Raw genomic sequence first — 71,393 nt, forward strand, 5'->3', positions numbered from 1 at the left:
ATGAAGGAGAAGCCAGGGCAATTGTTTTAAAAGCACTGTAATACACTTTTGTTTTCAATCTGTGAACTTGTTTTTTTAACAAGGTCGGAGTATCAAGCACTGACAGGTGCAGAACACACTCTGGATGTGTTTCTTTTACTGTCAGTGAGTGCCATGAAGTCTCAGGCAGATCAGCAAGGAAACAATTCACCCTGTGTGGGTTTGAAAAGAGATTTGTCCATACTGAATTGTCCTAAGTTTCTGGAAATAATTGCGTTGGCTGTTTCTGTTCCATCAAACGTGCACGCTCTGCACTGGAGCCTTCAGCTACTTGCAGCAGTTGCTGTAGCAGAAATGAGATTTTTCTGAAGTATTTAATGTGGAGTGTGAGAGTTTCTGAGGGACCCTTTTTGTTACTCAGATCTATATTTCTTTCAGAAAATGCTATGCTGTAACTTCAAGCCAAGCATCTGACGTGATCGGTGTGGCTTTGGGAACTTGTTTACTGTTTCTAAGAGTGTCCTTTTGATAGCTGAGGCTTATGTTGTAAATACCCTCCTTGGGGGGACCATAAGAAAGGACTGTGAAGGCATGGGAGATGTTTCTGGAAGTGCTGGACAAAAGGTTGTGTCATAAAACAGGCTTCCAATCAGTCTGGTTGGCACTGGCATGGGGCTAATCTGCTGAGCCTATGTCAGAAACAGGTGCCACTTGGTGCCCATGGCCCTGTGGGAGAGGGGGAGTTCTCCAGCTGGAGTGAGGGATTCCAGCATGCCCTCTTTCTTTAACTTTGTTTCATTCTTTGGCACGCACAATTCTTTCTTTTTGTCATTCGTTGTTTTGAGCAAAACCGTTCAAAACCGTGCTCCCCTCTTGTTGCTGGTCTGTTCCCAGATGTGACAGAAGGGCCAGCTCTGCTTTGAATTCAATATCTCCTGTTTAGTTTTCATTTTCAGCAAAAGATTCAAGTTAACATCAGGTAACAAAACACCTGCTTTGAGGAAAAAATCAGTGGCACCTATGTGGCATCAGCCTTCTGATATTTCCACCTCTATTCTCCTTTCAGCACCATCGTGCTGGACCTTTGCATAAATTCTATGGTTCCTTTTTTAAAAACAATTCCAGCTGGCAGCAAAGTGTCACTGATAAGATTTTCTAGCTTTAATTCTCCTACCATTCTGCTAGTAAGAGCTGGAAAGGTGATTGATTGCAAGGCATTTGTTTGCACCTATTCCCCCTTGAAAGCGTCACGCTTGCGTGCAGCAGTCCCAGACAGAGAGGTCGTTCTGTTCAGGCTCGCAGAAACCTTTGGAAGTTCCTTTGGCACGGGATTCCCTTCTCTGTAGGTGTGAGAGGGTGGTCTCCTGTGCAGGCAGCTGTCCCAGTTGCCCACTGGTGTCCCTACAATGGGACAAGTCCCTCAGCTGCCTGCTGGTGTGGCAAGTTTGGTTTATAGGTACAGGAGAAACGTGAACATCTTTTTCCTTTTATCTTCTTGTGGTGGGTTGAGCCTGGCCGGATTCCAGGCACCCACCAAAGTCTATCACCCACCTCTGCAGCTGGACAGGGGAGAGAAACTATAACAAAGGGTTTGTGAGTTGACATAAGGACTGGGAGGGACTGCTCACCAATTCCTGTCATGGGCAAAACAGGCTTTAATTAGAGATATTACTTGAATTTATTGGTAACAAAACCAGAGCAGAATACTGAGGAGTAAAATAAGACCTTCCCCACACCCCTCCCTCCTTCCCAGCTCTACCTCCTCCCTCAGAGGGGCAGGGAGACAGGGAATGGAAGTTACGGTCATTTCATCACATGTTGTTTCTGCAGCTGCTCAGGGAGAAGAGATCTTCCTCTGCTCCAGCATGGGCTCCTTCCCACAGGAGACAGTTCTCCAGGAACTTCCCCAGTGTAAGTGCATCTCACAGCCAGCAGTTCTCCCCAGATGGGTCCAACGTGGGCTGCAGGGGCTCAGCTGCCTCACCAGGGCTGCCCCAGGGGCTGCAGGGGAGTCAGCCCCAGCACCTGGAGCACCTCCTGCCCCTCCTGCACTGACCTGGCTGTCTGCAGGGCTGTTCCTCTCACACATCTCACTCTGCTCCTGTCTGACTGCAATTACATCAGTGCAATAGCTTTCTTCTTTTTTTTCTTCTTAAATCTATTATCACAGAGGCGTTGCCACCATTTCTGCCTGGCCCAGCCTTGGCCAGAAGCGTGTCCATCTCACAGCTGGCTGGCAATGTCACTGCTGGACACGAGGAACCTGCTGGCAGCTCCTCACAGCAGCCACCCCTGTAGCCCCCACGCTATAAAATAATATATATAAAATAAAATAAGAGCTTTCTGTAAATGCAAGGGGCTGCCCTACCTTTAACTTCCTTCAAACACTTAACACCAGGCTTAAAATTGTACCACATGAGCACAGAGAAGCTGAAAAGCCAAAGCCTGGCCACACAAACGTAGTGGACTTCTGTGTTCCTCCTAAATGTTTTCATGTTCCTAGCTGCTCTTAGCAATGTTGTGGCAGCATTTCTTCCCCTCCTTTGCCCGACTTTCAGCAAGTGAAATGCTGCTGTTTGGCAGAGCCAGGTTTCTGTCTGACAGAGTGCAGCGTGTGCCTCTCACTCTGGGTGCAGCCCAAGGTATTGCTGTCAACATCAGTGTGATCAGCACTGGGCTCCTGGCAGTGCTGCACTGCCCTCTCCCCTCTGGCTTAAAAAGAAAGCAAAGGAGAAGAAAAAGCCCCAAATCTCTGAAGTCCAGGAAAGAGGGCCACACATGTTTTAGTGACAGACACTTTTTAAAGCTTGTTTGAGTTTGGGTGATAATGTACTTTAGTATGGTAGGGGAAATGAGAAACTTCACACATGGCATCTGGAAATCCTTGTGGCTCACTACCCTCCTTGACAGCAATAATGTGGCTGTAAATTTCCCCCAACAAAAAACATATAACTGCATCAGCTGTACCAGAAACAGCCTTTCATTTTCTTTTAAATGGATGTGTTGTTTTAAATCTCAGCTTTTTAATAGCTTCATATAAACATTTGTGAGCCTCTGAGGTAAGTAAGTATATTTTTACTTCTTGTTCTTATGTCATAGACTTACTGAATCAATTAGGTTAGAAGAGATCCCTAAGGTCATCAAGTCCAACTGTTAACCTAACACTACCCTGTCCACCAGTCCTTATGGAAAATCAGTCTATAGCTCAATTTAGTGTCTGGACTGGTGAGTCCTGACATATCCATATGCATCTCACAAAGATGAAAGGGGTGTCACTCTTGCAAGCACTTTTGATAAGTCTCTGCAGCACTAATTTATTCTCTTTGTGCACATGTTATAGCTAAGCCTGATGTCAGATGGAGTTCCTTTGGCTGACCCAATGCCCATTTCTTTGTCTTTTAGTAGCAAGAACCTTGTGTGTGTTAAAATGTAGATAGTGGTGTGATAGCCAGGTTTGGGATGGATTTGCCAGCTGCCTCAGGGAAAATGCCTTTATGACCAAAACATATAAAGTTTAAAATACAGTGCGGTGTTCAAAGTTTGTAAAACTGAGAAATTTGGTGCCCTGTGAAGTTGGCAGAAGTTTAGGTACAGTGTAGTAGTCTGTACACTGCCTGTGTTCTGGCAACATTTAGTTGAATCCAAATACAGAGTATTTAACACTTTAAAACCCTTTTTCATGTGTTGATCTCAGCTGTAATGAAGCTCAGGCCCTTTTCCTCACTTGAAACTCTTCTCCGTGTGTCAAGGTGCATCCAGCCAGCCTCTGGTCAAGGTAGAAGTCAGATGCAGGAGTCTTGGTCAGGACTTTGCCCAGCAGACAGTAACACCCCTAAAACCTGCTGTGGTGTGGAGGCTGCACACTATGGGCCAGGCAGAAGGGAGGTGCTCTTCCAAGATGATCCCATGTGGAATGGAGGGTTACCCTGGAAAGAGCCAGGAAAGGGGAAGGACTGGTGTTACTTGTCCTTACCATTCAACAAGGGCTGGGGGAGGAGAAGGAGGGAGGGAGAGAGAGTAAGAGAGACAGCACATTGGAAGAGGGGAGAGAAGAATGCATAAAGTGCCAATGATTAGAAGAAAAATGAAATAATTTTATGCACCGGAGATTACTGATTACCATATCAGCAGGTTAGACTAAGTAGATGATAAAGTCTTATGAGCAAACTGGGAGCTTGGTAGGGGCAGAAATCTCTAAGCTACATTAATAAATGTTGACTGCAGTTCCAGATGTGTGTGTATTTAAACGTTGCTCCTCTGCTGTGTGAAGCTGCCCTGCTCATGGCTCCTGCCAGTGTGTCTGGAGCTGCCAGAGGTGGGGGCTGTGCTGGGACATGTGCCCCCATCCTGGTCCTACTGCCAGCCCTCAGCCCTGAGCTCCTGAAGTGTTCAAAAGGCACGTGGATGTGGCACTTGGGGACAAGGGTTGGTGGTGAGCACGGCAGCGCTGGGTTAATGGGCTCAGTGGTCTCAGAGGTCTTTTCCAACCTTAATGAATTTGTGAGTCTGTGATGGAACTGAGAAGCAAAGCCCTTCTGTTCCTTGTGAAATGTGCATTGTTGCTGTCAGGATTGGAAACCCCCTGGTGTCTGGGGCTGCTCCATAGGATAACCATGGGTGTGGGTGGAAGGGCAGGCATCTTTCGTGAATCTTTTTCACCACAATACGTAGAGAACTAACATCTGGTACAGGCAAAACTGTGAGGGGAGCACAGGGAATCAGCAGAGCTGAGACTCCTCTTCCAGCCCCATGTGCATGGTACTCAGGCACAAAACAACCTGTAAAGTTTCTCTCCTACTGCATCAGGCCTAAAGAAAGCGGGATTAAGAATTACGTGTGAAACTGTGTTTGCCCTTCATTACTCATTTATCCAAAACAAACAAAGAAAAGGTTTCCAAATGTACACGTTTTGAATAAATGTTACGTAAAGCAGAGCCATGAGCTGAGAAGCAGAAGAAAGTAGTGATTTACCATAGAAACAAATAAGTGGTAAAAAGATTATAAATAACTGTGATTTTCTGGCATGCCCTACCCCTTAAATTATTTTTCTTCAAAGAGCCCTCCCATCAACCAAAGCAACCACTTTAATTAAAAAAAAAAAAAAAATTGTAACAAAGATTACAAATATTAGGGTTCTAAAACATTTGGTGGCTACACAAAGCAAAATTTTCTTATGATTCTCCAAGATAACCCTGCAGATTTTGAAAGGCATGAATGGGGGTTTTGGGTGATAATGAAATCAGCAGCATGGTATTTACCCTGCTTGGGATGTACAGTGGGATGCTGGAGCCTGGGGCAGAGGGGCAGGGAGAGCCAGGCAGGCATTTTTATCTCTGACAAATGGGTAGCTTATGAGGAACACTTCCAAATTTAAACAAAATGCATTATGGTGCAGTATTATTTGATTACTCAGCTTTTCATTATTGTATCTCTTAGCTGAACTTCAAAATAAGCATTGATGTCTTCTGTTCTTTAACAGCTTACGGTGTTCTGATACCTGAGTTTATGATGACATTAAGGTTTCTTTTTCTCCCCTTGGACTGGTGTCTTGGGAATCCTTCAGAAGTGCAGCAGTGTTGTTCTCCTCCACTTTAGCTCAAACATCAGTGACTCAGTTGGGTTCTGCAGGAAGGCAGGAATGGGCAGCTGATCCAATTCAAAGGAACTATGGACAGGTTTTTCTTTAGGCTGACAAAAAAAGAGTTAAAGGAGTGTCAATTTTAAACATGTTTTGAGACCTGAGTTTGCAAGAAATTACTTACCCTGTAACTCAAGTGTGTTGTAGGTCTCTCTTGTGGGTTCATAATTGGTGCAAAATGTTTATTGTACTGTAGCTAGAATGACACTGTTAGCTATAAAATCTCCACAAAATGCTACTTTGTGCCTGTGAAATAACTTGGAAACCAAGGTTGGTGTTGGATGTATCCCAAGCTCTTTCATATGCCGTTTCTCCACTTGGCCCATCTGGTGTCAGAAGCTGTCATCTAACACAAACCAAGGCCAAATACCCTGGACATAATGAAAATTTAAATACCTCTTTGCACCTGCTGTGAAAATAAAGCATCTTAACTGCGTGAGACGCAGACACCACGTAAGTCATAAGCTAAACAAACAGTTTTTGCAAAGAATTGCATGAAATCCCAGCGCAGAGCTGAAAATGAAGGCAGCTCACCAGGTGTTCTCTTGGCTGGGGATGCGTGGAACTATGCGGCACTGCCCTGTTTTAGACAACCTCTGGATGTGGCCAGAAGCCCGTCACTGAGTGAGTGACCTGCTCTCTTAAAATCTCCTTAATGCTGAGCTGAGGAATCGTATCACAGCTTTTCCACTTGGTTACTGCCATCTCTGGAAGAAATGTGCCTCCTTGGTGCCTCAGCTCTGTTTTCTGTCGGTGTTGCTGTAGGGCACGGTGGAATATTTCACCGGTCTGGCTGCAGTTCACTGGTACAGCAGGCAGAGTTCAGCAACGTATTTGGCAGTGCACAGATGTGTGTTTTAGAAAGTGCTGGGTTTTCTGGAGGCTGCTGGCTCTGCGAGCCTTGCAAGGAGCGGGACCTCCTCCACAGCTCTGCTCTGACACACAGACTGATCCTGGTTGCTCTCAGACGTTTCTGCAGTTCCTACGTCCGCTTGCCTGCCTGCGCGCGCCCGTTTGCCCATGCGGATTTCTCTCGTGGACATGTTGTACAAACAATATAATGCTGTTCTGTCAGGCCAGCCTTTCATTAAGCCACTTTGTGCAGCCATCTCTGAGTCTTTTAAGTACCATCACTGTGTGCAATATGAATCTGGTCGAAAGGAATTTTTGTGATGCAGTGATTCAAGCATCTGCCTTTTACAGTTCCTGAGTCACAGCCTCATCCTCAGGACCTCACTGAAGCATCAGTGCACAATTTAATGTCATTTTTTGGTCTTTTTGATTATCTCTCCCTGAACTCAAACCACTTTTTGGGGGGTATATGCAGCTCAGAAACGTGTAAGCATTAAGGTATAAATAGAACACTGTGGTTGTGTAATGCTCTAATAATAAACACGGAGAGAAAAGGATACTTTTGTGATAGTTAAAGTGTCTTTCTTAAAGAATAAACAACAGGAAGCAAACCAGCACCCAGAATTTCTTCTCTGCAAATAAGCATTACTTAAACAGTCGTAATTCCTTTAAAAATGAACTTCATTTTGCCTATGAGAACAAACAGAACTGAAGCCACCTACTGAGAAATTCTATTTTGCTAATTTTTATCTATTCGAATGCAAATAGTGGTTTTAATCCCCTTAACTCATCCATCATGCATGACAGGTCAGCCAGCCCATTGTCTGTGTGTTTGAAGGATTCCTGTCCAAATCAGACGTTCTATCAGCAGCTCTGGGCAAGAGTCTGCTCCTTTCTTGAGCTGCTCCCATCCCTGAGAAACTGCAGCCACCTCGGAAAAACAGCCCGAGAATTGCACGTGGAATTCACACGGGGGTTTTGCAGAGAGGTTACTGACAATTCCTATCCGAGCAGGGGAAAAAGCCCCACAGTGTCAGATTAAGGACATCTAGGTTTTTGTATAATCTACTAAACATCTGTAGCTGATCCAGAGATATGGCAAAGGTCAAAGTTTGGGGATTTTTTTTTTTTCTCCTGTGGGGATTTCTTTATATATTCTGAAGCCTAAAAATTATTATTTGTTTTGAAATGCATTTTTGATTGCAGTAAAATACAGTTTATTGTAAGTAGAAAATTATTACTAGGGGCAAAAAAAAAAAAAAAAAGAAAAAGAAAAACCACCATGTATTTTTGTAGCATTTAAATTTTAATTAAATGGGTCTTAGAGTAAATTGTAAAACCTTCTTTTGTTGAGACGACTGACACTGACAAAATATTAATTAATGAATATTCAGAGAGCTCTCTGGATCTCTCCTCTCTTTTTGAAATATGTTCTGCCTCTCTTTTTAAAAAATCAGAAGAAAATTAATAAACATTGCTTATGTGGAATATTTCCCAGTATGAAGACCTGCCAAACAGAATCTAATGCATTGCATTAAAGTCAATGAACACTTTTGAACCAGATGTGTCTATGGGTCTTTTTCATTGTTTTCTCTAAAACTGAAGCTGGGAAAAAACCCAAAGATTAAGACTTGACATGAGGAGAATATCTTTCTGTGCTACTATTAGGTCATTTCCCTTTTGCTGTGTAAAGTAAATTGTGGTCTTGATTCAATCTGGGATCATTTTATTGTTGTTGGTTTTAATACAATACACAAAAAGTTCCTTTCTTTGGAAGTATCATTATGATATAACTTAAATGAGTCATTGTAATTGTTCGCTCATTAGCATCTGAAGGGATTATTTCGGTTATTTTGTTTCTGGGATCTTTTCTTTCCCCTCTCCTCCTGGGCAGCCCAGTTAGGGTGTGCCTTGCAAGCAGTTAATTTGTGTATAATAATATTTAAGTGGGTTATTGTAATTTTTTTTTGTGTGTGTGCATACACACGGCCCACTGGGGCAGCCCTTAAAACCCATTTTAGGAACCCTGAGGTCTTTGTCCCCTCCTGGTCCTGTCCTTGTGTGGCCGCTTCTGTACATGGTCCTTAGCTAAATTCTGAGCCAGACCCTTGGCTTCCAAAGGATTCAGAGCCCCAACAAGCTCCACCAAGTCGAAGACACACAGTTTTTTTTTTTTTTCTTGCTCCCATCCCGTTCCCTGGGGGACCTGCCTGTGTCCTGGGCCCCAGCCCTCTGACACATACTGCTGCTTAAAGAGGGGGAAAAGAAAGAGGAAATAAAAACAACAACAAAAAGGCCTCCAGAAAAATAGGGGGAAAAAATAAAAGAAAAAGCAAAGGTGTAGGGGGTGGGGGGGGATCAAGGGAGTGTTTGCCTTGGCTCACTTGGCAATTAAAAATACATATGTGAGAGAATTGCCATGAACTTGCCCAAAGGGCTATAATAAATAACATCCTGCATAACTGGTACATAAACTGTGCTCTATGGTTTTGAGTGAAATGACTGTGTTTGTTTTTAGGGTTGTTGGCTGGGGATTTTTTTCAGAATTATAACAGTTGGAATTCAAATTGGCTTATGTTTCTATAATTGTGGTAAACATATTTTAAAAATCGCTGTTTGATCAACTATAAATATTACCAGTTCAGAGGTTAAATGCTGCTGTTAAAGTCACTCAGGGAAATCCAGCAGAAGTGTAAATATGGCAGAAAAAGCTAAACAATATGGCAAAGGAATATTTGCTGACTTAAGAGTGCAGGATCAACACCAATATTTTTCCAGTGATGCTAAACCTCTTGTAACTGCTAAATTGGATTTGTAGTTGAATGAAGTATCAGCTGCTGTTGGACAAGCCCATAAAGGTCGGACGGCTGGCCTTTTGTAGGCAGGGCTTAGAGGACGATTGATATGTTTTAGCACTTTTGGGATTATTGTGATTAGGAGGAAGCCATTCTGAATGATAGAGAAAAGGATGTAAAAAACACAGCCCACAGCTGGTAAGCAGCATGTGTTTGCTATAAGGAGAGGTCATGACTAGTTGATCCTGCTGGTTCAGGCACTGATTGACAGGCAAGAAAACTTGATATTATGAAGCAGACCCTTCTGTTTTCTCCCTTTGTTTTTTTGTTTTTTTTTTTTTAATCTCCTAAAGAAATGATGGTTCTGTTGTGTTAAGTCAAAGTATTACAAAATCTGGAACACTCTCACTTGTTGCAAGCTAAATGTTCAGAAACACAGCTGCAAGTTTGAAGTTGTTAAAATATCATGTAGGAATTAGTATTCAACCCATATCGGTGAGAACAGTAAATAGAAGTTACAGAATTAGCTCTGGTGTTTCTGTGTTTGCCTCTTTCATATGTGTTAGTCTTAACAAAACTGCTCTTTGCCATCTACTAGAAAATGTGTGCTAAGTGTGAGGAAATTTCAAGTCTGCTGAACTTGTTGACTATTATGTGCCAGGTATATCCAAGATTTTTAGCCTGGAATAATATGCATAAAAAATATTTTACCAGCCAGAAAACAGCTTTATCATTTTATTTCTCTTAACCACCTGCCTCAGAGGACATGTAGGTTATTTCCTCTTATCTCCGCTATCCACTTGGAAATGTAGAGCTGCTTTTTTCCTCTTTTTTTTTTTTCTTTTTTTTTTTTTTTTTTTCTGTGAGCAGCCATCCAAAAGCTCGCATATGCACATTTAAATAGTTGTATCTCTGACTCTTTTTAGTGGGGCTGTACCTCTTTCAAAATTTGAGTTTAGCATACCACACAGGAAAGAACACAAGCTTGCCAACTCCCGCTGAGCGTTTTTTCAAGCCTGTGAAAAGAATGAATTATTCAGCAGTAAGCATGCTTACAGCTGGCCATTTGGGAGCTTTGATGTGCGAATCAGGCGGTTGCATGAATGCCCTTATTGTCATGTTATGTGTACACAGTGTGTGAATTATTGAAAATAGTGAGGCCTGAGCCTCATCTGGTAGAGATTACAGTGCAGGCATGCTGGGTGAAGGTCTGTAATTGAAAATCCCCAGATGCTGTTTATTTGGCCTCTGTCACGTGGCCCTTCTGCAGAAAGCCTGGCTGAACAAAATGCTGCCCGCCTGGGAAGCGGCGCCCAGCCCCCTCCCAGCCCAGCACGGCCCAGTGTGCCCGCCACTTAAACACCTGCCCATAATATTTTTAAAAGCTTAAATTAGATTTGCCTATAACGTTTAAATAGAGGATGCCTTACTTAGGGGTTTAAACTGCTTAGCCAGTTGTTGACTCGCAGAACTCTTTTATCTACAAGAGGCTTTTTGTTAGCCAGTTTAGCTATAAGGCGCCTTTGGAAAGCGCCGCTGCCGAATTTGAGGCGAGGTCTCCCAAAGCTGGATATTCTGCCCGCGGAACAGAGCGGAACAGTGCTGGGGCTGAGCACCTTGAGGAGCAGCTTTTCCCCCACAGGCTGCGAGCTCTGCTGCCCAAGGGCCTCGTGCCCACTTTCTGATGGGGAAAGGGTTCAAAACAGCACATCCCCGCTGACGGTGTCCGTGCCTGGGCTGGGATCTGCATCCAGCTCGTGCTCGGTAGCCAGACAAAGAGCTGGGTGCTGCTAACGGGGGCTGTCCCAGGACAGCACTCACAGCTGCTTCCTCACGGAGCAAAAGTCCAGCCAGCTCTCCAAATTTGGCCCCCGGGCACATGGGCAGCACTGTGCGTTCACCAGGCCAAGCGGAAGTGGAGTTTACCGAAACTGGCTGACCAAATCTTTGTTATGGTGTAAACATGGCTGTGAGGATGATTTGGGAGATGAAATTGTGCAGGTCTGTCCCCAGACTTCTCAGTCAGGATGGGCTATACCTTTTCTGAGCCACAGTCCTGTAGAATTTGAAGAGATTCATACTGTTTTATTACCTGAAAAAAATAGATTTTTCTGCTCGGTCGTTACTTGAATTATGTGGCTGAGTATGAAAACTTTTTAGAAGTAGCTGTTCATTTTCAAGTTACTAGCTGGCTTTATTTCCCACACTTGCCTATTTTTATCCCATTTGGATAGTGCCTATTACTGGGAGCTGGGAGGGCAGAGGTTTAATTTGTGTCATTAATGTTCTAAATAAAGACGCCCGCCGGCTGCTCAGAGACGTGATGCACCAGCTCGCTGTCCTGTTGCCTGGGTTTGAGCACTGATGCCCGTGGCCAGGACGCAGGAAAGGGACACAGTGTGGCCCACAGCTGGTGCAGGTGCTGGTAGAGCTGCCTGTGGTGCTCTGGTGGCTCCCCTGCAGAGGTTCTGGTGCCGTTTCTGGCCCATGAAGGGGTTGCCAGTTACGCCTTCCTCAGTCAGGGGTGGATTGTCACCTCTGAGGGCATTGCTGGTGCTGGGTGAGTGGGGACAAACACACCCTTAGCATCAAGGGCGAAGCCAGGAGCCTGACACGGACCTTTGTGGGGGCTGATGCTTGGCTGCTTTAGGCTGTTCTTGGAAACAGCGTTGGTGGGGGAGGCTCCCTGCACAAGGGCCCTCTGTTAGAGCCACAACTGCCTCCCCCGGGCAGAGGCGGTGGGAGCTGCCCCACTTTGCAGCTGCTCCTACTTGTTTTGAGCAAGAGGAGCAGAAGTGCCAGCTCCCTGCTGCCTGAGAGGTGTCCAGGATCACCACACACTCCCCAGCTGAGGGTGATGGTGCTCAGGGATGGGGCAGTGGGTTGGGAAGGTGGAGGGAGCCTGCCTGCCAAGGCTTGGCTGGAGCAGGGCTGCCCTGGGGACTCAGCTGTGCCCTTGGAGGGGCCACAGTAGAGCTTTGAGAGCTTTGCCTATCCACAAAGCCTCACAGATTTTTAGCATCTGCACTGTTTTCTAGCTGAACTCGCTTTTTACTCCATGCCATGATTAGAAAATATGTTCCTTTGCACAAAATGCCTCTTCCTCAGCATCAGTTCAGGGAAAATTATAGTTTGCAATTGCACTGACGACACAGAAGGACATGACAGATAAAGCCTGAATTATCAGGGAAAAAAAGCAAACTCTAAGAAGCAGCTTATGTAAAATATTTATTGTGGTCCTCTCCTGATCTTTGCAAGATCCTTGGAAAAGATTCCTGTGCTGTGAAGATGTTTTATCTAACCAGGCACTTCCACATGCCTCTCTTTGATACCTGAACCAAAACATTCAAAGTAGGAGACGGTCACGGCAAATGACAGGAAAAAAAGAGCTGAAAATTTACAGTTCATAAATCTGACCTCTTCTCTTCTGCCAGGCAATTTCCCAGATATAGATGACAAGGAGACAGAGGGAGGGTGTGTATGGAAAGTATTTCCACAGCTGAGCTCTTCTAGAGAAAACAGATCTATTTATTAATGAGCATTTTTCACCCTAAGGTTTCTAATGGCCAGTTAAAGTTCCATGAGCCTCCTTTTGTTTCAGACTCTTCTCATTCCAAAGAACAGGAAAGGGTGTTTTTAGTATTATTAAGCTTTCCTTTCTTTAAAATCCTCTTTGGACTTCAGTTGATCTGGAGATAAGATAATTTTCTGTCCCTATCTGTCAGAGTTGGTAAAGAAGAGCACCAGTGTTTGGTAGATAACATTAAAGCTGTAAACTTTTAGTTGGAGGTATCTATCTTGTTTATGTCAGGCAGTGCTTCTGTTTGTGTTTATGGCTTTTGGTAGCCCAAGAAAGAATTTATGTCTTTTCAGATTGCTGTGGCCAGGGAGAAGGTATTTAGTGAGCCTTCAGTATCTCCTGCTCTGGCTGAACCTGATGCATGTGTCTTTGCTGTGTTGAAAACATGATGGTAAGGAAAGCGTGTCTTAGGGTTTTACCTCGGCCACTTTTTATGGTTCCTTGTGGAGTTCCTCCTCCCTGCAAGTTAAGGCAAATTATTCCACCCTGTTGTTCTGGAGTTAGGCTCTGGGTAGCCTTCAGCTTAAGGGAAGCAGTCATTTGCCAAAACTGCAATCTTGTTAGTCATAGCCCTGGCCAATGGCTACAGAAACCCGCAGTGAGTGAAGCCAGAGTAGTTCATGGGTGGACTGGGGCTCAACCAGAGATAGCACTCAAACAATACAGTCTAGACTTTCAGTGCTTGGTGTTTTAATAAAGATGCTTTTCCTGTCAAATGGCTGCCTGGGAACCTGAGCTTTCCTTTAAAAATAGCTTTTTAGCTCTCTTGTCTGGGAGGAGAACTGTGAAACCTCCATTGTGGCCAGGGGCTGCATAAGGCTGCCTTAAAGGGCAAGGGGTGGCTGGAGTGACCTGTGCTGTGCCCAGGTATTTGAAACATCTGCAGCACAGTGGGACAAGAGATGGCATCACATCCTTTACATCACCTTATAGCATCACTGACCTTGCACAGTCACCAGCTGCTGATCAGAACAACCTGACAATATTGTTGCAGCAAAAAAAAAAAAAAACAAACCCATTCTGGGTATTAATGTGTGCACATACTTAAACATATGCGAAGCAGGTACTTTCTAGAGGGGGGGCATTCCCCAATTAAATCAAAAAGTGCATTTAGAAATAGGAAAATGTCCATACCACCTATCACACTGGTGATTGCAGGAATGTGGTGATCTCTGCATCTCACCAGGCTGCAGAGGGCTGCCCTTGCAGGTTTCTGTCTGGGATATGAGAAAGAACACGAGACCAGGGAGATACAGAGGTGGAGCATTCCCTGGTTTCACCCCAAGAACACAAAGGTACTTGTTCACTTCAAGTGGCAAGTATTTTGTGAATTCAGCAGGCTGCAGAACTCGTGTTCAGCCTAAAGACAAGGCCTTTGCATGAAATTAGGTAACTACCTGCTCCTCTGTTTGCATACGGAAATCCCTCATTTGTGTGCAGAAATGTGGCTGGTTTGTGTAACTGTTTGCTCACGCAAAATTTACCTCTTGAAGCTTGTCCTGAAGAGACCTGCTGGAGAGTTACAAACCAGTGGCATGTTGTGGGAAACGTGGCACACAGTCCAGACCAAAACAAAAACGCACACGGTGATATTTCATGTCCTGGTACCCATTTAGCAAACATGAAAGAGACAGGAACCATGAGGCTTTTGATACAAAGGGCATAAAATAAGGCTCACAGGGGGAGACTGAAGAAAAAGTCTTGTTTGACTAAATGTGTTCAGTCTTTCAGTCAACAAATTGCACTTCAAACATATGCAGGCTACTTCAAAACTTTTCCGTCTCTCCCCCACAATATTAAGGCTGTAAGGGTTTGAAGCTCTGGCTGATAAAATAATTTTCTGCATTCCCCAGCTATGTACTCATCCACTTCAAAATAGCTTGGTGGGTGACAAGTTATTTTCTTAACCTCCCCATTTTCAGCTCACTGCTAAATCAGTTTTCTCATTTTCTACGCACGGGCTACTTTTTCCCTGTGCTGAATGCAAATAGCTCTGTAACTTAGAACTTGTTGAACAAGTATATTTAAGTTATTACAACCCATAGAGAAGAAACATAATATGCAGTGAAAATAAACAGGACACCACATAAAACTTGTGTTATCTTCCATGTCAGCAATACTTAGGAAGGAAATTATTTGGATAGAATATGTTAGTTTGCATTAGGTAGCATAATGTGTGACTGAAGAAGAGTCAAATAGCCATTTTAGAGACTTGGAAGTATTTCACATTTCCAAGAGAAACAGAGCTGTGAATAACAAACCACTGTGTTCATGGGCCCTGCTCCCACAGGAACATCAGCACTGCAGGGCGGCCACTCTTGCGAGTAGAGTTAAGGGTGTGATTGATTGATTGATAACCTGCTGGACTGGGACAATGATTTCCATCTCTGGAGGAGGCTTTCTGGCAGGAAGGACAGGTTTTGCTGTTCTCCTTGCGGAATTAAAACTTGGAGAGAAGCTGGCACATCTGGGTGATTGGCACTTAGGCTCAGGTAGCACACGACCTTCTCAAGAGCAGCCACTCCTTCCCACAGGGGTCCAGGGGGACAAAAAACACCTGGAGCAGTTGGAAGCAAAACCAGAGGAGCCCAGACCTTGTGTGAGCCCCAGGATGGGAGGTTCTCCAGTGAGAGATCATGCTGGGCACTGCTGCTGGCCAAGGAGGTGCCTCTCTGCCTGTGAACTGCTGCAGGACTTTGGTGGGCAGACACTGAACTTGTGCTGCTCTGCACGGTTCCTGTGGCACGTGCAAAGATGGAAGAGGAGGTGGAGAGAAATACTGGTGAACAATGAGAAATACTGGCAAATTGTTTGAAACATGTAAGAAAACAAACCTGATATGCGTGGAGCTCGTGTTCAAATGCGGCATTTTGATGGCGTTTCTGGGTGTGATGCTGCTTGTCCCTTACCATGATTTTTTCTTTGTTCCAGGTAGGAATGAATTGATAGCCAGATACATCAAACTTAGAACAGGGAAGACACGGACCAGGAAGCAGGTAAAATAACCCAGTGGGGAAGTATGCATGTCAATGAATGACAAAACTGGCATTTTTGGGCTGCAGTGGCTGTCTGTGCTTCAGCTCTGATGGGATGATGTATTGACTTCACTGTTCAGATTAAATACATGCTGTTTAGAGAATATTTAAAACTCCGGGGTTTATGTTGTGGTGGTGTGAGGATTCATTTTTTATTAATCTGTCTGTAAATGAAGATATTATCCCCCCCTATTTCATAAAAAAAAATTCAACAGTTGAAGCAAAACTATAAAGCATTGTGCCTAATTTCTCTATATAATACTATAATTATTATTTTGAGATGGCAAATAATGGAACTTCTTAAAAGTTAAGAGAATTTGGCAGAATAATAGAGATTATGATTCTTGGATATGAGAAGTAAATATATAAAAATGAACTAATCATAGTCATGCTCTCAGCTTGACTCTCAGTAGTTGCTACAGGACATAAAAATAATTTTAAGACTTCCCTAAGAGCCTTCAGGCTCCTGGTCTTTGACCATGGTAAGATTTCATTCATGCAAGAGTCTGAATAAACTTTAAAGCCGCCTTAAGTTTTTTTTAGATGATTACCACATAACCATTAATTTATCTCATATTACTAAATCCTTTAATTCATAATATTCACAGCGATCAGCAGCCTTGCAGAAAGCACAGTTTGTGTGTAGTTTATGCAGTGGTTACTGTGCTGTTTAAAAACACTCCACAAGTGGCAGATGTCCCTTGCTTTAAGGGCAGGTGTGAGATTCCCCTTCTGGCCCTGCACGTGTGTGACAAAGGGCGGGCAGAGGCTTGCCCATGTGCATGCTGTGCATGTCCTGCAGTGCAGGGAAGGGTGGCACTGGGTCACACAAAGCTGCCAGCGCTTGCATTTGAAGCACTTTGGGTGCTGTTTTGCCCTGGGTGGTGTCCCTTGTCAGTCAGGAAGAAAGCATGTGTGAGAGGGATGAAAAAAGCATCAGAAAGGAGGAGAACTGCAGCACGTGGAAAAGGAGCAAACCAAAGACTGGCAAAGAAATCACAAACTCAAGGCAGAGTCCCCAGTTCTGCCCTGCCTTGCCCATGGGAGCTCCAGGAGTTGGAAGTTATGCTGGGAACATAAAGTTGCCTCAGGAGTCAAAATGCAGAGCTTGGGGTTAGATCCTTGGCCAGCATGTACCAAGAAAGCAGGAGGGCTGTGATGTGTGGCAATGTCTGCCTCCATACTTGTACATCCCTCTGCAGTGAGGCATAAATCACTTTAAACTGAGTGCTTACAAAAAGTTGATTTGTGGCTACTCTGGAGTTTTAACTGAGCGATTAAATGTTACAATTGTTCTTCTTGTATAACATTTAACACCACTAATATTCCACTGAAAGCAAAACAAATGAATGTGTGAAAACTTGGTCCAGGTGTTTGCAAAATCGTGCAGTAAGGAGCAGTATAACTCTGAATTACTGCAAACTGGTTCCTGAGCTGCTTCTCGAAGGTGGCCTTCAGGGACTGTGCTCATTGATGCATCATGGTTTGCTTCCCTACTAAAATACAGGCTTTTTGGTACTATTGTCACAAAATAGTCTTACAGAGGAGGAAATCATTGCTTCTCCTTTTCTTTTGCTTTGTTCTTTCCCAGACAGGAATTGTAACTAATGTAGGAAAAATGTGCACCACCTGATATGGTATATCCTGGGTCAAACGAGAATCAGAGATTGCCCTTTAGTGGTTTTTGCCATCACTTCAGGTTTTAAACTTTCACACAGAAGGCTGAGGGATGCTGACTGCTACCAAGTGATGCTGGGCAGCATCATTAAACCCTCATCAGCAACAGCATGGATTTCAGTATGTCCCTGGGTAAACAGGAATGTGAATTTGGGCCCAGACCCTTCACAGCACAGGCAGTAACATCTGACCAGTAACTGGTGTAGTGTAGGACTGGGTTTGCACAAATTTCTGAGCAAAACCGCCGTGGGCCAGACCTGGGCATCACTCAAGCTGATGTCAAGTTGCTGGTCCCCAGTTACACAAATGTTTTGTGGGCAGACTTGATGCTGAGATTACCAAGGAAACCAGCAGGGATTCAGGGACCTGTCTTGTGCCAGTATTGTATCATTTGTGCCAGAATTTAAAGCATTTCAGTGGACTCAAAATGCAGCCTGAATCTCCTCAGTGGAGCTGCAGAGCACAATAAATAATGGATAAAATTTCTTGGTGCCAAGTTACGTCTCAAGCCTAGTGGCAAATGGTCTGAGTGGGCATCTGCATCCCCAGCAGATGGGGTGGAAATCCTTTGGGCTCCTCACATGAGAGCTCAGGGCCTGGGCATGGATGGGACCAGTACCAAAGCACGTGGGCTGCGTCCAGCTGTGAGCTGTGTCTTCTTTCTTGTAGCTGGATGCGCAACCTGGTGGGTTACACTTTTTTTTCCTTTCTCTTTTTTTTTTTGTTATTTCCTTAATCAGGTCACTGCAGTGACTTGACCTGTATTGTTAAGCCTTGGTGCTAAGAGCTTGGTATCTGGCTGGGAATGTGGTATCTTTAACAGCAGAGCTTACTGAAGATGCAAATAACTTCCTCCCCTCAGAAAAGTTTCTTTTTTTTTTTTTTTTTCCTTTTTTTTAAGAAAAAGAAATAGACATTTAAAATTTGATTTGCTTTTTGTTTTTCTTTTGTTTGTTGTTTTTTTTTTCCCCTATAAACCTGAACAATGTAGGTGTCTAGTCACATACAGGTCTTAGCAAGAAAGAAAGTTCGAGAAATTCAAGCCGCCATTAAGGTACGTTTGGCTTGCCCAGTTGTAGGGGGCTTTTCATCTCCATGGTTACAGGCTTTTCCTTTGTTTCCTCCCTTCCCCTACCCTGCAGGTGTCTAGTCACATTCAGGTTCTTGCCAGAAGGAAATCTCGTGATTTTCATTCCAAGCTGAAGGTATGCGCTTTTCTGCTTTTGGGCTTGTGGTTGCTATGCCTGTCCCTTCCTCCTCCCCGCGGTGATGGGCGAGCGCTGGGGCTGCTGTGCCTGTAACCTCCTTTTCCTGCATGTGGGAGCTGTCTGCGTCTCTTTGTGTTTAATCCCCGGGTTCTGCACTAGCGTCCGCATTAAAAACATTGTTTTAACACTGTCCAAATGCCAAGTGAACTCCTCTTTGTAACAGCTCAGCACCTAAACCTCATTTTTAACCCGTTAGTCCATTTTTTGTTTTACTTTTTAACAGTTGAGTCCTAGCAGTGTATTTAAGTAAACAGGGGTTTTGCATAGTTGTGTAGATGCTTTTTATCTTTTTTTTTTTTTTTTTTTTTTTTTTGCTTTTTCCAGAGGAGTAATTGAGGTAATTGTTTTCCATTCCCATATGTTTTTTGTCTGACTGATATCAAGAATACTTAAACCAGATAATTTATTCCAAGTGCCAGAGAGCACAGCTTATCCAGATTGCTCTATGGTCTTTCTAGACTACAAACTAGTATCACCTCAAGTTACACACTATTTACAAGATTCCCTGAAATTTAATTTTTTTTTAAAGTAAATTATTGACATTTAATCTTTGGAAAGCCTCAGTCAGAGTCCTGTTCAGGGAATATTAAGTATGTTTGCTTAATCTGACATGATGAATTGTACATGTCCCCGTTTTCTCTGCCTTCCATAAAATATATTCTAAGGCTGAAAAGAACCTCTTGGAAATGCTTAATAGGGGTTTCTTGGATTGCTTGTTTTCCAGCAGAGATCTTGAGATTTTCTTGGGTTTTTTCCCCACACCACTTAAAAGTGGAAGAGGGAGTTTTGCAGATTTTGCTGTCGATTTTTTTTTTTTTTAATAAAAAGCGAAGGAACTTGTAAATCTTTTACTTCCCTCCTTTTTTTTTTTTTTTTTCCCTCCTTTTAATGTGAGTGGATTTTTTTTTTTTTTTTTTCAACCAGATAGGAGAACAAATCACGTTTTTTGTTCCAGCTGGAAAGCGAAACGTTCCGGGCAGTGCTTTCCCGGTCCTGAGCGGTGAGCCCTGCGGATGCTCACCCCCATCCTGGAACTGCAGTGTAGGAATAACAGCCTGGCTTTGTAACAGGCCTCCCTGACAGAAGCACTGGGTTTTTCATGGGCAGCATGCTGGCAAGCTTGTCTGGCTGTTGGTGGCTGGCTTTTTAGCTGCACTGGCTGAGCAGTTGGGGTTCGTAAAGAACGACTAAGACAACTTAAACGTACTGCTTTTTAACCCAGGGTGCAATAATGCAGAGATATGTAGCATTTTAAGCTCAAATTGTCAAGCCTTGATGCCTAAAATTAAGTATGTAAGTAGGTGGCCTTACTTTCAGAGGTGCTCAGCACCAGCAGCTCCTGGAGTTTTAGAGGATTGGTGAGAGCTCAGGGCTGCAAAAATCAGGAAGCCCATGTAGGTACCAAATACAGGCCTAGGAGTCAAACACAATTATTGGATTTACCGTTCTAAAATGTTTCCCTTTCTGAATGCCCAAAATATCTTAAAATGTGAAGACACTTACAAAGCATTAAAAAAACCATTTTTAAATCCTGCACCTGCTGTACTTTAATGAAGCTTTCCAAAGAACAGAGAGATAGCCAAACCTTAAGAATATTTCATCCAGTCTAGATGACATTTGCAGTAAATAGAGACCTGGAGGGAATTTTCATTTTAAGGAGTCGCCTGAAGAAGGGAAGATCTGTTTGGACAACAAAGTATTTTGTAAGGCTTCAATACCTTCTTGCCCTTTCCCACCTGCCCATGGGCTGCAGGTCCCCCAGTGCAGAGTGGAAAGTGGAGCAGCTGCCATTTCGCTGCTCGGAACTGATGGCATCAGGAAGATCCCCCAGCTCCAGGCCCCGACACTCTGCAGGGGCATTCGCTTCACCCCTCTGTGACACCACGGTGGGGACAGAGTGCACACGGGTGACAGAGCTTTGCTGGCCCCTGTCCTTGCTGACAAAAGCCACTCCAGCCCTCCCGCAGTGAGTCTCGCTGGCCCATGGGTCCCGAGCTGCCTGAGTGGCCATGCTGCCTGTGGGATGTGTCAGGAGCCCTGACACTGCCCCAGTTACTCCTGCACAGCCCCCAGCCTCAGGAGTGCCCAGGAAGGCTGAAGGCCCTCCCCACCTCCCTCTTCTCAACCTTGCCAGCGTTGGTCTCAGAGCACCAGGAGCCCTGGCGCGACACCTGCCCCCTTGCACTGGTCCCTCCTGGAGAAGGGGCAGCCTCCCACAGGCCTCTTCCTCCCCACATGGAAAAAGGTGAAACTTTGCTGTAAGAAGGTGCCAGAAGGGAGCTGCCTTAAGAAGAAGAGAGCTCTCATTCCTCTTGCCTGCTGCAATTGCTCCCTGGAGGTGGTAGAAGCTGCTGCTTTTGAACCTGAGATGGAACTTTGCCTCTTCAGATGTTTTGTTACTGCCCGTTCTAATTACTATTTCTGTGTTGAACCATCTGTATGGCTCACTGTCACCCGGAATCACCCAGAATCATGGACTAGTTAGCATTGAAAGGGACCTCTGGAGATCATTTAGTCCAAATTCCCCCTGCTGAAGCAGTTTGCAGAGGACTTTAAAAGCTGCCTGAGAAGGGCAAAAGGAAGACAAGATGGATACATTCCAGCACCTCTGAGTGCTTGTTGTTTCAACAAGGACCAATTTTGGCAGCAACCTGAACAGCCCTCAGAAAGATGACGGGCTCTTGCTGTCTTGGACTGGGTGCTGTCTGCATTCCCTGCTGAAGGGGTGACCAAGGAGAAGATTAAATGCACAGTTTTTTACACTTGTGATTTTTTACACGAGCACATACTGACAGGACAAGGAGGAATGGCTTCAAACTGAAAGAGACTAGGTTTAGATTAGATATTAGGAGAAAAAAATTACTGTGAGGGTGGTGAGGCTCTGGAAAAGGTTGCCCAGAGAAGCTGTGGGTGCCTCAGCCCTGGCAGTGTTCAAGGCCAGGCTGGATGGAGCAACCTCATCTAGTAGGAGGTGACCTTTTAAAAAAGTCCCACCAGCAGTGGGCTTGGAACTAGATGATTTTTCAGGTCCCTTCCAACCCAAACCATTCTATGATTCTATGCTTCCCACCCAGGCTAACTCACCCTTTTAACAGTGAGCTGCCACTTGTAAAATCTATGATTGGTGGCATCCAGGGAAGCAGTTACTACTTTAAAAAAAATATCCCATATGCATCTGGTGTCAACTTTCTTTTGAGATGTGTCTGATCCAATCTGTCCCATTGGCCCCCACTCCTGTCCTCTTAGTTTGACAGTGTTCATACAAATAAACCTTTTCCCCCAAGTAGCTGCCGAGTTTATTTTGTACCAAGAGATGTTACTGTCCTGCCTTGGTCTGAAACCTGCTCTTGGAGAGGACAGGACTTGGGCAAATCTTATGTTTAATCTTCTGCAAAAATCTACAAGGACGGAAGGATCTCAGAGCTATCTGCACACACAGCATCAGAAGCTTTCCTAGGAGACAGAAATCTCACCTGCATGCCTTAGTCCAGCAAAGTCCTTTTTCTTCAATGAGAAGTGCCTGCAGTCACTGTGGATGGATGGATCCTTAGCCCACAAGGAAGTGAAGTTTCACCCATAAATGCTATTGCTGCCTTTCAAAACCACCAGTAAAGAATGTCCCCCCAGCCCTTCCAGGGATGGCATACATTTTAATTCTCTTTGCAGCAGGAAAATACCCCTATTTTAGAGATTTTAATCTTAATATACTGAGGTCATTAGAATCTTCCTGAAGTTAGAGAAATATAATCTCATGAAAACGGGAAGAGAGGCTGAGATAAAGTTGTCCTTGGAGACAGATCTGAAAGGCGACTCCTCTTCATGGCATTTCCTGTCACGCAGAGGCTGGAGGAGGCAAATCATAGGTTTTACACTCCAGTGTTGTGTTTCTGCATCAAATACACCAGTCCACAGTGTCAGGTCACAGCATTTCCCACCTTTGCACTGACAGGGAGCTGAAGTCACCTCTATCCATTCAGGACAAACGATGGATTGGAAGCTGTACATAAACAGAGAGTAAAGGTGTTCACAGCAGGATGTACATCTATCTTAGGCTTTCATACCAGATTTTCTTAAGAGTGCAAGATTAATTAGACAGAGACAAAAATTAAAATTACGCATTAAAATGCCTACAGTTCACATCTATTACATGTTTTTAAATCTATTATTCTACATTCCGCATTTAGGGATAAAAAGAAAATATTGTTGTCAATTATAAAATGCTAAAGATAGCTCTATACTTTTTTAAATGAACAAAGATAAAAGCCTTGAAAAATTCCCTTTGATGTGAATGGAGTCTTCAGCATTTTGAAATACAATAAGATGGATTAATTGCTACTCATTAGGCAGCAAGTTGGGACAGCTTTGAATGCGCATTCTCTTCTTGGCATTAGCTATTGCCTGGCTGAAATAGCCAGCTTTTGTATTTACTCCTGTCTTCTCTAATAATAAGCAAATTGGAGATCAGGGCTAGAAACACTGAAGTGCTCTCTATCTTTTGTCCAGAACAATTGTATATTGTCATGATTTGTTTATCTTTTTTGAGCTACAGCTAATTATTGTAAAGGTTATTTGAATCAATATGAGATCTGAGCAGAAATAGCATCTGCAAAATTGCTTATTAGGAAGCTATTTTATGCTAGTGTTACTGTAACATCCATTTTGTGAACAAATTGTTGTTTCTTATGTCTTTTTTTTTTTCTCTTACATGAAAAGTTTTGCATTTTAAATATTGGTACAGGTTTTAGGGATTCTTGAATTAATACTGCTCTGTTGTGCTTACTTTTCCTCATACTGTCTTAGATTTTTTTTTACTCCCAAAGTCATAGATAACATGGTATTCAAAGCCCCATTTATCATTCTAGGATAACAGTTTTTATTTTTTTGCTTAAGAACTTGTTTGAACTGATTGATTGAATTATTCTTCTGTTTATGTTGGATTAAAAGAAAGTCAAGCACAAATCCTTTTGTGCTTATCATGTAAAACTCTTGTTTCATGCAGGGCTTTTATAGATATTAAGATTTATAATTGAATTATGCTAGAGAATTACTATTATCTAATTTAACTATGTATTTTGCATTCCAAAATGAATTGTGAAAAGCAAACCTCAAGGGCCTGATTCATTAAAAGTTGTAGTGTTCTTGCTTAGAGCTTACATCTTCCAAAAACAAAGCATGTGCAACTGCAGCCAGAAGCAGTCAGCTAAAACACGAGACACATCTTGATCTCCCCTACAGAGATGATATTTTAGGGATTTAGTGGAGCTAGACCAGTTTTCCACTGACTGTACTCTAAATCCACCCTGGTAACATTCATTACTAATTATGTAGCGCAGTGCAGAAGACTTTTATAAGTGGAGGGCAAGGCAGGGGTATGAGTGCAGCCTGTTGCTCACTCCAGTGTCATTCCTGGGCAGCAGCAATCCCATCTGAGCTCATCAATTAAGTAGGGTCAAAGCAGGTCAGGGCCAGATGGGACCTATCCCAGGAATACCTTAAGCTCCAGCAGGATTTAATGATCCAGTAGGAGATGTTGTCCCCCCAAGCTGAATCTCAGCACGGGACTGTAGCTTGCCAGGCCAAACTTTTATTTTACTACATCAGGGTAAACCACATGGAGCTGAAAGAAATTATTCCAGCTTTACAAACCAGCACAAGTGAGAGCAAAACCAAACCCTTTCTGTCTTGGACAAGATAGGAAATCAAAATCTTTAACTATTTGCGGTCATTGAAAATCCCACAACGTTCCTGTTTTAGAGTAGGGGTGTTAACCCATTTGTCCTGGCCAAATTCCAACCAGGGTAATTACTGTAATCTGCCTGTGTAAATTACCCCTGCCGTTTTAATTGGATAGATTACTTCTCTTGCTGCCTAAACTGTGATGTAATACCATTGTGTGTTATTAATCAGTTACCAGGTTTCATCGCAGAAGCGGCCGCCTCGCAGTGATAGGTAGAGAGCCTCATTCCTTCCTGGTTATGAGTGCTCTCTATTACAGCATGAAAAACCCCAACATACACTTGTTTCTAAGTGGCAGACAAGCTGATATTGCAATCTAAATAAACAGCTTTCAAATGTGGCTATCCCATTTATTTTGGAAGACCACGAAGTCTGCTTGATTATCCAAGCACAGGCAACCACCTTGCAGCTCTCCAAGAGTACCTGGAGCTGAAGGTGCTTTTCTTGCCAATGCCAGGACCTCATGAGTATCTGTATTTGACTTTGTAATTTGATTTCTGTCATGTTTGAATGTAAAGTTGCTTTGAGAAAAGCTGATCTTTCCACTGTGCAAAGATTCCTAAGCCTACAAAAGGTGAAACTTCCCATTGGAGTGTACTGGCCTGATGTACCAGATCAGATTTGTCACCGGTGGGAAACTCTGTGGGAGTTGTTGAAACACCTCAAAAGTTGCCCTTTTGCAAGGATTGCCTTTCTGAGCTGTCATTCTAAAGGTTTTTCCCTTTCTCTCCATCCTCCTGAAAATGTAATCAGTCAAAGAGGATGAGATGAATGGCCCCACAAAACACAGATCATTCCAGGGTGAAAAGCAGCAATTGGTAAGAAGGAAGGCACGTACCATTTCATGTCACAAAAGAAAAAACATTTTCTCCCTCCAAAAATCCCTGTCAGTCTCCCTAAAATTCAGGATCATCAGATTCACTGTAATGGTGACTAAGAGCTCCCCAGAATATTTTGAAAGAAATATAAATCTTCAAAAAATTTTCTTAGTTCATCTGTTAGGGTGGGATTTGCCTGCTGTAACTGTTGCTGGGTGTCCAGGCTCCTATTCTAGTCCTTGGATGGCAATAACATTACAGAAAGTGATGCACTTTAGTTGGTTTCAGTGCCTCACAAGGCAGAAATAAATACAGCTTCTCCTGGAGCTGCACTAACACTAGCAGGGAATTAGCCAGAGACTTTAGAGGGATAAAGCAAGGCAAGATGAACAATTTCGTAGACATAAGCTACCTCAACTCCCAGGAATGGACTTTAATAACCCTGACAAAGCTTTTACTTTTAAATTCTCCTTTAGTTTAGATCCATCTAATAGTGGATCCAGAAGAGTTTGGCCCCTTGGCAGGGGCACAGGCAGAGGCTGCATCTTGATGTGGTGGCACAGGCATGGCTGGTGGCAGGCAGGAGGCAGTGCAGGAGAGGAGCCTGTAGTGCCCCAGCACGTCTGGAGAATAACAAGGTAGTCACAAAAACAGCACTCACACGGTTTTGGAGGTTACTAGGACCCAGAGGCACTTGTCTCCTGTATCATTTATTTTACACACAGGACACAGATCCCCTGAATGTTGGTTTTTGGTAGGATTCAGCAGGCTGTGTGAGACTCTCATGGTTTGGTATTTCCAAGCCAGCTCCGTTTACAAAAAAAAGTGTAGAACAGAGAAATCTAGTAGGGCTAGATCTCCATATTGCTTCAAGACATTTCACTTTAATCTTTTCATGATAGAGGGTCCTTTTTGCTGTGCAAGAGTGTAGAAGGGAGCTGCATGAACCTCAGGATTCTGCCACTTCTTAGCACCCAGCTAAACATCTTTTTAGCCTGGTGGTCTGCAGACATCCAAAGGCAGCCAGGAAAACATGCCATGCACAAACCTCCTGTGCTCCCACCCTGGGGCAGGCAGGGCTGAGAGCCAGAGCTGACCTCCAGCTCTTAACCAGAGAACTAGTTGTGGTTATACTGGAAAGCTGCAAGTTTTGGGAAAGGACTGAGCTGATCTGAGCACAGGTGAGCCCAGGGTGTTAGAGCTGCTGCTCAGGACAGCAGCTCACAGCTCCTTCAGCCTCACACCCTGCAGGGTGCAGAGGGGATGATGCTGGAGCAGATCCTGCCCTGCTCCACCTGCTGCTCTCCAGCCTGTGTCCCACAGGGACTCCTTGCACAGCTCAGGGAAACGCAGTCAGCAACAATCCCTCTCTTTCAGTATCCACAGCTTTCACACAGGGAGCTGGGGGCTGTTTCTCCCCAGGGCTTTGTTGTTTGTTTTTTTTTCTCTTTTTTAATCTTCCCCCTCCCCCACTTCCCCCCCCTCCTTTTAATGAATCAGACCCTGGGTGAAAATAATGCATTTGTTTAAAGCTGATATTTAATGTTGAGCAAACTGCTCTTCCTTTGTCTCTTACTATTTTGTTCATATTTTGCTAAGAGTCTGCTATATTCTACACAAGCATTTTAATAAACTGTTTGTTGTTGTATCCAGGTAACAAGCATGGTAAGTATTTTGACTAAACCAAGTATTATGTACCTTAGCTGTGCTTGGCAGAATTTTTTGGCTAGCTTTTCCTGTACTTTCAGCCTGTGCTGTTTCTAAAGGAGCTATTCAAAGGAAGAAACTGCTCACCTATAGTACTACTACATACAAGCTTTGGAGGGAGCATATGTGCAAAGTCATATGTCATACATAAGAGCATGCACCTCTTGCCAGCATGCTTGCTACTTTGCTTGTAAAATAAAACCAGGAAAAAAAAAAAAAAACAAAACCAAAACGTCCTTGCCTAATACTGCTTGTGTTCCTCCATTCTAAGTGACACACCTAAATATTGGTGGTTATTAATCCAGTACTTCTGGATGAGGAGCCCTGCTTTACCAGCGTGTAACAGTCTGTTGTTTACTCATTTTCCCTGACCTAAGACACCCCCTGGTTAACTCTGTTGCATTAAGAGGCCTTCCCTTTCTGTCCTGTGACCAAACCTGACTGGCAGTGGCTGGAACTCCGAGTGCTGCTCTAATACAAGTAACTGATAACAACCCACCTTTTCCTAAACTCGTTCCTGTGTGCTTGAAAAAAGCAGGAATTCTATGGCTGATACCTTTCTGTGGGAACACTGTAAATCAGTGAAATGCTACAATTGAAAATTTAAGATGTCATTTACATGTTTGTGACCTAACTTTCAAAATGCTTGTCGTAAAGCTGAATCCAAATTGTCTCTAAGCATGAAGAAAACTGTGTCCCTGTTTGTAAGTCAGCCACAGTTCTGTGTTCTCATTTTACAGTGCAATACAAAAGGCAGACTTCTCTTAGATGGAAATGATAGAGCTAAAATCTCAGTGCTCCCTATCCTGCAGGCAGAGCTGAGCCTCAGGAGCACGCCCTGTTTAGCCCAGCCTGATTTAAAACCAGAATTTGCCCAGATAAACAAGTGGGCAGTAGCTTGCTCTCCCAGAGCTTCCTGCGTGTTGGCAGAGCAGACTGTGAGAATTCAGGTCTACCATGCATATCTGAGAGGAGGTTTTGCCTTGAGGTAGTTTGAGTGTTAGCTCCGTGCTATATTTTTTTTTTTTCCCTGCATGGTTTGCTATTTTTTGCATTTTCTGTGTGGCTTTTAAAGTTTTTAGTTATGTGCTTGTAGCTGCAGTTATTTAACGTCATTTGTTGTGCCAAATGTTTTAAGACTCCGTGTAATTGTCATATTAAAGGATCAGACAGCGAAGGACAAAGCACTCCAGCACATGGCAGCAATGTCATCAGCTCAGATAGTCTCAGCTACTGCTATTCACAACAAGCTGGGCCTGCCAGGAATTCCCCGTCCTACATTTCCTGGGGCACCTGGGGTAAGTCATTAGTCAAGTCCTAAAAAAAATCCCTGTATTCCCTAATTCTACAGTAGAAAACTAAGATGCAATGAATGGATTAATGCTTTGACTTGAATTTGCAAAAGGAATCATGCTTGTTCAAAAATACCCAAAGTTCTTCCAACAAAGAAAACAACTGTGGGCCTGTTTGTTTGTTTTTCCTCTTTCAGTTTTGGCCAGGCATGATTCAAACGGGGCAGCCTGGATCCTCGCAAGAGTAAGTCTGAAAATTCAAATATGTTTCTCTATGCAGTGTGAAGGGTGGCTTGTGCACTCTGTGAGATCAGGGAAGCAAGAACTTGCAAATTTTTCCAAAAAGGAGGTAAAGATAGTTTTAGGGAAAGAAAGAGCCTTTATAGCGATGTGAACTCACATTCAAAAAGTTATAAGGGATTCCAAACCTCAAAACTGAGGCTGAATACCGGACGGGCACCCTCCTTTGTGTCCCCATAGTTCAGTGTCCTCTGGGAGTCCCAGCAGTGCCCAGCCCTGGTGTAATTCTCATCCTCTCTGTTCCCCCTGTGCTGTCTGTTAAATATGCTCTGCAAGGAAGAGATCTGTTTGTGGGTAAAGGCCACCAGCCACCTATTCTCCTGTACTGTGTGACTCCGATGGAATTTCCTGTGGATGGCACAGTGTGTGATCTTTGTGTACCTCTTCATTGCAGCGTCAAGCCATTCGTTCAGCAGGCCTATCCTATACAGCCATCAGTCACAGCTCCCATTTCAGGTAATCCTCCCATTTATCCTCTGCCTTAAAAATACTTGAATTTTGTACTGAATGTGATGTATTAACTTCTGCCCTGGGCAGAGCCACTACTCAGGATCTCATGTGTCCTCCAGCCAAAGGAAACATCAATCCCAGTGTCCTATTATTACCTGATTATATCTTAGGGAAAATCATTGTGTTTGGGGTTTTTTTTAGGTAGGAAGCACTAATGCATATGCAAGGAGTTGTGATGTGTGATTTCCAGTCAGCACTCCATATTGTAGGATTTACTGTAAAAAATGAGTAATAGGATGAATGTTTCCTTTAAAATAGCTATGTAACAAGAATACACCTTAATTTATTTCAAACTGAGCCTAAAAGCCCTTCCAAAATCAAAATGTTTAGCATTTTGATGCTAAACAAAATAATAAATGTTTAGCCTTAAGTATAAAACTTCTCTATGTATCAGGTTGTTTATAACTCATCCCCTCCTGGAGGTCCTGCTTTGCCTGGTACCACTTTGATAAGTACCTAATTTTATTCTGAATTCTATTGCTCTAACTGATCAAGCCCTTCCCATGGCTACTTCCCTGCTACTTTTCCCAGGTTCCTTCCATGCCTAATTTCAGGAAAGCTCATTATTTTTTTGCAGATGATTTCTCACGTTATGTCTCGCTTGCCAAATGACCCCAATGCTTCTGACTCTGTTTGCGTGGCAAGTTTTTGACTCTTACCCAAATCTTTATGATTTTCTAACTTGCTGCTATTTAATGCTTTGAACTAAAGCTATTTTTCTGCATTCATGATAATGCCTTTTTCTTGACACCCCTAATTTGTAACATTGTTTTCTAAGACAGGTATTTTCTATCGCCTTCTTTTATCCTTCCGTGTTTTCTCTCAGAATAGGAATGTTAGTATTTCTAAATCAGACAAAACTTGTGCATGAGTTTTTGCTTCATCAGAATTCCTGTTCACGTCTAGCCAGTGACATTTGTAATTCCCTGTTTTGCACAAGCCTCACACCTTCAGTGCCTAAATTTGAGTGTTGGGGTCAGGTACCACATTCCCATTATGGGATGTGGACACACATTGCCTCTGACCTCTCCTTGCTTCTCAGCCTAGTTCAGGATAATCTTTATTTTCATACCTTTGATGCCTCTCCCCTGCCTTTCTTGTGCCTGTGTCTCTCCCAAGATGAGTTTTGCCTGTGAGCTGCTGCCTTTTCCTCTTCCTTTACAGTTTTCTTTCCTTCTCGTCCAATTTTCTACAATGAGGACCAAGAGAGAGCATTTATTCCTTCTCTTGAGGTGAATTAGAGAGGGTGGTTAACATCCCTTCTCTATCTAGAACATGTCATTCCCTCTTTATTATCAATTTAAAACCTTTTTTTTTTTTCTTTTTAGGGTATGATTCAGCTCTCTACAGTAATTATTTTTTATTAGCTGTATCATAATGATGCCTAAAAGCTCCAAAAGAAGTCAAGACCCAATGTGCAAATATGTAGTAAGAGACAGTCCCTGCCTTGGAAAGCTTGTACTCTAAATAGGAGAGGGGAACTGAGAGTGGCAGCAGAAACAGGCAAAAAGAGGGGTGATTTACCTGTAACCTGAGGCACATTAAGAGCCAGAAATGGAGTCAGTTCTCTTGACTCTCAAGGCAGTAATGTCTCCTGTGAGTCTTGATGCCAGTTTCCAAGGAAGGGTGCAGCTGTAGGTATAGGTGAAGTCTCTTTAAATCTCTGTAATCTAGTATATAATTTAAACAAAAATTATACAGTGAGTTACAGCCCCAAGGAAACAAAGTAGTAGATCTTTTCTTTCTACCATTATTAGATTGCTGGGCTGCCACCTCCTTTTCTACATATTTTCCTGAGTTTTTCCAATTTTAACTCATCCTGAATTAATTACTTGCTAAAATTAATATAAATATCCAAGGGCTACATGCATAATTCCCAATTATTTTTAATGGAGAAAATATAAACTGAGGAAGTGTCAGCTTCCTCATGAAGATGTTTCCTCTATTTCAGGCTTTGAGCCCACATCAGCTCCAGCTCCCTCCGTCCCTGCGTGGCAGGGCCGATCGATTGGTACGACCAAGCTCAGGCTGGTGGAGTTTTCAGCTTTCCTTGAGCAGCAGAGGGATCCTGAATCAGTAAGTATTTATTGCCCTTGTGTCCACTGATCCTCAGCTTTGCTCCTTTACTCCTGATCTTCAGCTTCTCCCCTTTGCTCCCCACCCTCTGTGCATGCCTTCCATCATGTATGATGGAATACACCCGGTGTCTCTGTGTTCACTGCTGCTCTGTGCAGTATTCCTTTCACCCTAGGACTGTATTTTCCTTTCTTGCTCTCTTTTTCCCCATTTGCAGCAGTGAGAGGCCTCTGTGAAAGCAGGCAGGGTTTGCTCTGGCGCCTGTCTCCCTGCTGACCTAGTTCAGCAGGTGTACCAAATTGCATTGTGTTCTTGGCAAGCATTCAGTGCTTGAACTCTTAAGTTAAAGCCTAATCTGTTTCCTAACCAAAACAAAATTAAGAACTTGCCCAGAAAGTGTGCATATTGCGTATTGGATTTCTTTTTTTATGAAGTCTTTAATTTTCTTTTAATTTTTAGTCTGCATACTATACCTGCAAGGGTAGTTTCTGAAGTTGGCTGTAATGTTTCATGACCCCAGTAAGCCTTGAGCCTTGACATTAATCACCATATATTTACCAAGAGCTAGGTAGCCTAGCACTGATTCTACTGCATCACAAATAAATTGAAAGAACTTCTTTCAGCTCAAACCTGAGAAATTTTTTTGAGATAATTTCTGAAAAGCAAATATTGTCCTGAATGGGTGATATGGACATGCCATTCTTGTTCAGATTCCTGGCAAAATACAGTAGCCTGGAGAAGAGAGAAGCTATCATTTTCTCTTTATAATCCAGCACTGGAAACCATAGCATTTACGGGCTCTGGCCAGGGGTGTTATCCAAGGAGTGTTTACCCTGCACAGTGGGGATTGGAGCCATAGCCCAGAAACCTTACAACAGAGGAATGCTCCTGGCAGAAACACATCCCTGTGAAAATACACCATATCTCAGCTGTTCATACACCAAACACGTGGCAGTGTGCTGGTTTGCTAAATGTCAACTTTGCCAGGCTGAATGAGCTTTGAGGCACAGGAAATGTTTGGCAGCAGGTATGGTACCTGTCAGGCATTCCTGCTTTCCCTGGAATCCCTCTCATGGCAGTCCTGGCTCTGGTGGGTTTCACCTCCAGACCACTCTGGAATGTCTCCTCCACCCCCAGTCCTGAGTCCCTCTAGGCAGCAGATTTCTGCTGCTGGGGTACAACATCCAGGTTTCCCCCTCAGTCACCCTTATCCAAGATTTCCCAGCCCTTGCTGACCCATGGAACGTGTCCTGCTGATTTATGGGCTCTGCCATCCCCAGCCTGCCCCGTACCAGGATGTGTGTGTGTGCTCCAGGTTACTGGGAGAACAGGATGTGGCCACGTGACTCTCAGCCTTGCTCTCTGTGTGAATGAAATCCTACTTCTGTGCAGTCTCATTGGCTGTTTTGCCACCTAATTATCCCTTTTCCAGGGGTTTTTATAACATAAATCTATATACAAAACCCCTGGACTAATATGATGTAGTGCCTCTGTATCTGTGTGTTTTTATATAAAAGGGAGCAAACGGGCTGAGCAGCTGCAGAGAGAGAGTGGAGGTGTGAATGGAAGCATGGTTACCCAGGATGGCCCCACAAGTGCTGTAAAACCCTTCTTTGGAGTAAACCAATATTATGTGAAATTCCTCAGGGTGCAGAGACCCACTGGGTCTTGTCCCAGCTTGCAAGAAGACTGCTGAGAAACCCACCTGTGCAGGAGGGCTTACAGGACAAGCAAAAGCATCAAACTACCCAGACTTGTTTTGGAAAAAGCAGTTACTTGTGTGCTGTAACGCTGCAAAAACGAGACTCTAGGAAAAGTCAGTTCCCCATTTAGTTCATTCTTGCATCCAAGTGGGGCAGTGCTCTGCGTGGGGACAGCCTGCAGCATCCAGACAGGTGCCACAGGGACCCCAAGGATGAGCCCTATGGCACTGAGTGAGCATCACTGCCTGGGAAAGGGGAGTCAGGAGAAGGAGAAGTGTTGCTTACATTGAATTAAGTAAATTTGATTATTTGGCATTGAAAAGGCATTGGAAAAAAAACCCCAAGGCAGTGTGGCCGGTTCCCAGGGCAAAGGGAGAAGGATGCTTGCTGAGCAAGGGCAGAGGCACTGGTGTGCAGGGGCAGCTCTGTGCCTCCTGCCAGCCTGCCCTGTCTCCAGGGCTCAGACCTCTCTCCAACAAGCACCAAGAGTTCTCTTTGGAGGTGAGAGCAAACCCCCAGTCTCCTGTAGTGCCATTGCAGAAAATGTGAATTCTGCCTGCAGCTTTGCACACCTTTCTTTGTGTGGCTGTTTTATTGCAGGTACAGTTTGCACAGCAGAGGAAAAATGGGGTTTTATTACTTTTGACATGAAATCAGCCAGGCAGGTGACGTGAGTGTGTTTCCACAATGTGCACATGAAGTCATGTAGGCACGTGCTGTGATTGCAGCATCTCCTTTGTGCCTCTGCTGACCTCAGAAATGAATGTATTTATGTGCTGCTACAGGAGACATGTAGGAGTTCTCCTCTGTCTTCTGAAAAAGGAGAGTTATAGATTCATTACATTGCTGACTTTTCACATATTACATAAAATTAGTATCTTCATCAAATTACATAAATTAGGATCTTCATCAAATGTGCTTCCAACATTTAATTAAAGAAATGTGACCCTTCCTCCTCTCTCTCCCAACACAAAATCAGGCCAGAAAGACTCACAGTAGTAGAGGCAATAGACCAATTCCACCTTAAAATGGAATTTAAAATGGAAGTTTATTGAAAACTGTGTATTTGGCATGGAATCTGGGGACAGAACTTGATCCTGGCAGACCCCTTGCAGTCCCTATTGCTGTCCAGAGGTTAGAAATTTAGGGTTGTAAGCCATGGTGACTCCCACGGCCAGCAGTGGAGCTGTGCATGGGTACCTTCAGCATTTCTATGTGTGGCTCTTCCAATGGCAAGTGGTGTTTAAAAGTTAAGAAAAAAAAGCAAAACAAAACAAAACAAAACAAAAAACAAAAAAAAAACAAAAAAAAAAACAAACAAAAAAAACCCCACAAACAAACAAAAAAACCAAACAAACAAAAAAAACCACCTCAATGCCAGGCAGTTTCATTCTGAAGGGCAAGAAATCAGCTCCACAGAGTCCTCTCACTTGTGGACAGCTGTTGATCTTTTTCCTTGTTTAGACACAACATTGTTCCATTTACAAAAGAGAAAAATATAGAAAGGAAACAATAAGCAACAACTCTCACTGTAACTCTGCATGGCAGAAGATAGTCTGGGGAACACAAGATGGCACAGTTGCAAAATATTGGAACACTGACTAATGCTGCTCCTCCTTTTACATGAAATGTCAAGCTGTATTTTCTTTTCGTGGCATTTTGTGCTTAAGTACAATTCCTAAATGGTGCATAGAAGTTTCCCTTGCAGGTCCAAGCAGCAGCATTTCAGTTACCTTTGATTTTTTTCCTGCCCTGCATAACTCTGTTCTCAGCAGATGGAGCAGTTTTTGTGCCCATCTGTTGCTTCCAAGACAGGTTTTCCTTAACGGGGGCTTTCCATTTTTATTGTAGTGGTTCTGTGAAAGTTCAGGACAAATGCTTAAACCAAGCAATCCTATGTTCCCTAACAAATATAAACTGGGCATGCAAGCAGGTTAGAAAATATCTAAGCAACTGACTGCTACACAGTAGATATAAAATTCAAAGACTATAACTGAAATGAGAATAATTCAAAATAATTTATATATATGTATACACACATACACTCAAGCTTGATTTTCAATCAGAGAAAAAAAAAAAACTATCAAAAAAAAGCCCTTTCTTCTCTTCCTTTTTGAGGTGTCTTGCTCTTACTGTCACATTTATTTCAATTGTGAGCACTTCAGACAGCTTTACATTTAAAATATCTGCATAGGGCTATAAAGAATATGGCTGATGGGCATTTTCAGTATTAGTCCACCCATCCAAACTGTCAGATTGTGTTAGGTCCAAATTTCAAAATGTATTTTAAAAAGTGGTGAAGAACTAAAACATTCTTTATGTTTTAATTCAGGTTTTATTGTTGTTGTAAAAGAACTTTGTGAGCCCGGGGAGAATTGTGCCTGAGAACCAGAAAGGGAAAGCAATTGCTCAAGGGCCATAAAAACAGCCTGCCATCGTTAGCCAAATGCAGTAAAATTCACCAAAGTTAATCAAACCACCTAAGTGATGAAAAATAAATGAGATCTTTTCAAAAGAAGCCCTCCATCCTTGAACAATATCCATTGTTGCAAGGATTGTTTATCCTTTCTGTACTCCCTGTAAACAGTATAAAAAGCAGTCCAGCATTTCACTCACAAGGAAGTCCTTGGTTTAGTGTCTTTGTGATGTGAAAGGACAAGAAAGCAAACTCACATTAGGATGAATGTCTCAGAGCTGCAGACTGAGGATTTGAGGTCATTTTAATCTGGAATCAGAAAAAGTTTTGCTAAACACAAGGCTCATTTATTACTCTGTGCTGGAGAGCTGCTTGTTGGCCCTGGGATGCAAATGTTCATCTCTCTGAAATGTTCATTTTTGAGTGTCCACAGTTAAAAGTCCCAAGAAAGCACTTTAAAGGGGTCCAGTATTGACACAGGCTCCAGCTGTGAACCTGTGGCATTGCAGCAGACTTCCCATGCAGCAGGATTGCTGGGGCACCCCATGGAGACATGATGGAAATGCCAGGCCAGCTTGCCCAGCCCAGCTGTAGCAGGACATGGACTTTCCAGAGAGGGCCAGAACGTGGTCAGGTGCGTTGGGAGCCCAGCACCATTTATCCCCCAAAGTCAGCCCACGGCTGGAAAGCCTGCTGGGACCTGGCTGTGCTCTCACTGCTGCCTTCATGGCCCTCTCTTCCTTTCCTCAAACCCACTGCCAGGGAAATTTCCTTCCAAAGCAAAATTGGAAGCGCAGGGGACACGTGGGTTGGGTTGGCACTAGAGTGGGGTGGGCTGTGGCTGTGGTGGGCTTTGTCTGTGAATTCCCCACTCTGCCTTCTCCAAGCACCTGTCCTGGCTGGCCCCAAGGGCTTTGCAGCTGGCTGTGCCTCTGCCCTGCATCTCCCCAACTCGTCCGACAGCTTCCCCCACCCCTACGCCCACCCCAAAACCGCCTGGCCTGGCTGCAGAGCCAGGCTCTCAGAAGTTGGGAAATATCCCCTGCTCTGCTCTGCAGAGAGCAGATAATGACATGCTCACGTGTTCATTTTTTTCCTCTGCCACATTCAGTGGAGATGTAGATGGCCCTTCTTTGATAAGCAACTATTCAGTAGTTTGTTTTCTTCTGCTGTTGAAATGCGTGGCCCCGTGCCCTGCTCGCTGTGCACTGTCTAACCTCCCTTCCAAATGGAATTAATAATTCCCTCAATTTGCATTTCACAGATGTGCTAGTGCAGTTTTTTTTTGGATGGAGGAGCGTTATTACTCACAATTGACAAACCAAGAAGTTCAGGTGCAAAAGAATGAATGGGCCACTGATTTTGAGGGTCCCTTTTGATTTGTCATGAGCTTGATTTTGCAGAATGCTTAACATTATTGAGAGCTTCCTATAGTCAGGCATAATTTTCCCATCTGAGCGCTCAGCACTTCTAGAACGGGGACTGCAGGGTCTTAAATCAGACAGGCCAGAACTGAAAGATGCATTTTCACTGTTGCAGAAAAGCTGAGGGAAACGTTGTGTAAGCACTTTGCCCAACCAGTGAGTCCCAGTTTCATGCTGGGACTGCTGTGGCAGTAGCTGGGAAGTGCTGGACATTAAGGTGTCAGGGAACTGCCTTCCCTCATCACCTACCTCTCCCCTTCTGCAATCATAAAGTCACCCAAAACCCCCTTTTACTTCACATTTCTGATTCAATCCCTGAGCAGATGCAGGCAGGAGTCAGAATGCAGGGAGGTCCATGAAAGACCAGGTTGCCCATGTGGCTGTATGGTAGCATACATCACAGAAAGTTCAGTTAATATTTCACAGGAATGTGTTAAAAACCTGCACAACAGGACTTGGTACAGACTCCAGTTATAGCATTAAAATGTCATGTTTATAACTCCCAATCTGCTTCAGTGGAGGACAACAGCAGCAGGAATTAAATATTCAGTTACTGGTGTTTTGGTAGAAATAAGAAAACTTGTTGGCAGACCAAGTGATTTTCTTACATCAGCAGGAAATTAAAGAGTTTCAGATTTATGAGATACGGCGAGGCAGCAGAGCTGAGGCTGGGCAGGGTTTGGGTTAGAGCTGCACACAGACTGCTGATACACCAGTGCCTGGGTTCCAGGCAGCCCACCCCACCTGGCTCCTGTTCCCCCAGAAGCATGGTCACTGCTCAGCTGTGCCAGTGGCATTTGGGAGGGCTGAACCACAGCTGTGCCCCTGGGTGCAGCAGGAGAGTGCAGCACCCTTGCACTCGGGGTGCTGTGCCCATGAGCAAGGTCATTCCCACAGAAAACAGCTGCCCCCTCTCAGGCCACCTGCCTTCCACCTTGCTTAGCATCTGCATCACCCTGTGGAATGGGAGCCATTCACCCCCACCACGTGCTGATCTGTATGCTTGTGTCAGAATATAAGGGCAAAACCAGTGAGGGGCTTTTACAAATATAGGTGCTGGCTGATAAAGCAGATGTAGGTGGTTTGTCTTTGTTCTGCACCAGCTTAAATGCTTGCATCCCCTACCATTGGCAATTTGTCTTGGTTCTTTTAAATTCCTAAGTGGATTATAATTTTTCTCGTGGTATTATTTGACAACAGTCATATTTCATGGCTTTACTGCATTCTTTGGATAGTTAGAATTTTTCTAAGGGAAGGAGCTTTGAGAGGCGGCCATCTCCAGGGCATGTCGTGTAATGCAGACACAGGAGACAGAGCTGAAAATGTTCTTCCTATTTTTGTGTACTTAGAAAATACAGGATTTGACTTCTGATGGTTTATGGCATCTAAAGCACATTATTGCCCCTATGCCAGATGCAAATCCTTTAAACGCTTCAGCGTGAGTAAATTCCTCAGCAACTAATGTACTTCAATGACTCTGGAATACTCAGTCTAAATCAACAGTGAATTCTCAATATAATGAGCATGTTTTTAAGCTTTTCAGACACTAATGGGCTCAAAAATATAGGCAGAAAACTTTGCTCCTTTGCCTTTATCTGTGCATCAGTTGCTGTCGTGGAGCGTGTTTGTCTAAAAACGATAGGGATCATTTCAGTATCCATTTGCCCTGCTCCAGTATTGCATTATCGTTTGTTAGTTCACAGAAATATGCCATGTCTAATTAGCTTAGTAATGATTGTACTTAGCATAGGAATTGCAGCAACATAAGGAGAAAATAATCACACATTGCAATATCAAAATAAACATTTCTGTCCTAAGAATGTTGTCAGGTGATGTCATACCATCTGTCCTACTGTACCCGCTCAGAAATTTTGCTGCAGCAGCATCTGGTGCTTTGGCGAGCTCTGCAGACAACTGTGGCAGCTTTGCAGCTGCCTCCAACTCTGCTTTTATATTTAAAGAGTATTAAGACTTCATGCTCCATGCCCCTATAAATGTGTTTGCTTTTACTGAAGTTTGGATCCTGAGCAATTTGTGTATTTGCCTGGCTTGCAGAATGAGGTACAGTGTGTGAATTGTCTTGGGAGTTTGCAGTGGCCAAACTGTAAAATACAGCTCTCCCTTCCCCCTTCCCTCCCAAGCAATCTTTGAGCTGGGAGAGAGACACCCTTTTGGGGAGGAGCACAATTTACAGGAGAATCTGAGCCCTCGGTTCTGTTTCCTTAAAAATGTGGTTATTTATACAACCTGGAACAACTCCAGCAGAGAAGACTGAGAGGAAACAATCCCCCATTTTTTTTGCTCGTGGAAATGCCTTAATGAGATGTTATGTTTTCCTTTTTCCTTCCACAAAATTTAGAAAGAAATACAGCCCTGCAAAAAAACACAGGCTGTATCTCATTTTTGGCCCCATACACATAGATAAGTGTTCTCTGGTTCTAAATTCAGATTTCAGTGTGCTAGATGATTATTTAATAGATTTCAATTTCATTTCCTAAGTGCAGAAATCCAGCCAGTCCATTTCCTTTTCCCTAGAGTTTTGGACATCTGCTAGGGAAGACTCTGCTCACACCGAAGGAAGGCTCTGAGTGGTTGCCCAATTCATTTAGATTTGTCACTTCAATTTGTTCATTCAGCAGGTACATTGTAAACAAAATAGCTTAAATGAGGTTTGCTTTGGGGTTTTAAATATTTTATTTGTGCCTAGCTTTTGGGAATTGCCCCTTATGTACAGCATCTGTTCAATGTGACAGGGTTCTCTAGTGTTCATTGACTGCATATCAGCTTTCCCTTAACTGAGTTAGCAAAATGTTTTGTGATCTGCGTGGTGAAAACCCCCAGTGTTTAATCCTGCCACTCTGGAGCTCCTTCACTCTGCTCTCGTGACCCTGGGAGGTGCTGATTGACTGGTGGAGGGTCTTTTCGTGTTCATCCTTCCAGTTTTGTTTTGGGTGCTGAAAGGTTCTCTTGGAGGAATGGCAGCCCCTAAAAGATCATGTTGGACTCCTTTGTAGTGGACTTCACTGGGCCAAGGATTTCCCCCAGGCAGGAGAGGCACTGCCAAAGTGATTGCTGTGATTATAATGAGGTGTGATGGGATGAAGTTAAGAAATAGGAAATGGAAGCTGAATATGTTTTGGCAGGGATGGTCATCTACAGAGCTGGCTCCCGAGGGAAGGGGGAAAAGTTGGGCTCTTTAATATTACATGGGTCAAAATACAGGAGGACAGTGTCTATAGGAACAGCAGTGCAGAGTAACTATTGTCATCCTGAAGTTAAAAGGAAATGCCCCTCATCTCTTTTAGTTGAGATGTGCTGCAGAGAGAGGTTCGGGGCTTTTTAGTAGACAAGCAGGCGGCGTGCACGAGTGGGCTCTGCAGCACGAGCAGAAATTCAGGCTCTGAGGAGAGAGAACATTAAAACACACTGCTTAAAGGAGCAAAAATAGGCTTTCCTCCTGAGCACATTCATCTTTTTATGCTCAGCGAAGGGCTCTTTATCACTGTGCTGCCACTGGGTCTTGCAGTGTAAATCTGCCCCTTGCAGAGGCCCGTGCTTTGGGGTTTGCAGTGGGGACACAGGGTTTTTTTTTTTTTGATGTTGACCCTTGTTCACAAGGGTCTGTGACACAATCAGTGAAGTTGTTCGTGGAAACCATACTGCAGAAAATCCCAGTCCCAGGAGTGACGTGCGAGTCATTTAATCCATCAGAGCACAGCCCCCTGCTGCACCAACCCTCTGTCCTTCTCCCACAGCGCTGATTTTCCTGTTTCTCCCTTGCAGTACAACAAACACCTCTTCGTGCACATCGGACACGCCAACCATTCTTACAGCGACCCCTTGCTCGAGTCGGTGGACATCCGTCAGATTTATGACAAATTTCCCGAGAAGAAGGGCGGCCTGAAGGAGCTCTTTGGGAAGGGGCCTCAGAACGCTTTCTTCCTCGTAAAATTCTGGGTGAGTAAGGCGTGGCGGGGAGCACCTCTCCTGTCCAGCAGGGCTGGGTGAGGTGTTCAGCAGCCTGGGGACACCTGTGGAAATTCCCTCCGTTGTCACGCCCGGGTGCAGAGCTGTTTGCCCTTCAGCTGGGACGCTGGCCCACTCGCTGACAGCCCCCCAGGAGCCAGGGCAGCAGAGGCAGATGTGCCTCAGCTCTGCTGGCTCTGCAGCTGCTGGGCAGCAGCCAACAGGTACCCAGAGCCCCGTTTGGAGATGGGGAACTGCCATCTAGTGGTCCAGGGGAAAGCAGGGAAAGCAGGAATGGAGCCTGCTTTTGGGTATTTCCGAGGAGCAACCGCTGCCCAGTGCAAGGATCAGTCCTGCCATCATGCCGTGCTTGTGCAGAGAGGACCAAGCAGGATGGGAGCTGAGACAGCTGTGAGCCTAGGAGGCTCACAGGGTTTTCTGGAAGCACATCTGCTTTCTCCTTGCCTTTTTGTTAGTCAGCCACAGGACTCTGCTCTGTAACTTACCATATTCAGAGCAAGGGTGAAAAAATAATTTGAGTGGAGGGCTGGGATGCTGCATATTGATCTAGTCGTGATGAATTTCATTGATAAGCCAGGTTTTTCTTATTGTATTTGCAAAATGTCGTGTTAGTGACATAATCATAAAATAATAAAATTATTTAGGTTGGAAAAGGCCTCTAAGATCATTGAATCCAACCATCAGCCAAGTCCATCACTAAACTACTGAAAGGTTCATCCAAAAGGATCAGCAAATCTGCAGGCTGAGCCTCATGCTTATCCTAAAGCTTTTAATACTCACTGATTCGTTGGGGTACTTTTTTGTGGTACACTCCTTTTCATAGCAGCAGTTATCATCTAAGCATTTAATTTTTATTTTTTTTTTAACTTCAGTAAAAGGGGCATATTCAGGGTTTAGTTACAGGGTGGACAGGTTAAGGCTGAGGCCAGAAGAGGTTGATCTGGAACCACTGCTTATGATCAGATTTCCTTGAGTTTATCTTGAAATACTCTACACCTCATAAATCCCCCAGACTTCTTATCTTTCCAAGAGCTTCTGTGGCACCAGATTTAGAAGTGGAAACTGGAATGAGGGAAACTTTTTTTCTTAAATGTGGATGTAGAAGGACTAAGCCACTGAGCAGAAGTTGTGCTGGACTGCAGAAGAAGCCCATTGAGAAATTCACAGGGCTTAAAACTGGGCCTGTGAGCTGCAGACCAAGTATTTGAGGGCTGGCTGGGCAAAGAGGCCAGAAAGAGCAGACAGCAGAGCAGTGGGAGCTGAAACACAGTGGGCATCAGTGGGCTGGAACAGGCAGAGGAGAATGTGGGGTCAAAAAGAGGGAAGCAGTTGGAAGAGGGAGCATTTGGGATAAGGAGCCTACAGGGAAACACGGGGATGAAGTACAGCAAAGAAGGTTTCTGGGAGGTGAGAACAGGACAAACATAGCAGCAGGAGAAATCTGGCTGCAGTGGAGCAGAGCTTGGAGTTAAGGGTCTGTGACCACTAAATACATTTCCTTGTGAAATTTGGCTTGAGCTGAGGACATCATCTCACCAATCCACTCTGCATAATAAGTATTTGCAAAATGCACTGGCAAAAATGAGTGTCACTTCACATGCCTGTTCTCATTTCCCACAGAGGATGATAAGCCTCAGACTTTATACTAGACGTGGATGCAGCAGAGATTTATGCTATGGTAATTGATGTATTGTATGTTCTGCTTTTTCTCCATGTGGAAAATGATTTTCAGGAATGCTGAATGCTCAAAGGTATACCTAAAGCCATTAGAGACCTTCTTTGGGTCATTGAGGTCTGTGGTGTTCTCCTGACTTTGAAAATCCTAGTGCCAGCCTTCTCTGCTTTGTCTCCTACCAGCAGTGCACACCTTTAACCCTCCTGTCTCAGTCCCACGTCTGTCACCTGGGGGTGACACCACCCCTCCCCCTCAAGTGCTCACTGCCAAATCACACTCATGGCTGTTGTAAGGTCTCAAGGTGATGCCATGAAAAAAAAACCTCTGTGAAATGTACAATTCTGTGTTCAGCACAGAGTTCTGAGTAGTGTTCAGGAAACAGCACGGTGAACAGCGAAAAGACAAAGAAATGTTGTGTAAAATGTTCAGAGGGTGGGTGTGCAGTTGTGTAGCTAAAGCCTGTGACATGATGCAGTTCAGCAGTCAGGATGTGCAGGCAACTTCAATCCAACATTTCCTAACCTCACCGTGCCTTCCAACATAATGGTCTTTTAATACAATTTCGTGCTATATTAACTTAGAGATTAAAAAACATACAGTGCTAACATCCTTCTCAGTTATACATTAAAAATGTGGTGAGAACACTTTCCTGAGCCATGATCTTAAAATAAACCAGTGGATTTTCTCTCTCATCAAGTGAGTGAGGCAGGGAAAAGGTGCCTGGGGTAGTGTTTGAGTGTTGCAAGAGCCATGATGAATGCTCTTCTAGGAAAAACTTCACACCAGTGTGCCCCAGTCCTAAATGTATGTAGGAATATGTACAGGAAAAACAGAAGATAGGTAGTCATGAGAATTAGACCCTAAACTCTCAGCTCACTGTCCTTTATTTCTTTCACCCCAATAGGGCATTTCTTCAGAATAAAAAAAGGATGCCATTCCCTTTTCTATGGGGAGTGTTGAAAAACTGTTTTAAACAGTCATAGTATCACCAGGAAAAAGCTGGCACAGGTTGCTGACAATGTTTTTGACCCTATAAGTAACCTCAAATTTATTCATATGAAAAGAGATTCATTTTGGTTGAATTTAAGTATCTGGTTCTGAATAAGTATCTACTCTCTCATCATCTGCTGCCTCCTCCTACTCCGTAAGTTCACCTCCTCCCTGGTTCTGTTCATGATGAGTGGTTATTGCTTAGTCCCAATTCTCTGTCTCACTATTTATTTCCCATTTCCCCCTTCCCATCCTTTGTGTTGTCTTCCTCCTTCATTACCATGTAGCCATCAATCATTTGCTCAGCACTGTAAGCTACTGCATCCTAGGTGATTGTGGACCCCCACAAACCCCTTGTTTTGGTGAGGAAAAGAGGAAAGTGAATTTTGGTTGGGCGAGTAATTACAGGTGTGAAAGCACTCTGAGGAGAATCAGTGAAAAAAAGGCAGGGTCAGAGTGAAAGAAGTCAAGGCAAACCAGAGAAGGGAAGTGGGAGAGTGTCATGGTGTGAGAAGCTTGAAAGTGAAGGTGGGGATTTGGTGCCAGAAGAGATGGTGACCCTGCAAATGGATTTAAGGGAAGTCAGCATGTCACTGGAGGCAGCACAAAGGGTGTTTTGTTTAGACATTAATCGTGCTGTGGAATGGGCATATGGGAAACTGGAAGACCACAGATGAGTACTTGTGCTGAGGATGACTAAGGCAGAAAGCAGCTGAGCTCTGGTAGCTGGAGAGAATACTCCTCTGGCTCTTTCCCATTTAGTTCTGCTTCAGGCTGCTCACCAGCACAGTTTTCCCTGTTGTCCTGGTTTCGGTAATAAGGTTGGATTACAAAAAAAAAGTGTGAGGGAAAGGTCTGAGATCTTGCAAGAAGACGTTTGCCAGTTGTGGAGTTGACTTAGCAAGGCAGCACTGGGATGGAGTACAAAGCAAAGTTTGCTTTGCTTTGCAGAGCTTTATTGGTTTATGCAGATTGTATCTCATGGGAAGCACAACCTGATGCTGGGAATGGATGAGCTTCTGGCTCTGGTCCTGGTGACACATCTGGATGTCACACTTTTGGGCCTCTTCCTACCTAGCAGTGCAGGAGGTACAAAAGGAAGAGACTCCTCCTCCTACACCACCTCAAACAACCCACCCTACGCCCTGCAATGCCATGCCCTGGTCCTTGTCTTGCACCTGGAATGCAGTGACTCTGTTCCTTTGCTTTATCCCAGGTAGTCACTGGGATCCACAGAGTTCAGGGAAATTGCCACAGAGACAGACTTTTACAATAATAGAGGGAGTTTTACTTGGTGTGTTGTAAATAAGTAACAACGTCCTGATGGTGTGGCACAGGAAGTTTGTGTGACAGGGACAGGAGACTGGACATTACTGGGTTATAGAATTAAAACAAAAATAAAGATTCCTAAAGAAATGTAAAAGCTATCCTAGAACACTGATGCAGAATTCAGGAAAGGCTGAAGAGCATCCTGCAGAGGAAACCTTTCCTTGGTTACGGGTTAACTGCACAATCCTGCTTCTCTCACCTTATGGGACTAAGCCCAATCTATGCAAAAACAACCAGGAATGATTTGTGCCATCTAACCTTAATCTGAGTGTGGTCATGTTCCTGGTGGTTAATTTGTATTTAAGCTGCTTTTGTGACTTGGGAATAGCCCCAAAGTTTTCTGCTCTTTGAAGTTCCAGTTAGCCTGTATAAAAGCTAAGTCAACACAGGATGCCTGTGCTGGTTTCTTTTGTTGGTTCTATCCATGTTCATATCTAGTGCCACTGATTGCTCACTACTATTCCTAAATTCTCTAATTCTAAACAACACACTTAGGCCTCCTAGACTAAATTCTGCTTCTGTAACTTTGTTGTTTCTCTCTCAGGTTTTGTCTCAACCCCCAGCTGCAAATTTTGAGGCAAATTTTGCATGACTTTTCCATGTAGCCTACAGCACTGTGCAGTGGGTCCTGCCTCCACTGGGATCCTTAATGCTGGTGTAAGCACACCTTGCAATAATATGCTGGAATTTTGTGTCTCTCACACTGCCAAATGCTCTGTGCCAACCTGAACTCTGATTTCTGCAGCTACAGGGACAGGTTTGGGAACCAGATATATCTGAAAGGAGAATGGATGTTCTCTCATTGGTGACATAGGAAAAAAACAACTGATATAATGTTGGCCTGTCAGGCTTTCTATGGCTCTGATCCACTGGCTTAATTTTAAGTGTTTGCAGTTAGCTTGAACTATCCTTCTAACTGGGGAAAGCTTAGCCAGAGCTCACTGCAACTCTGAAACCAAGACCCAAACTCATCTGAAGATGCGTGGATGATATTAATTGATGTTTAAAATGAATGCCTCTATTTGCAGGAATCTGCAATGCAAACTAGGAGTTTTAGAAAGTAATGCATATTATAATTAGGGAAAGCTTTTAAAGATGCTTTGAAGTCCTAAACATTTTTGAAATTCAAATGCGGGATGGAAATAAAGGAATCTACACAATAAAGGGGCATTAAATTATGTCTCCCAAAATTTCACTGTTTTATAGATGTAAATATATGCAATAATTAGTGGTAAGTAACATGAGGAGGATAGTTAAGTTTATTCCTATTCTTATTCAAAACAGCTGTGGGATGAAAAATAATGCTCCTTCTCTTTGTGATACACTGGAACAAACAATTTACCCATGTAATCAGTGTTCAGAAATGGCTTGTGCCTGTGGTCTCCTCCCACCCCCTCCTGAATTTATCCCCATGTGCCTCCAGCCGTCTTAAAAGGTGCAGAGAGTCTTTGTGCCCTTCATTCACACATACACAATTGTGGCTACTGCCTTTCTTTCTTTCTTTCTTTCTTTCTTTCTTTCTTTCTTTCTTTCTTTCTTTCTTTCTTTCTTTCTTTCTTTCTTTCTTTCTTTCTTTCTTTCTTTCTTTCTTTCTTCTTTCTTTCTTTCTTTCTTTCTTTCTTTCTTTCTTTCTTTCTTTCTTTCTTTCTTTCTTTCTTTCTTTCTTTCTTTCTTTCTTTCTTTCTTTCTTTCTTTCTTTCTTTCTTCTTTCTTTCTTTCTTTCTTTCTTTCTTTCTTTCTTTCTTTCTTTCTTTCTTTCTTTCTTTCTTTCTTTCTTTCTTTCTTTCTTTCTTTCTTTCTTTCTTTCTTTCTTTCTTTCTTTCTTTCTTTCTTTCTTTCTTTCTTTCTTTCTTTCTTTCTTTCTTTCTTCTTTCTTTCTTTCTTTCTTTCTTTCTTCTTTCTTTCTTTCTTCTTTCTTTCTTTCTTTCTTTCTTTCTTTCTTTCTTTCTTTCTTCTTTCTTTCTTTCTTTCTTTCTTTCTTTCTTTCTTTCTTTCTTTCTTTCTTTCTTTCTTTCTTTCTTTCTTCTCTCTCTCTCCCCCTCTCTCTTTCTCTCTCCCTCTCTTTCTTTCCCTCTCTCTTTCTTTTCCTTCCTTCCTTCCTTCCTTCCTTCCTTCCTTCCTTCCTTCCTTCCTTCCTTCCTTCCTTCCTTCCTTCCTTCCTTCCTTCCTTCCTTCCTTCCTTCCTTCCTTCCTTCCTTCCTTCCTTCCTTCCTTCCTTCCTTCCTTCCTTCCTTCCTTCCTTCCTTCCTTCCTTCCTTCCTTCCTTCCTTCCTTCCTTCCTTCCTTCCTTCCTTCCTTCCTTCCTTCCTTCCTTCCTTCCTTCCTTCCTTCCTTCCTTCCTTCCTTCCTTCCTTCCTTCCTTCCTTCCTTCCTTCCTTCCTTCCTTCCTTCCTTCCTTCCTTCCTTCCTTCCTTCCTTCCTTCCTTCCTTCCTTCCTTCCTTCCTTCCTTCCTTCCTTCCTTCCTTCCTTCCTTCCTTCCTTCCTTCCTTCCTTCCTTCCTTCCTTCCTTCCTTCCTTCCTTCCTTCCTTCCCTCCCTCCCTCCCTCCCTCCCTCCCTCCCTCCCTTGTAATTTATATTGCATAATCCAGAATCTTGCAGTTTCCTCCACACACATACAGACACACACACAGCTTGACTGCCAAATGATGTGCAGCTCACAACTGGGGTCTGTAACATGAATGGCTCCAAGGCCAGCATGCAAATGTATGCAAAACAAATAAGATATGGAAGAAAGCAGACATCCATTTGCTTTTTTCCCCCCCGCAGCCCCCTGGCACAGAGGGGAGGACCCCTGAGCAGACTGATGCTGGGTGGCGAGCGGAAGGGGCAGCTTGGCCTGCCCATCACAAGCCCAACCATGTGGCAGACCTGGACACAATTCCTGAGCTGCACAGCAGCGTGCCAGCGGCCCAGATGCTCCCATTGGAAAAAATTGCTTCACAGTTTGGAATCCCTGCTCTCTGGTGGAGCTCTGGAGAGGAGGAGGGGAGGCACGGTGCGGGCGCATGAGTAACACACCTCCCCACAGCCGCTCTGAGCAGCTGCTCAGACCTAGATGTTGTTAATAAGTGACCTTATGTGCTTAATGCTAACTGCTGAGTGCCAGTGCAAACTGCTCTGGCCCTCCCCAAATCCCACTGTTTCCAGTAGGTGCTGTTTTCCTTCTACTCAGCAGGATGGATTTAGACTCTTCTCAGCAATTTTTGCTGGAGCTGCTTTTTTGTTAGCCAAAGCTGTTATTATTACAAGCGCTCTACCCTCTGCCCCTGCCTGTAGCACAGAGCCTGAGAGCTCTGGGGAAAGGAATAGGAAGATGGTTTTTTTTAATTTATTTTTACTGTTTATTTTGATTGCATCTCTTTAGGTGCAAGCTCCAGCACACTGGTAGAGATTTCTCCATTCAGCGTGTCGAACACTTGGTGCTCGTAATGTGCAATAATTCCAGTGCTACCCATTGACAAGCTGTGCTTTATTAATGAATTAATCATGCTCTTGCACTGCCAGAAATCTGAGTGCCTCTTCCCCTCCAAGTGCATTCATATAAAACTCAGTGCCCAGAAAAAAAGTCTAAATTAGAGTTTGACTCTTGAAAGTAAAGAAAAAAAATTTTTAAATTCTATTTGTGGTTTTGGGTTTTTTCCCCCTAAATTGTATTGATCTTTAAAACTCAATGAGTAAATGGACTCCTGCTCATTACACGTGATCATCCCATAATGTTTGAAATGCCATAATATTTGAACTCACACGAATATATTTGAAGCCACCGTTCAAAAAGTTATTTATCTGTATAGGCAGCAAGAGTGGTCCCAAATCCCAGTGCCTGGAGCCCAGAGCACAGCTGCCTGAGAAGCTGTACAGGAGGGAAAGCTGTTCTACAGCCCAGGAAGGCTTGCAGCCTGGGTCTGAAATGCAGGAGAACAGCTGGAGACAGAGCTGGTGACAGCACTCCAGTGGCTGGGCTGTTGTCACCTTTTTCACAAGGATCATTGAAACAGGAAATTATAAGGAGAAGACTAATAAGATAAATTTCTGTATTTCAGTTTTGTTGTTGTTATATTTATGTAGTCCTACCTGCCGTGTAGCTCAGGCAGTGAACCTCACTAAGTAATGTTTGCCTTTGGACAGTACCAAGCCTACTCGAACCAGAACATCCCTGTCAGCTACTCAGTTGGTTCAAAAAGACCCCAAGGGGATTTCTCCTCATCTGAGAATTATGCCAGCATTCCATGGCCATCAGGGTTACCAGCCCCTGCCTTGTTTCTCATTTTACTTTTGCTTAGCTTTAGCTTTCTGCTTTTTAATGCCCTTTTCTGCAAGATTTAATCTAGGAGAAGGCTCTTCCCCATGTAGCAACTTGTAGGCTATGACAAGGTTGTGGAAAAACTTCCCTTGGAAAAAGTAAGTAGATGGAGTTTCATTAGTCATTCACTACAAAGAATGTTTTCCAGACCTGAAATCATTCTTATAGCTCTTTGCTGAACACTTTCCAATTTTCCAACATCCCTTCTAAAATGTGGACATGAGCCCTGGAATCAATGCTGCAGTAAGGAGCTAAAGCTGAATACCAGGGCATTCATTTATAACACACCTCCTTATTCCCACATCTATAACTCTCACAGCCACATGGGTACTCATAACCATTTGGAGGAGGAAAAAAAACCAGCAAAAAATTTATTTTCATTTCATCAGTTGGAAAAATACAATTTACTTTCAGATGTATATGTTTAGACAAATCCCTTGCTATTTAAGCTATAATAATATTCTTAAGTCCTTATGACAAAATTGTTATAGTACTAAAAGAGGCTTTGGTGAAGCCTTCATTTAAGAGCATTTGCTTGCCAACTCCTATGATTTTTTAATGCTGGTGTTAGACTTTTTTGAAGAGTCCTCAGCTCTCAGCAATCTCAGCAATTAGTTGAATATGAAAACTGTTTACAAAGAGAATTCTGTCCTTCCTTGAAAACACCTTTACTGTGTGCTAGACTAAAAAAAAAAAAAATCTAAGAGCAAACAAGTAAATAAAGATAATTCTCATCTATATGATCATCGTGGGACTTTTGCAACGGTGTTGTGATTGCATAAGAGTAAATCATGACAACTGAGTGATAGTTTCAAGTGTTCCTCAGGCCCCAGCCTGGATGTGTTGTGTGCACAGAACTCCCGGGGATTTCAGCAAGGGCTGGAAGAGCTGTGGGAGTGAACAACAGGGTGACAGATGGCTGCATGTGTTACTTTTCCAGGTTAAATGTCAGCATGTAAATAGAACAATTATGTATTTTTTCAGCGGGCTTCAAAATCAGAAGGCAAGCAGATAAAAAGTTATCCTTTTTCAACTCTCCAAACATTTGCTACTGCAGCTCAAAATACAAGGTCTGTGCAGTTAATTTTTGACAACGTGAAATTGTGAGGGGTGGTTTAGTTATGATTCCTAAAATATTTTGCTCATATCCGAAAGGAAAGAAAACACTTTGCTAGTACAACTGCAATTGTGGTAGCAGCAGGAATAATTGCATTTTAAGAGATTACTTCTATTATTATTATCATTAATTGCAGCAGTGCAATTGTTTTAGGAGAAATCCCTCTCCTTCAGAAATTCCGGCAGAGCGGCGGCGGCGTGGCCGGTGGCTGCTGCAGCTCTCCATGCTTAGATGTTTGCTGTGCTTTGATTGCAGGCCAGCTGTGATGGCAAATTGCTTATTTGCTATCAGCTCTGACCAATTCCTCACAGCTGCCTGTGACAGCCCTGCTTTAGAAGCACATTAAACATTAACTGCTGACCTGGTACAGGGCAGGTGCAAGAAACAAGGTGGAACAGCGATAGGATTTCTTCCTCTTATGCAAAATACGTGACTCTGGGGCTGTTTGTGTCACTGTGTGCAAACCTCAGGAGGCTGCTCCACTGATTAATTTACAAAGCCAGCCCCAAGTAATCTTAGACCTGTGTCTTCTCTGTACCACAGACTAGATCAGTGTGTGCTGCTATCAGAATATTGCCTCACAAGGCCGTACCACAAATAACGATTGCAGACACTAAGGAGGATTAATGAGTTGCTGCCAAGTTAGAAATTAAGTAGCAGTTACAAATGACCTGAACTGTGGTGAGTGCTCCACACTAGAATCACAGAATGGTTTGGTCATAAGGAACCTTAGAGATCACCTAAATCTAACACCTTCCACTAGACCTGGTTACTCAAAGCCCCATTCACTCTGTCCTTGAACACTTCCAGGGATGGGGCATAGGTAAGCATAAGGTTTTTAAAAAGTCTGAGGGTAAACATGAAGGTGCCTGTCAAGTATTTTGTATTCCATTTCTATATTAGGAATAGAACCAAGCAGAGCTAGACTTGCAAGTGAAGCAGCTGCAGAAGTGCATTTCCCTGCTAAAATGCTCACCTCAGCGTAACTTTCAAGTTCAGGTGATTCTTTGCTCTCATGCTGCAGTAGCTGATCAGCTATTTCCACATAAAAGGAAAACCCTGCCCACTCTCTCCCTGGGCTTCAAAGATGTCAGTAGAGCTAATGCCTGAATCAACAAATCCAGCTGTGCATATCCCTAGAGTCTGCCTGTATCCATATCAGCGTGCTTTTAAGCGGAGGGCTTTTGAAATGAGCAGAAATGGGTCCATGATGTCAAAGAGCAGAGTGGCAGAACAGCTCCAGCGCTGCTGTGGGCCCAGGGAGGGTGGATTCAGCAGGTGACCTGTGTGGTTGCTTTGTAGCCAAATTAATCCTGCTGTTCACAGGGCTTGGATAATGAATAATTGAAGGTAGAGCTGCTCCTCACTTGATCCTGCGAGTCTTGGTCTCTGACGCTACCTATCAAAGGCAGCTGGATGGCTACTGGGGCTGCAGGGAAATGCTGGGAGCCAGCAGATCTTTCCAGCAGTGTTTGCTGGTGCTGGGCACGGCTCTGTGCACACGGGAAGCCTGGGGCTTGTGTCAGACTGCTCCATGGAGTCCAGTGTTCTGCTGAACCAATGCCATATGGCCTGGCAGAGCCTTATCAGAGAGCGATCCTGTGTTGCCCAGCTGTCTCCCTCTGCCATGAGGATTTCATTGCTTTAAGACAAGAAAAAGAGAAAGCAAGCTGTGGCCTCTCTGGAGTGGGGTGGCTCGGCCGAATTTGAATCTGAAGGCAGGTTCAATTCAGAGGGGCTGGCTCTGGAGCCAGGCTCCTCACAGGTGATCATTCCTTTGCTCCGGGGATTTCACCTGCTGTCTGCCAGACAAGAACGGCACCTGTAGCCCACAGAAATACTGGGACATCTTTTATTGTCTAAAATTTGAATAAATTGCTGATTTCCTCAGGTTTTTACTGCAACAGTTAGGCAGCTAGTTCCCTGATGGACTTTTTCCACTGTCACTGTCATCACCATTAAGCTCCCCCCGTTATTTCTGAAAAGAATGGTGAGCTAGTGACAGCTTATGCTATTCACACTGTCAAATAAAAAAAATCAAATCTTCACCTTTTTCCCCACAGGCTGACTTAAACTGCAACATCCAAGATGATACAGGAGCTTTTTATGGAGTCACCAGTCAGTATGAGAGCTCGGAAAACATGACAATCACCTGTTCCACCAAAGTCTGCTCATTTGGAAAGCAAGTAGTAGAAAAAGTAGAGGTGGGTATTGTGATGGGATATGTGCCTTTAGTCATTTCTTACCTTTCTTATGCACAGACCTGTGGGGTGTGGTCAGGCCTCTGGTTGGTTTGCTCCACAGTGATATTGCAGCTGGGGACTAAGCCCCAGACCCACATCTCTCATGTACAGAACAGTTTTTGGGGAGGAATTTTAGCCTAGAGCTGAAGGTTGAGACTTTACAGATGTCCTGGTCATTGTTTATGTCCTTCTTAAACTAAGCATGTTTTCTGACCGTAACAAAAAAAGGTTTTAATAATTTCCATTCTTCCAAACCTAGAGAAAACCAAAAATCCTGAGAAACCACCGCCTGAGCGATTGGTAGCTGGACAGCAGAAGTCCAAGAGTCACAGCCTTACCCTCCCTCAGCAATCTAAGTCAGTCTGGTTTTTTTCCAGCTGTAGTCCTACATCTTTCTGTAGTTCATAAATTGCCTATTAAGTCATGCAGTAATATATCTATGTTTGTATGTGCACACTTAAATGTAAATATATAAGCTTATTTTTGCTGTTCCCTTTGCAGACAGGTGCCTCAAAACTCCTGTAAAATCATCTTATCACAGTTTTTGGCTTAATTAACTTCTACTCAGTTTGGGACTTTATAATCCTCATCTATGCAGTTTGCTAATTTGCAGGTTAGAGAACAAGTAGTGATTTTATAATTTTTGATAATTAAGATCCCTTGCATTTTTAGCAAGGCGTAGCACAGGCAAGGCAGGGAGTCAGCAAGGAGGTGCATGTATGTGTGTCTGAGCCACTTTCTCTTTTTCCTGTCTACACAAAAAAAAAGAGAGAGAAAAACAGATTTACCAGCCACTTTTTTTCTGTCTCTGAATTATCACATTCTAAATGGTTTTTATTTTTTTTCAGACTGAATATGCAAGGTTTGAGAATGGCCGGTTTGTGTACAGGATAAACCGCTCTCCGATGTGTGAATACATGATCAACTTCATACACAAGCTGAAGCATTTACCAGAGAAATACATGATGAACAGCGTCTTGGAAAACTTCACAATTTTATTGGTATGGACTGGCTTTTTTCTTTTTCCACTTCTAAGATACTCTCAGGCTTTGTATGGCTTGCTCAGCTTGTAATGTTGGGAACCAGTTTCCAAATCCCTTAGTCATTGTTGCTTACCAAACAAACCTAACTTCAGAATAATTCTCCTGGAACTGGGCGCTGTAGACACTCAGGATGAAAAGGCTCAGCTGGCTGTGAGTGTGAACAAACATCTTTGTTATTTTCCACAATTTTCAGCTTACTTCTCCATTTTTTCCATTCAAGTCTGGGGTTTGTAGAGAGCCTGAGGCAGTAACTTTGAACCATTGCGTTCATCTGATGTGTCCTTGCCGGGGCTCGGTTACAGTGCTGCAGATGTTAGTGGCATTAATTAGTTCTTGGGCACGGAAAACAGGCAGCAAACGCCCAACAGGTGACCTAAAGCACAGAGAGTGGGCCACGTGGTGGCCTTTGGGCCAGTTTCATCCAGTGACCCAGCTTGCTTTCCCTGTTGCTCTGTGGTGTCACCTCAGCCAAGCTCTCAGAGCCACGTGCCGCCGCTGCCGGGCGATTCGGGCAGGGCCAAGGTGACACGGGTCACTTCTTGTTTCAGCCCTGCCCTTTCCAGGTGTGTGATGTTGTGTCTGCCTCTTCCTTTCCCCACACAGGTGGTAACAAACAGGGATACACAAGAAACCCTGCTCTGCATGGCTTGTGTATTCGAAGTGTCGAACAGCGAACATGGAGCACAGCATCACATCTACAGGCTTGTAAAGGACTGAGCAGTTATTTATATATACACTTCATTTCACTTCTTTATCAAAACACAGACTGTAAACCTCAACACTAAGTGGCAGTGCCTCTGGCCCAACTTTCACCCACATTTTTCTAAATCCTGTTTTAGTGAAGTCATTTTTAATGTGTTCATATATAATTGTAGCTGTGAAATTCTGGTACAGTTGTAAAAATTATTTCTAAAACTAAGTGTTCTTCAAATTTGTAAACCACAGTTCTTTGGGAAGACTGTATTTAAGAACCTAATGCCTCTGTCTGTGGAGGCCTATTTTTAATTCTGATAGAAAAATGTATGACAGAGCATTTGCCATGGGGAAAAACTGACAGCATTTATAAGAATTTATTTTGGGTTTTTTTTCCAACATGAAATACTTGTTTTGCAATGCAAGTGAAATTGAAACAAATCTTTAGCTATAACTGTAAATGAGTACACAAAGTTAATAATCTTTATAGAATTATCTTTGTAACTAATTAGGGTGGAAGATATGGACGAATGTAATTCACTAAATTATTTTTTAAAATGAAACATTTTTCTGTTTGAAACCAAATGAAAAATATAGCCTTAAGAAATGCCTGATAGAAACAGACAGGTCCTAAAATTAGGCAAATTTTGTATTTTTTTCTCAACGCTAAAACTAATCTTCTAATCCATTAAACTTTCAAACAGGTATTGCAGAGAAAGAAAACATCACCCCTTACCCCTAACATATCTAGTGTATTTTAAAAGAGTATAAAGTTGTATTGTACTAATAAGAAAATTTGATTATTTAATGAAAAAGATGGCTCATTTTGCAATAAGTAGGTAAATACTGAAGATTTAGACTTGCATTATATGTAGTCTTGTGTGTGAGGTTATATTTTATATGGACAACTATGTTTTCTAATAAGTTGAGCAAAAAACTTGCAACTCTGAAGTCAAGAGATGAACGGAAACAACTGACATTGCGACAGCATCGAGTCGTTTGCAAACAGAGAGCAAAACACTGATGTGTTTGAAGGAAGAGTGTGTACACCTCTGAAAGGATCAGCAGCTTTAATATCTGTGAGACGCTAGAAAATCACAACCAACATCAGGCAAAGAAGATTGGAAAGTGGAGAATTTTATTTTTTTTTTTTCTCCTTTTCCTCTTAATCATGGTGCTCTTACACCTCTCCCAGTTGTCTCTCCAGGTCTGACATTATCTGAAACAAACACACACCTGCCACGTGGGGTCTGCTGTCCTCTTGGAAAGCGTTCGTCCAAGTGGTAGTGTTCATCCTTCTGATAAATTCAGGGAAGACTCCAGGAAGTGAAGCACAGCTGGAGATATTTTAATACTGTAAGGCTTCGGGGGTCTGCACACGTGAGAGCAGCAGTCTCACCCCTCCCGCTCAGGACAAGGGGGTGTTGCTCAGCTCCTCTCCTCCTGCTGCCCCTGGTTGCCCGAGCAGAAGTTGTTTGGGCAGCAGAGGCTTCTCAGGCAAAACATTTGTCTGGAAGGCTGAGGGCTGCCTGACCAAGCACATGCCACCTTAGGGATCGGTGATGAGTTATCAGCAAAGAGGGTTCTTAGGGGAGTCTTGTGCAGTCCTGACTCAAAGGTGACGTTCAGCAGGCCCCCTCCTCCCTACCCCTTATGATTCGTTCCTGTGACCAGCACAGTTCCCGTGCACAATGTAAGCGTCAAATTTACTCCCAGGCCCAGTGCTGTAAGTCTTCAAACAAGGAACTCTAATCCTTTTCTTTAAATTATATTCCTGCACAGTCCTTTCTGTTAGAATTGCCCACTGTTGAAATGTCTGGACTAGACTAGAGCCTAGGCGAGGTAGTGGGTGAGACCAGGACCATCCCTAACGCTGGTGAGGTTTCGGGTTCGAGGAGGATGCAAACATCACTGAGGGGAAGGGAGGCTTCAATCCCTCAGCTTCAATCCCTCAGCCTGATCCGACTGCATGAGGTGGATGGTTTGGATGGTTGCTGTGATGTCTAGCTGTTACCTGCTTGTGGATATTAGGGCTGATGATCTTTCAGTTGATACTCTGCGAAGTGAACAGAGAAATGTGTCCATGGCAAGGTCTCTTTTAACGCTCATTTTTAACACTAACAATCACATCAGGAAAAGCACTGCATTGTAACAGCCTAACGGTAGCCCTTTATTCTAAGCACTTGGTGTTACAAGTCAAAAACTACTTTTTGGTTTTTGTTCTAAAGTTGTCTTTTATTTAGGGTTTGAATTGTGGGTTTGGTGATTTTTTTTTTTTTTTTTTTTAATAACAAGCAAACTCTTTAAGGCATATAAAGTAAGTAAGTCAATTTGCAAAACCAGGTACAGTTTTTTTTTTTTTTTTAGTAGGATCTGGCACACTACATATGCCATAACTATAGGGTATAAACAGTCACAATGTTTATTGGTGTTCACATATGTAATGTTAGGGAAACTACTTCCATCGTCTTTTCTTTACAATTCTGTAAATGATCCATACCCTGTATATGTTAATTCTAAAAAGCCTTAATCCTTCAACTGTTGAGTGTGGGGTGTGTAGTCCAACAGGCTGCCTGTAAACTGTGAGCTCTTTTGTAAGCTGGAAGTACTTATCTTGTTACTGTTACTTTTTTGTAGGAACCTTTTAATTGAGAGCTGCCAAAGCATTACAATATGCAGTGCCTTAGCATTATATTAGAAGTACCTTTTAGCCTCTTAAGATTAAATTTTATACATTGTTTTCTTAATTGGTTCCATTTTTAAAGTACCCGTGTTTTTCCCTGCAGAAACGCTCTTTGACTGCTTGGTCTAAACCAGCTGCCTGTACAAGTCAGTCCCATTGCAGTGAGATGCCTATACCAAAAGGAAAGGTTACAGATCCCTAGTTCTCCGTGAAAAGTGAATTGTATTAATGAATGCTGCCTTTTTCAATTTCATGACCAAATAATTAATTGTGACTCTTCTGCACTCTAGCATGAAAGTGCCTTTGGTTTGAAATTCCAGCTTAGAAAAGTGCTGCCATAATAATGACAATTTGTAGAGAGACCAAAAATATTTAGTTATCACCGTAATGCCTTTGGTTTATTGGAATAAGTTGAATCTACAGGCCTCCATTCACAAAAGAGCACCATTCATAGCAAAGGGATTTTGCTAATGATCAGCCTGCTGAAGAAAAATCTACTGTTTGCCATTTCTGACAGCATTGCAAACCAGCAACTGATTCGTCTGTGATATAAAAATGAAAATATTCCCATTTGTATTCTCTTCATCCAGTCACGCATCTGCATAATGAGAGATCCATATCCTACAGAATTTCAGTGGACAAGCATGGCGTCATCAATCTCCTCTAATAGTATTTTGGTATCTGTGGAGATTCTTTGCTTAGACAGAAGATTTTGTTTACAAAGTTGTGCATGCTGAAGGTCAGATGCATAGAACAAGAGGAGCACGGAGAACTGAGCATAGCGAGGGTAAATGCAACCGTGTGGGTTTAAGCATTGAAGTGTTGAGTGTGAGCACTGTGGATGAAGGTGCTGCTGGGGAAACTCTGGCCAGCACAACTCAAAACACAGGGTTGTTTTGTTTTTCTCCCAGTTGATGTCTTGGGGAGAAAAAAAAAAACCTAAAACTAGCTCCTTTTAATAATGTGTCTGGTTTTGATACCTTCTGTGAACGGGGGCCATACTCTCCACCACAACTGAAAGAGGAGCAACATTTTAGAAAGAACAAATATCAGCAAAACCAAAAGCTGTCAGAGGGATTATATAGTTGTGAATACAATGTTAACTTGATTTTTAAAGTATTTGATGAAAACTAAGAGTAACTTTTTATATAGAGAAATATTGTGACACTGTGTGGTAAATATTGTGATAATTCAGATTCCCTTTCTCTAAAATATTATTTTTGTTATTCCTTCAAGGTCTAAATCTCACTTACCTCTATAAGACAAGTAATCCTGTTGAACTCGATGAGACTGAGGTAGGGCAAAGACACTTTTGGCCCGCAAGCAGAACATACTTTTTCAGTTATTGCCAAACATTTTGGCTGTACTAGTCAATGTTTGTGACAAGCTATACCTCTGTCTCGTTCAAACAAGCATAATGGTACCATTTGGGGCTGTTAAAAATTACTACTAACAAATGTAGTTTTACTTACTTGAATTCCAAACTGATTTTGTTTAGGTACTGCACCACTATTTTGAAGGAATCGCAGATCCAATGCCTGTTTCTCTCTTTCCCTCTCCACCACAGCTACAGCTCAGCTTGGCAGTGGCTTGTCCCGTGGGGCCCCCAGGGGATGGGCTATTGGGAATAATGAAGGGTGTACATTAATGTTGAATGTAAGTAACTGGCCAGTCCAAGGCAGATACGACATTTGATGCGCTAATCCATATCTATTTATTTTTCCACTGCGAGTCCCGGGGCGTGCCTGCTGCCTGAAGCAGTGCCCCTGGGAGTTTCCTGGAGCCCTCAGTCAGTCACACTGAGAGCCCTGATGTTGTCCCCCCTTTCCTTTTCCCATGAGGATACAGGTGCCCGGGCACAGGCAGATGTGAGGAGTAGAGCCCGGCTTTGTCCTTTGCTCAGGATGATCTCCTTTCCCCCTCTTATCTTTCATAACCAGATGTTTAGCCCCCCCCAAGAAAGATTGAGGCTGGATAAGTCAAAGTACAAGAAACAGTCTGGACATCTTCATCTTTTAACTTTTCAGGTCATTCTTGCTGAGATCATGTAATTAGTTTTAGTGTGTAAATTAAATCTTAAATGCACTCAGTTGACTAAAAGGAGATGGATCCCTGTTACCTCCTTACAGAATATGTGTTTTTGTTTTTGTTTTGTTTTGTTTTATGGGCCTCTGATTCAGGCTCATGACTGCAGACAAAAAATACAATATGTGCCTGAAAAAAAAAAAAAAAGACAAAAGAATTTTATAACATTGAAAACCTGAATAGCCTTTAATTCTTCAGTACATTTTATGTAAAACAGGTTGGGTTTTTGTTTTGTTTTGGGGTTTTTTTGCCATGTGCATTTGTTCACATTTGTAAATGACTTAATGGAATTCTCACTTTATGTTTATTTGTGTAATGTGTATAAAATGGGTTTGTGACTTAAGCATATTCATATATGGTCAGTGGTTACTTTAATATTGTACTGCTGCTGGTAACTTTTGATGTAGAACTTGCCTTTTGATGATAAAGTACCTCTAGGTTAGACAGTGAGGGAAGGCTCTTGGAAAAAACTGAATGTTCTCCAATGTTTTCTTAACATATTTGCAGAAGCTTTCAAAAGGAGTTTCAGTCAAACCTCTTGGCAGTACAGTATTCTTGTATTTGTTATTGTCTGTGTGTAGGTACTGGTACCTTTTTTTTTTTTTGTTTAAAATGTTTTAAGTGTTGGCTTTAAAGTGAATTTATCTTTAGTATGATAGTAATATGAAAATTATAGGTTTTGTGTGCAGAGAATTTTTTTATAAAGTGCTTTGTAAAAAAAAAAAAAATGTATTCTAGCTTTCGCGGTACATATGTGTGATAACTTTAATATCCATGACAGTTAAGTGCAATTATTTCATCACTCTAAAAATGCTATTTTTGTGTCGGTTACTGCAGGTGTTTTCATGTCTTTGCAAAGTGACACATTTTGATGCCTTCTTGATAAAGTGGTAGAATTTTTGTAGCTTTCTAGAAACTTTGTATTCATACAGTATCAATTGAAAATAAAGAAAATGAAAGTGTTTTGTGCATTTGTCGTAATCTCTTACCTCCATCTCTTTTTAACGTTGGATGTAGCTTTCAAAACCCTTTTCCAAAATAGCACAAGGCCAGACTTGCAGAAATGCCTTCCTCAAGGTGCAAGGGAGATCCAGCAGGATCTGCAGAAGCCTGGAGGGCTGGCACTCGAGGCTGGCACATCTGGAAGCAGCGTTCAATGAAGAGTCCATCATCCTAATTCTTGCCTGTGTGTCTTCCTAAAGAAATGGTGGTGGATTTTTGTGAAACACCGTTTAAACCACACCATTACAATGGGTGGGAAAAGCCACCCACCCATCTCTCTAAACTCCAGAAGCAGGAAGTACCTGTTCAAAATGTTACAGAATAAATGGTACAAGTACATCATTAACTGAGCAACTAGAACTGACTGAGGAGCTGGGGAGTTATCTGAGGTTGTTTCTTCCAGGACACTGAGCTCTGGAGGAAATGAGGTCCTAAAAATGTGCCACGTTTTCAAGAGACTCGCTACTTATTTTGCTTAAACCACCTGCCCCTCAGCTGACAGCTGTACCTGGTATGATGAGAGCATGAAACAGGATCAATTTGCCTCCTGCATGCACAAAGTGAAACCACCTAGCTAGGAAAAAAAAAAAAAGAAAAGAAAAAAAGAATAAGAGGGATATCCTGGATCAAATGAAATCAATGGGGAAAAGACCAGGACTTGGTAGAGGGAAAAAAAGTACATCTGGCTCATCTTCTGCTTCTGTGGGGGAGCAGAATTTATTTTTTCAATAAACCACATGCCCCTCCCACACTCCCCAATTCTCCTTTGGGTGGCAGATGTTCCACTGCTCTTTTTAAAATGTCAGCAGAGCACCCCCTGTGTGCAAGATGAATGGGGTGAGAACAAGGCACAGATACGGTCTGCTCTGACCCTGTTTTCTCTTCTTTGTTCCCATTAAGTATATGGCTTCAGCCCTTTGAAGTGTGTTAGCTGCTTCAGAAGCAACCTGCTTCTTAATTAAGGTTCTGCTTCTTAATTAATTTAGGTTGAACCCGTAAATCTCCACCTTTGGGAAGATGTCAGGCAGCATTTCGGGCTGGGTGTCCCCATGTAGTGTCACCATCAGTTTATGGAAGAGCTGGTTTCGGTGGGAGCCACAGCCCCTCCCTGACAGAGCGTGGGATTGGGCTGGTTTGCATGGGCAGGGAACAGAGAAGCCAGACCAGTTACCCCATGCCCCGTGTTTATGGAGCACAGAATCCATATGTGGTCCATGGACTTTCCTGTGGATTTTAATTTTTCTTTAGGATACAGCCTATTTGACCCTACAGGTCCAGGGGAGATTTCATGCTGACAAACCCACGAGTAAAAGGAGGGCTCAGAGCTCAGCAATGTGTTAGCAGATGTCTGCAGTCCCCACACACAGCTCTAGCTGTGCATCCCAACCTCGACCTTTTGCAGCCTCACTATTGTTGCGTGGGGCCCCTTGAGCAGGAACAGCTGAACAATCTGTTACCCCAAACAGAAGCAGCTTCAAAATGTTGATTAATAATTACCTGCCTTGTAGGGAGGTGTGACACTTAACTGGTTAATGGCTCTGAATTATTGTTCTATGATTGCTGATGTTCCCTCAGAGCTAGAGCTGTGCTGGGGACACTAGAAGGTGCTAAGGGCAGGAGGGAGTGGGGAGAGACTTTGTACTGGGAGTGAAAAGGAAAAGGAAAATTGTACAAAACCAGCGTGCAAGTGACTGTGAGAAAACGAATAGCAGGGCATTGCTTTTCAAAGCAAATGCAAAGCTGAAGACAGGACAAAATAGGAAAAAGGGAGGAAAAGGATAATTTAAAGACCACCACCATCAAAACACTGTCCATCAGAAGAAGGCAGGAGAATCCATGTAAAATAAAAGCTACAACAAAACAGACAAACATTCTAGGTAAAAATAATTTGCTGGTTTTTGGTTTGGGGTTTTTTTTCCTCCCCTCCTGTGTTACTTTTTCTTAGCCCTTTCTGGTTTGGGACATATCCTCTTTAAGCTTCAGAGAAAGGGCTGCTGGCAATTCCATTCTTGTGTGCTTCTCTGGAGAGACTCAATACAGCCCAAAAAATCTCAGCAAGTCACCCTGTAGTCTCCCTGACAGATAAAGAGCTGTCAGTTCCATTTTGGGGACAGAGAAAGAGCAAAATGAGCACTGGCCAGAAGAGTATCTGAAACAACCAGGTGAGCAAAGACACTTGAGTGCAAGTGACTGCTCCCAATTTACCCATCACTGGGGATTTCTCAAGCCACCTTCTTTCCAGAGATATGTGGGTTTGGGTGCATGCACAGAGCCCATTATAGGTTTTGGTTGATGAATTTCAAAAATACTGATTTCCATGTCCCTCACTATCCTAGAACTAAGACCATAAATGTGTAACCTTGATGTTATCAAATGGGAGCAGAAAACCAAAAAAACCTTTTTTTTTTTTTCATAAATCTGCTTTTAAATCTCTTTATCAGCTTTAAGAGGTGTCCACACACATAGTTTTGGAGCCCTTGGCATCATGGCTGTCTCCTAGCTCTGTTAAAGGCAGTGTCCCACTATGGATGGTGGTTGGGGCCATCAAAGAAAAAAGTGCAGGAGCTGTGATTAATATGTCTAAGTCCCTTTTCATTCCTCTTACTCGTGCAGGTCCATGACAGGATTAGTCCCTGCCTTGCAATGCACCTCAGCAGACAAGGTCTGGCAGCAGCTCTCAAACTTACCCTCTGCTTGAGCAGGGCACTGAGCTGCATGAGCAGCTGACTTTGCCAGTGGCTTGACAACTACAAACTGATTTCTTTTCCTGCCCCAAGCAGGTAAGTTTATTAACCATATTTAAAGGTACTTCTCCATTTGTTTTTTCTGTTGGCAGAGACCAAAGAAAAAGGTTTTTGGGTTTTTTCCCCTAGACTTCTAAAAATTCCTTTCAGCTTAAATCATATGCTCTCTGCAATGTTATCAGAGATTCAATTTTTTTTCCAAGATACTTGTCTTTTCTAATCCTTTCACCTGTGATGTTGAACTTCTTAGTGTGCAAACGTTCCTACTTGGCAAAATGGACAAGAACAGCGTCCAGGTTATAACCACTTCCTTTTTGACACAGCTTTATGTTGGTTGGAGGAGATGAGGGCAGGAATGGGGTCTTGATTGGCCCTTCCATTAGGCTTAACATGAACCCACATTAAAAACTCAGGCAGTGAAGGATGAGATCCAACCACACTGCACACACATCACAGCATTCCACAGCACAGAGAATCTGATGGCTTCTTTGTGAAATACCTGTATTGGTTTTACTATGATTATATGATATTTTTGATTAATATCAAAAGGGTTTAAGCTAAGCTTTATTGCCAGAACACCACGATGGGTGGAAACTCGACGGTGCAGTTCACCCCCAGAGTTACCAGCAGTAACCTGGGAGACAGAACACCAGTCCCAGCAGGGCTCACACTGCCTATCTCCTGCAGTGATCTCCTGTTTGGAGGGAGGAGGTGGTGAGTAATACCTGGGAGGTGCCCGAGACTCACCAGGGACAGGCTCTGGATAAGCACCAAGGAACGGGGGGAAGATGTAGGGCAGAAATGAGCAAAAGCCAAACTCCCTTCAAACTCTTGTTTTCCTGGCCTGCTTTCACACATTTCCCAGGTGACAGGGGACACAGTGTCCTGTGAGCAGGAATTACATGAAGGGGCTGTCTTGAGACCTTAGACAGCCCCATCTCATTTTTGCAGAATCTTTCTCTGCAACTGGGCACTTCTCTGAAAGGCTATTCCTTGATCACCAGGCTCCACAATTCCTCTTCACTGCAGTGCTTGCAGAGCACTCAGAGCTATGGCATCAGCTTAGCATTTTTTTTTTATCCCATGCAAACAAAAAAAAAAATCTTCCCACTATGAACATCAGTGCTGGAAATGGCACAAAGGTAACAGGAACTCCAAGAGATCAAGGCTAAGGGCTCAAGAGCCACTGAGAGGACCCACACAGGTGGTCAGGAAGGCTCTCCACGTGTCCTGCTCTAGGCCAGTGTGGTTTCTCAGCTGGGGTGGAGGTGGAAGGAGAACCCTCTACCCCTGCAACCTGTAGCACTCAGGGAATAAGTACAAGCACAACGGAGGAAATTAGCTTGAAGGTACTGGAATAATAATGGGAAGGAAGAATTAGCCATAGGGAATAGCCATGATCTAAAGATGAAGCTGATGAAGCAGGAGATAGGGTAAAGGCTGTTCCAGAGATCTGCAGAGAAGGATTTTCCACCACTTCTGCTCAGATGCATAAAAAGGCAGAGCCAAGGTCAGTTTTGGTCAGCTGGAGGCAGCTGGAAATGTATCTGAGAAAGAGGAATGAACCCAGAGGGCCTGCCTGAGGACAGAGGACAGGGTGCTCATTATTATGAATTAATATGTATATGGCCAATAAGCTGTTAGGGAACCACTGAGTGGTGGAAGGGGAGAAGAACATCAGATAATACCTGAAATACTGAGAGAACAGGTGCAGAGCTGCCTGGGTTTGAGCAGATGGATCGTTGCAAGTGACCACTGCCAACGTCAGAAGTTTCTGCACAAATGAGGCTTTCTCGGGTGTGTCTGTGCATGGGAAAGCTGTGGATGCAGCAGCAGACAGATGTACAGATAAGAAAGATCTGGGAGGGGGCAGAGAATTCAAGATCAGGGCTGCCCACAGGCTCCCTGTGAAAGGAGATGGATGGGAGGAAGGAAATAAAAGCCTCGCAGATAACTCTGCCCAGTTTGGACCTGTGAAATGTCTGTGAGCTCCAGCCACCAGCCCCTCCTGACTGGGAGAGTGTGGTGGCTGCTCCTGGCTGCAGAACAGGGGAGCAGGGGACTGGAGAGGCTGACAGCCCTCTAGACACAAACTCAGGGCTGAGGAAACAGGACGTCACCCGGAGCTCGTGCTCGGCCGCCCGTTGGCAGGGCACATGAGTATTTCTGCACAAGAGATGGTCACGATTACTGAGGGGATCTCTGGGGTTTTGTCACTCTCAGAATGCCCAAATAATCAGCATGCAACCAGGCAGTGGGGGGTGGGGGTGCCCAGTTTCTTTGACAAATAGAAATAGAGGAATTCTGTATAATATTTAAGCTTTTTTTTTTGTTCAAAGGTGGAATACAAAGATGCTGTTCAGCTGTTAGAAAGGTACCCAAGGAGAAGCTGGAACTCTGGACTCAGAGCATGTGCTGCTCAGCTCTGCTGAAAACTAGGAAACAGCCCTGGTGTTGAGAGAGTGCACAGCCCCACAGAAGGGAAAATATAGGAAATATGTAGGAAAATATAATATAGGAAGCACTAGGCATAGAGAGGCCTTGGCAAGAGCCAAAGGAGTAGAAACTTCTCTGCCAGCAAGTGAATGAAAAAGCTTGGAAGTCAGACCAAGAAACAAGCCAAAATGTCTTTAAAATAAACATCCATTCTTCCATCCTTCCATTTCAAGATTGTATCAATCCCTGTAACGACTGGATTTATCTCTCCCTATGATAACGAAGTCAAGGCTTGTGCTTTTATGAAGTACCAGTTTGTGATCTGAACATCTGACAAAAGCCCCTCAGCCAGGAGCCCGGCAGGCTCCACATTTTCTCCTCAGCCCTTCCACTGAGGAGGCCCAGATGTTTGGGGACGGCCAAGGAAAGGATGTGGCCGCAGACAGCAGCGATACCCTGAAGGATTCTGGCGTGTGCTGCTGCCCTGCGATGTCAGCTGGGGCACGGCGTGGCAGTGAGGCTCACCAGGCCCTGCTGTGCTCATTTCATGACTGCAGAATGGCTCAATCCGTTTACCTGCAAGCACCAGGTATAACCAGGTTAGTTAAGAGCATTACCACCATGTGTAACCTTTGGACTTTGGCTTGAGGCTTCTGCTTTTCCCTTCTGGAGAGAACGCGTCGTATTTCACTGTCTGCTTTATTTCTTTCTCCTTTATTGCAGCTGTGCTCAGTACCCCACACAGATTGATTTTCCTGGAGGCACAAACAAGAAGATAGAATCCAGAGGAGGTTTAAGTAAAGGGAATCATGGTAAATGGTCTTTGAATTAATAAATATATATATATATATAAAGATAAATAAGGAGCATAGAGATATATAGGACATATAGATTGTACAAACAAATCATGACCCATCTGTTCAGCGTGCCCTCAATGCTAGCATATCCTGGGAAGCAATAGGCTTTTCTGGATACACTTGGGATCCCAGCTGGGATACAGGAAATTCAGGAAATTTGCCACAATATCAAGTCATTGAAGGATGGATCCCAAGATAATAAAGCATGCCCAATAGGAAGAGTTTACCCTAAAAAGAATACCTAAAAGGCACAGTCTACCTTCTCAGCTAACTAAATTCAGGCTGACAGAATACACACTTCCACTGTAGCCACTACTAATTAGCAGAAGAGAAAAGAACTACCAATTTAGAGATGCTCCTAACCTGTAGGCATAGGTGGTCACAGATTTTTAATAGATTCTTAAGTTCTCACCTTTCTTCCCCCCTCTCTTATTCCTGCCAGCCACTGACCTTCCTTTGATCTGCTGTAAGACTGGAAGTTTGTCTCCCTTCTTCTCTCTGGATCTGTGTTCAGAAAGAAGAGCTGCAGCATTCATCTTAAATAACTACTCACAGCAGCTACTTCCGAGTCCCCTTTGGAGAGGGACTTACTCCTTCCTGCCTAATTAAGAGAATATCAAGCAGGACTCTCTCAACAAAAAGGATTTGGTAAGATTTTTCGTAAGATTGTCGGACTTCTCAGTCTTCTCTGGTGCACAGTCTGAATACATGAAGTAGAAATTAATCCATCAACATTAGGCCCCAAGATTGGAATGATTTGATTCACCTGAACAAAAAATACAAAAATGCCTGTTTGTACTCCCCTTTCATGCTGTCATCTGGCCCAGAAACACAGTTTGGTACTTGGGAACAGCTTGTATCTGCTACCCCCATTTTTAGGAAGCTACTAATATAAGTAAATGCAATACATTCTCTTTCCCATTCTCTTGCAAAGTTCTCCTCTGCACCATCAGCATCCCCCCGTCACTTTCAGTTGCTAAATCAATTAAACATTCAGCTCTGCTGAAAAGAGGGAAAACTGCACCAGTAATCACAACATCTTGACTTCTCCTAATTCTATTTCAGGTCAATTGCTTATCTCTGTGTATTTCTGCACTGCCAGCACAGTAAGCCATGTACTCTCCGAATTCTCTGTCACCTGGCCTGTGTGATACCCCATGCACATAAAATGACAGAGGCTCTGCTTCTCCTGGAGACCTCTATGAATAAAAAGAAATTGAAGTACCAGTTTACCTCCAGTTTTACTCCCAGCTACTGGTGAAGGTAGGTCACTGGAGGAGACTGACCTCATTTTGAGTCAGACTGCCCTTGTACCCCTCCAAGATCAAGGCCAAATGCCACAGACACTGGCCCTGCAAGAGGTGCTCCAGTGGCTTTGCCAGCCTGGGAACACAGCTGTGCATGAGGTGGTTTAAAAGCTGAGTGAGGCACCTCAATTCAATTACACAGTTCCAGGGAAACTAGGTCTACTAAGCATAGAGAAACCATCTGACTCTCCACAGAAAAGTTGCTACTCAAAACGTTTTTGTGCTTACCAAACAATCTGATCTCTGCCTAGTGCAGAAGGGTTTCCTTTCTCTTTGAACTGGATTTCAAGGTGCCCTTGCATGAAGAGCATAATGAATTACATGCCTATGGCAAGGGCTGTTTGAAGCACTGTCCTTTCTTCCTAGAGCCATTTCCAGGGAAGGTGAAACTGCAGTGTAGAGCACCTCTGGCTTTATCACAGATCCCCTCTGCTGTGTCACTTTTTGCTCAGGGGATGACACTTGTGTGGACAGGATTTAGCACCAACACAACCCACTGGATGTCCCCTCTCTCAGCCAGGCAGCGGGATTTGTGCCTCACTGGAAGCCAGCCATGAAAAGCCTGTCACCTGAAGGCAGAGCACAGCATTTTAGGACAACTGTGAGGCACAAATCCAAAGATCAATTCCTTCTCCTCCCGAAGGTGTGCAAAGATAAACACCAAAGATACAGATCCCACTGCTGGTGTCAATGCTGCAGAAATAAAACTGTCCAAGTTAAACCACAGAAGCTTATGGGGACTTAAGAAAACAATCCCAGCCTCAGGGAAGTGGGGCATTTGAAAGAGATTATCAGGCACGCAGCTCATTTTCAGTGGCTGGCGACTCACACTGGGCATACCTTGTGCAGCCCGAAGATGGCCTCACAAGCAAAACATAAAGTGTCATTTTGGCTCTTTTTGGGGTGCCATCCAGAAAGGGCCCTGCATGTGCACATCTTCCAAATTCCTGAGAGATGCAGGAAGCTTTCCAGGCTCAGGGCTCCCAGGCCACTCACAACAGGGTGGCAGCAGCATGGGCAGCCTGTGCAGGGGGCCAGGCTCTTACCTGCATCTCTCAGTCCTGAGTGGGAGATCTCTCTCTGCCACTCCACCCTGAGGCCCAGGGAAGCATCACTATTTTTCCAGCTCTGCCTTTACTGAATAACTCAGCTAATAGCATCAGACGAAGCAGCGATTTTCTGATGTTTGGCCAAGCTGTTAACATTGTCATTCTAGCACATTTTAACAAGTACAGGCAGGTCTGGGCATTAGTCATATTTCTACAAACACGGTGGTGGTTTTTTTCCTCTTTTCTAACTTAGCCATTTTACTGGGCTTCAAAGCCGTCAGTGGAAACAGATGTGTGAATGTTATAAAATTAAGCTGCTACATCAGGGTTTTTTATGGCTTTGTACAAGTTGTATGTCAAAAGACACTTCAGGCCAGAGGGCCAAGTGCTTTGCATTGAGAAAAGTTAGCATAAGGAATTGCAGTCTGTGAAACGAGCACCCAGTCCTACGTAGATTAAAAAAAAATAATAAAGAAAGAATAAAATAAATACTAAAATAAAACTCTCTACCCTGACTTAATTTCAGTTCCATGTATATACACACTATTCTACAATCTCCCAATGGATGCTAGTGGGGTTGGTGGTAGGTCTGAAGGCATAAAACTTCAGTGCTTTATCACATTCTCACTGTTCAACAGGTGGCTCTGGTACCATTAACTGTAGCCTGGAGAAGGCCTCTGTGGGATGTGAATCCCTCAGGAGCAGGTATTCATTTTCCTGGGGCTCCCCTGAGCTGCAGCTCAGCCTGCAATCCCCAGCAAGGCTGTGCCACTCAAAGGCTTGTTGGAGAGAAGTTCACAGCGCAGACACTTTTTATGCCTCCTATGCTTGAATTGAAGGATTTCTGAAGGAAGTCTTGCAGCGAGCCCTATTTTTGGGCAAAATATTGCACCACTCCTCACCTCAACTGCATCAGCTGTTTGTGTAAGATGCGCTTCACGTAACTTTAGGAAATAACCCATTTCTTCCCGTTTTGGAAGTCCGAGTAACTCGCAGCTGGCGATGCATGAAGCAAACACAAACAGAACTCCTCAAGGCGATGCAGGATTAGTCACATGCAAACACAAACAGAACTCCTCAAGGCGATGCAGGATTAGTCACGGGCGCCGCAGCGCGCAGCTTGCGCGCTCCCAGCGCGGTCCCGGCCGAGCACCGCGCGGCCCCGCGTCCCGCCTGCTCCTTTGCGGGCCGCGGAAATCGCGACAGCCGGGCCCGGGGCTCCCCAGAGCGACAGATTGCAGAGCACCGGGCCGGGCCGGGGCCGCGCTGCTCGTGTGGCAAAGCTCGGAGGCGCGGCGAGCGCGGCTGCTCGGCGGGCGAGCAGATTGCGGAGCGCCGGCCGCGGCCGCGACAGCGCAGCCCTTTGTGTGGGGACAGCGAGTCACCCAGAGCGTGCGAGCGCCCTCCGAACATATGCAGAGCAGAGTGACATATGGCAATTGGTGACTTCCCGGCGCAGATGCCGAGGGGCTTTGTCTGCCAGCAGCGCTCCCGCGGCTCCGGTGTTGCGGTGCTGCGGGCGGTGCTGAGCGGATTTCGCGCTCCCGAAGCGCTGCCCACGGGCCAGAGCACGCTGAGAAATGGGTTTCGTTTAACAATGAGCCCGAGGTGGGCTCCCGTATCAACTCCTTTGCATCTGGGTTTCTATTCACGTGTATATGTAATACCGCAGCTTGAAACAAACTACTCCTGAAACTGTTTACTTTTCCATTAAAAGCTTTGTTTTCAATAGTTTCTTGCTATTAATGATATAAACAGAAAACTAGATAGTGATAAATAGTGGCATGTATATAATTTTTTCGACCCTTTTAAGCAAAAGTTTTAGCTGAGTTTGAAAAGAGCAAAACAAAATGATCATTTCCTGGCCGTGGGAGTGAGACAAAATGGAAAAGAGGTTCTATCAGTTTGCTTGTGCAGGAAAAACATGAGGGAAGGTTTTGAAATCCCAGCATTGGTCGCAGCTGTGCTCACCTGTGCAGAGCCATGAGGCAAACACACACTGGGAACTACAGCATGGGGCTGGGGCTGAGATACAGAGATCTGCCCTTACCTCTGCCACTGACCACCTGTTGACCACAGAAATCCCTTCAGCCCAACATGAAATAAAGACAGAAATAAAGACACGACGCTCCTCCCAGTGCACAGTTAGCAGAGGCCTGCTGGCTGTGGGGCAGACCATGACCTTGTAACACTGACTCCTTTCACGTGGGCCACAGGAGCCTCACCAAACAGGAGCAGCACCCTCCAAGCCAAGGACAAAATCTCTGCATCTTATTCCCTACTGCTGGCACTATCAGTCTTTGCTCCCTTGTCATTTTATGTGTTTCCATGGTGAAGAGGAATCCAAGTCCACACAGATTTAAAACACTTTGCATGCAGACACACAGTCAGGGGCCAAGCAGCCAAAGCCAGAGGAAAACTGAGCACTGCCTCGTGCCATGGGTTGGGACCTGATGCAGACTCTTACCCTCCACAGATTTCTGCTTGAGCAGAGCCCAGGATGCAGAACTGGGACATGGAGCTGGCGGCTACCACCACCCCTAAGAGAGCAGCTTGAGAGCAGCCCAGCTGAGAGCAGTTTTCTCTGCTTTCTGCTCCTTTTGCTTTTTAAGAGCTAGTGGAGCAAACACATTGCTCTGAACTGGGGCTGTGGAGTAGCCAGGCCCTAAGTCAAAGGACACAAAGCCAGTTGCTACCACCATGCCATGTAGAAGGAAGAAGCAAAGGAGAAACCATGAGGCTGCCCAGAGGGCTGAGCTGTGCTGACTCAGGGATCCCCAAACTAATTTGCCCCTGTGGCCTTCGGTGGGTCTCCAAGTTGCTGCATTTGCCTGCAGAAGTTCGAGCACATGCGGTAGGTCTGAGTAGCTCTGACTCCATCGTGCTGGGCAAGCTCCAGCCATCTGTGCAGCAACTGTCCAACTCAGCCAAAGCTGCTCCAGACCCTCTGGACCTGCACTGTGTGCTGGTGCTCACATTTGCAGAGCTCAGCCAATACGTCTGGCTGACTGGCTCATCACTCAAAACTGCTGTTTCACCCCCTCC

At 43.8% G+C, this 71,393-nt stretch overlaps 1 protein-coding gene across 1 annotated transcript; it reads left to right on the forward strand.

Moving 5' to 3' along the window:
• Nucleotides 1-18,690: 18,690 nt before the first annotated feature.
• On the forward strand, nt 18,691-59,915 carry TEAD1 (TEA domain transcription factor 1). Its single transcript, XM_053945986.1, has 9 exons — nt 18,691-18,761; nt 28,249-28,383; nt 28,575-28,621; nt 29,072-29,133; nt 31,139-31,263; nt 40,590-40,763; nt 52,270-52,410; nt 53,298-53,450; nt 54,096-59,915. Exons 2-9 carry the CDS (start codon nt 28,282-28,284, stop codon nt 54,207-54,209), a joined length of 918 nt encoding a protein of 305 aa, XP_053801961.1. The 5' UTR covers nt 18,691-18,761; nt 28,249-28,281; the 3' UTR covers nt 54,210-59,915.
• The last annotated feature ends 11,478 nt before the right edge of the window (nt 59,916-71,393 follow it).

Source organism: Vidua chalybeata, chromosome 6 (genome assembly GCF_026979565.1).
Source record: "Vidua chalybeata isolate OUT-0048 chromosome 6, bVidCha1 merged haplotype, whole genome shotgun sequence".
NCBI classification, from domain to species: Eukaryota; Metazoa; Chordata; class Aves; order Passeriformes; family Viduidae; genus Vidua; species Vidua chalybeata.

What these genes read in the sequence shown, in the direction of transcription:
- TEAD1 (XM_053945986.1), top strand. Translation starts at nt 28,282, where the DNA reads ATGGCAGCAATGTCATCAGCTCAGATAGTCTCAGCTACTGCTATTCAC. An exon ending in CAGCCTGGATCCTCGCAAGA is followed by an intron (nt 28,622 to 29,071) that starts GTAAGTCTGAAA and finishes TCTTCATTGCAG; the next exon opens with CGTCAAGCCATTCGTTCAGC. An exon ending in AAGTAGTAGAAAAAGTAGAG is followed by an intron (nt 52,411 to 53,297) that starts GTGGGTATTGTG and finishes ATTTTTTTTCAG; the next exon opens with ACTGAATATGCAAGGTTTGA.